Source organism: Mesoplodon bidens, assembly GCF_964165515.1.
Source record: "Mesoplodon bidens genome assembly, chromosome: 11".
In the NCBI taxonomy this organism is placed as follows: Eukaryota; Metazoa; Chordata; class Mammalia; order Artiodactyla; family Ziphiidae; genus Mesoplodon; species Mesoplodon bidens.
The window spans coordinates 46,937,124-47,008,004 of record NC_138167.1 but is presented as its reverse complement, the minus strand read 5'-3'; the positions used below and the strand labels follow the sequence as shown (position 1 = coordinate 47,008,004).

Below are 70,881 nucleotides of genomic sequence, written 5' to 3'. Positions count from 1 at the left end.
AAAGCAAAGGAGCTGTCAAAGATGACTACTGTAGTATCGTTCAAAAGGACTCGGGGGCTAATCTAAAGAGGCTCCTCCTGGCCGGAGATGGGATAATTTGAGCATCAATAAACTCAAAAGTTCATGATATTTTTAAAATACTGGTCAGCTTTGATGGATGCAAGAAACCTGTCACTTCGTCAATAAACAGCAGCATTTATCCTTTCTTTTCTGTATAAACTGTACTTCAGGGTAATCGAAAAGTAAGTAAAAGTTTCTATAGAAGCACTCCAGCTATTACATGAAGGAATTATAGGATTAGTATCACTATTTTAATCCTCTGACGAAATAAGCTAGGAGATGATAATCAATAGCCACCAACATCATATTAAGAGACAACCTGACATACGCCTCCTGATGGAAGTAAGCAACACTTCCAAAAAAAAAAGTTGAATCTCAGGCATATTACATTCTAGATCAAGTACCAGTTTACAAGGAAGACGGGTCAGAGGACTATGTTAAATGACATAATGGGGATGCAAGCAGCAAAATCTAGTAAAACTCTAAGGACAAACAACCTAGATTCCTTTTTAAGAAAAAGAAACAGCGAAGAAGGAAGAATGAAATAAGCAAAAAAAATTGAGGGAAAGGAACCTAGAGGTTAAGACTTACGAGCCATTTCAAGAAAATGCAATGTGTAGACCTGAATTGGATCCTGATTCAGATAAACCAACTGTAAATGAGAGAGAGGGAGAACTGGGGCAATTTGAACCTGTGGTAACCATTCTCCAGGATGCCCACCCACCCACCCCTCAAAAATCCTGGCCTCCTGGTATTTATACCTTCTACATGGAAGCAGGCTGGTACATAAAATGGGACGGATACTGCAGAACTGTGTGTGATTTACGAAGCTTGGTCATGAAGGGCATTGCAGCTTCCTCCTTGGCTCTCTGGTGCACTTGCTCTGAGGGAAACCAGGCATGGGTTCTGAGGCCGTTCAAGCTGCCCGGTGGAGAGTGCTTGCAGAGAGGAACCAAGCCACAGCCAGCACTGGATTGCCAGCCAGTGTGATTGAGCCACCTGGAAAGCAGATCCTCCAGGAACTGTCAAGCTTTCAAGTGACTGCGATCTCAGGAGACACTGAGCCGGAACTAGCTAAGCTGCTCCTGAATTCCTGACCCACAGAAACTGAGTGACAATAAATGTTTATTGTTATTTTGAACCACTAACTAACTTACACAGCAATAGATAACTAATACCAACACGGACTAGATAGTTGAGGATTTAAAGAAGTATTGTTAATGCTAAGTATATAATATAATATAAATACTGCTAATCATGTAATTGTGATATTCTTTAAAAGTTATCTTTTAGAGGTGCATACTGAAATATCTATAGATGTATTAATATGCTGTCTGAGATTCGCTTCAAAATAATGCAGTTAGGGACATCCCTGGTGGCGCAGTGGTTAAGAATCCGCCTGCCAATGCAGGGGACACGGGTTCGAGCCCTGGTCCCAGAAGATCCCACATGCCATGGAGCAGCTAAGCCCGTACGCCACAACTACTGAGGCCTCGTGCCGCAACTGCTGAAGCCCGCGCACCTAGAGCCTGGGCTCCACAAAAAGAGAAGCCACTGCAATGAGAAGCCCGTGCACCGCAACAAAGAGTAGCCCCTGCTTGCTGCAACTAGAGAAAGCTTGCATGCAGCAACGAAGACCCAACGCAGCCATAAATAAATAAATAAATAATGAGGGTGGGTGCAGCAGGGAGTGGAGGGTATAGGTGAAGTGAATGGTCATGGGTTTATATTGGTCGTAGCTGGGCAATGGACATATTCGCTGTACTATTCTCTCTACTGTTTTGTACGGTTGAAATTTGCTATTATAGTTTTTTAAAAAAGGTACTTAGCAATGGTCCAGGCAAGAGAAAAGATGGTCTGAAATAGAGCAGTAGTTATAAGGATAGGAATGTAGACAATGAAATAAAATATTCAGGAGGTGAAATGTCCAGGCCTTAGTGAATGAATAGATGCAGAGAGGAGAGAGAGAAGCATCTAGGGTAACTCTCAGGTGTCTTGGACGGTCCTACCAGCCACTTGCCAGCTCTGCAAACTTGGGAGAATCAGTCAGCCTTTCTGTGTCTCATTTTCCCATGTGTAAAATGGAGGTAAAAACAGACTTACCTCATAGGATGATTATGAGGATTAAGTTAATTAAAACATGTAAAGAAAGCACTTAGTATGGTGTTTGGCACATAGTAAATCCTCCAAGCGTTAGCTCTTCCATTGGGGATGCCCAGGACTGGGGGTGGGATGGCACTTTTGGTTTTGAACATGCTGAGAAGGCCACCATCAGGGATTTCCACAGAGGTGCCAGGAGCCCTTTGCATATAAATCTGAAGCTCAGGAGAGAAGTCAGGGATAGACATGTGGAAGATTTGACACATTTTAAACCCATACAAATGAGTCAGCTCCTTGACCAGACCACCAAAAAAGATACACAAATAGCAAATAAGCACATGAAAAGCTCTTAAACCTCATTAGGTATTAGGCAAATGCAAATGAAGTCAACCATGAAATACCACTATACACTGATGAGAATGACTAAAAATTTTTTTTTGTTAATTGTGATAAAACCAAGTACTGATGAGAATGTGGAGCAACTGGATCCCTCACACTGCCAAGTGGTGAGGTAAAATGGTACAACCTCTGGAAAACAATTGGCAGTTTCTTATAAAATTAAACATGTATTAACCATACAATGTAGCAATTGCACTACTGGGTATTTATCCTAGAGAAATAAAAATTTGTATCCACGCAAAAATCTGGACAGAATGTTCAGAGAAGCTTTATTTGTAATAGCCAAAAACTGGAAACGATCCAAACATCCTTCAACGGGGGAATGTACAAACTAACTAATACATGCATGTAAATACGTGCAGCGTAGCAATGGAATGCTACTCTGCAATAAAAAGGGAAAGCTATAGATACATACAACTCAGGTGCATCTCAAAGGCATTATTTTATGAAGATTGAGTGAGCCCAGTGGAACTCCAGGAACCTCACCATTTAAGGAGCATATGGAAATCTTTTAAATCTGTGCACTACCCTCAAACTCAACTCCTGCTGCCTAGGTGCAGGCCCTACTGAATCTTGCCTGGAATATTGCTCCAGCCTCCTCACCGGCCTCCCAGTCCCCAGCCTTGGGTCTCTCCCATGCACTCTGCACACTATTTCTAGACGAATCTTTCTGATGGCGAGCACTGAACTTTTCAATGACTCATTTTTGCTGTCAGGATAAAGTCCAAACTTCCCATCATACATTCAAGTCTCCTGCTTACCTCTGTCCTCTTATCTTTTAGTCCTCCAGCCATAATAAACTCATATTTATGCTAGAAGGTTCCGTTTGATCCCTCATTGCTTGGTATTTTTATTTTTCTGCCTAGAACTCTCACCCACACCCACTTGGCCTGACTCATCATACCCACCCTGCAGTTCTTAGTTTTGATACCACCTCTTCTAGGAAGCCTTCTCTGAGCCCCCAAGACTGGGTTTTAGCCCCTTCTGGGGCCTCCACAGCATCCGGGCACCCTCCATCAGAGCACTACCCACGCTCTCCTACGATCCATCACCCAGCGACTGGCATCACGCACTAGAACTGTGAGTCCCAAGGGCTGGGACATGCCACATTTATCCCTGGGTCCCTGGTCCCTCAGTGTTCACACCTACTAGGTGCTCAATGAATGTTCCTTGTGTCAACAACAGTGTGGGCGCATGAGGAAATGAAGGAATGAAAGGGGAGGCCCGGCGTGGGGCGGAAGGGCCCCTGCAGAGTGTCCTGAGTTCAGAAGGGGCAGGAAGAGAGAGGCGAACCAGGCCCAGAGCCCCTTCTGCGCCCTTGCCAACGCTGCCTGCCTTGGGACTGGCTGTGGGAAAAGTGCCCACCCTGAGGTCCAGCTGGGGCTGGACTGGCGAGGGAGGTTCCAGGTGAAACAGACTCTGACAGGGACAGTTTATGTCCGTCCAAGTCCACGTATTCATGTTCTCTGTACTTTGTGCAACGCGTGTATTGGGTGTGGGGGAGAGTAGCCAGGATGCGGTGTGATGGTCACCAGTGGTGAAGGGAGGGCTCCCTGCATCTCGTCTTCTCGCCACAGGGTGGCACTTCAGGCCTGCAAAACCTCTTAGATGGGCGCTGCCGCTATTGCGCCACCTGGTGGCCAAGTATTTTCCGACTGTTCCGTAGGAAATGATTTTTTTCTTTTCAAGTTGAAGAATCTCAAACAAAGAACATAGGCGGCATACTTGAATTTGAGGCTTTTAAATAACTCCTTGGATTGCTTCTGCCTTAGAGAAGGCCCCCAGTGCTACCTTGTTAGCTACCCTACGAGTTAACGACGGAAACCCGATTTTCTGGTGGCTTCTGCCACCTTAGGCCCCAGCTGCCCTCTGCTCAGACTCTTCCCTGCCCACTCGCTCTCCCGCAGGAGTCATCCGCGGCACTTATCAGAGACCCGTGTTCAACTGTGCTCCTGTGGATGGTCCTCCACCACCCACTCCCTGGTTCCTCTATCTTCACCCCTCCCAGGACTTTCACTTCTGGCTCATTTCAGCTAGCCTCAGAGTATAGAAGTCAGTATAGAAGTCTACTCTTCCACTCTCAGCCCACAGCCCACATCGTCCCAGCTCTCGCATGCTCTCTCCCTTGCATTCTGGGTGCATTGAAACTCCAGTCCTGCCCCTTAACCCCTCCGCTTTATCCTGCTCCTTTCAAGGCCCCTCAGGCATCACCTCTGTCTTTGTTTACTGCAGACTCTGGAGCTGGACTGCTTGTGTTTGAATCACAGGTCTTCCACAGACAAGCTTTGACCTTGGGCAGCTTATGTAAGCTCCCTGAGCCTCACTCTTATATTAAAATGGGGATAAAAATAATACCTACTGGGGCTTCCCTGGTGGCGTAGTGGTTGAGAATCTGCCTGCCAATGCAGGGGACACGGGTTCGAGCCCTGGTCTGGGAAGATCCCACATGCCGTGGGGCAACTGGGCCTGTGAGCCACAACTACTGAGCCTGCGCGTCTGGAGCCTGTGCTCCGCAACAAGAGAGGCCGCGACAGTGAGAGGCCCACGCACCGCGATGAAGACTGGCCCCCGCTTGCCCTCGCACAGAAACGAAGACCAAACACAGCAAAAAATAAAAAAAATAAAAAATAAAAAAACCTACCTAAAAAGGTTGTGGTGAGGATGAACTGAATTAATATGTGTGAGCACTTAGAACAGTGCCTGGCACACTGTAAATGCTGTGTATGTGTTTGCTCTTATATGTTATTATTATTGCTCAAGCTGGAGCCTATGGTGGATGACACCACCAGCCACCTCAACAAAGCCCATCCTTGCACTAAGCCCACAATCTTCCTTTTCTAGTCCTAGAACCAGGCCTCTGCGCCCTGCTAAGAGAAGAAACAGGAATCACAAAAATCCCACTTTCCTGCAGATTGTGCCACTGGACATTTCTCCTTCTCAGCCTCCATTGGGCTCCAGCCTCCTTTGAAAACTCCTTGACTTGTCCTTACCCTGGCCCCTCTGCTCTGTCTGCAGTGACCATTCTACATCGTCACCACTTTGCCCATGCACATGGTATGAAATTCAAAAGGTATAAAAGGTTACAGTGAAAAAAGAGTCCCTCTGTGGTAACTTGATAAACATGCCACCATATTTTGTAGTCTATCCTCTTGACACGGGATGACCCTTTGTCTCCCACACTCTGATCCTCACAGACCTGCACATTCCCTGCTCTGTTCCCGTCTCCCGAAACCCTTCCACTGGGCCCTCTCAAGCTCATGGCTCTTCATCAGCAAACTTCTCATGGACACAGCCTCTTCGAATGTTCCCTTTGACCTCCTGGCTCTCCCTGAGGATGCCCTCCCTGCAGACCTCTCAAGTGGGCACTGCTTTCTCTCCCTCAGCCCCTGTGCCATGAGGCCAGCGGGTGTATAGGCACCCCCTGTACTCCTCAGTGCGTTCAGACCGTTTTTCTTCTCTAAAGTCCCTCAGCTTTGAATCTCATGTCAATGGACTATTCCACCCACCATGCCCCTCTTTTCCACTTGTCTATCAATCTCTGGGTTACTTCCTCTTATTTCTTGAGGTTTTGGTTCCTGCCTCACTGTCACCCCCTCTGATGCTAATTCTGTCCTAATTCTGAGAGCTCTCAATATCTACAGAGGTAATCCTCCCAATACCTTGGCCTCTGCATTCCATGACCTCTTTTCCAATGACCTTGCCCTCTACCCTATCTGCGCTACTCACTTCCATGGTCATCCCCTGGCCCTTCTCATTACCCATAACTGCAACCCTTCTGTATTAGTGTCCCAGGGCTTCCGTAACAAAGTGTCACAGATTGGGTGGCTCAAAAACCAGAAATTAACTTGCTCACAGTTCTGGAGGCTAGAAATCTGATCAAGGTGTTAGCAGGGCTGCTTCCTTCTGAGGGCTGTTGAAGGAGAATCTGCTCCTCTCAGACCTCTCCCCTAGCTTCTGGTGGTTTGCTGGCAATCACTGGCATTCCTTGGCTTGCAGATGCATCACCCTGATCTCTGCCATCATGTTCACGTGGCATTCTCCCTGTGTCCAATTTTCCACTTTTTATAAGGACATCAGTCATTTTGGATTAGGGCCCACCGAAATGACCTCATTTTAACTTGATTACTTCTGTAAGGTCATCCCCCAAGGTACTGGGGTTTAGGACTTCAAGATGTTTTAAGGAGGGGAGGGACACAATTCAACCCATAACATCTCCCATTCTCCCATAATCTCTGTTTCATGCATCCCACCCTCTGACTGTCGCCTCTTTTCTTCCCAACATCTTTCCAACTCATTCCCCCTAGTACTTTATCTCCAAAACTCTTTTGATTCCACCAGGACCTTCAATCTACTGATTCTACCCCACTTCATGCCTCTCTCCTTTATTGCTCTCTCTTACCGCTTTAACCAGTGTAAAGCCCACAGCCAGTTAACAGAACCGCTTCTATGCATGTATCTTTGATTCCCTTGCCTCTCTCTCTTTGTTGCACTTATTTGGCAAATTGGCAGCCCTGGCTAATCCAACTTGCTCCCTATTCTGTACCTAATATGGCAGGAGAAAACCCCCCCAACACATTCATATTAGTAAGTCTCACTTTTAATTCCTAATCACCTCAAGTGGACCCTTCATGCTGCCTGGTAATCCTACTATATTCTCTAACCTATTCACTAACTTTTGAGCTCCTAGACTACTACTCATTCTATCTCCTCTCTTTTCAAACCCCCAGCAACTCTTTCTCCCATCTTTCCTCTTGGCCAATGACTGTGATTATTTCCTTGAGAAAATAAAAGCAATCAGAAAAGTTCTTCTGGGACTTCCCTGGTGGCGCAGTGGTTAAGAATCCACCTGCCAATGCAGGGGACATGGGTTCGAGCTCTGGTCCTGGAAGATCCCACTTGCCGTGGAGCAACTAACCCCATGCGCCGCAACTACTGAGCCCACGCGCCACAACTACTGAAGCCTGCGCGCCTAGAGCCGGTGCTCCGCAACAAGGGAAGCCACTGAAATGAGAAGCATGCACACCGCAACGAACAGTAGCCCTCGCCGCAACTAGAGAAAGCCCACATGCAGCAACGAAGACCCAACGCAGCCAAAAGAAAATAAATAAGTAAATAAAGTTTCTCTATAAGTAGACACCACCACATACACTCACCTACCTGCCTTCTTGTACCTGTGGATGCTGCTTAAGTCCACTTGTGCACTGAAGCCCATCAATTTCCTCTTTTCTCTCCTGCATCATCAAATTTTCTCTGTTTTGTCATCCCCATAAGTATAAGAAAATGCTTTAACTTCTATCTTTAAGAAACCCTCTCTTAGGGCTTCCCTGGTGGTGCAGTGGTTGAGAGTCTGCCTGCCGATGCAGGGGACACGGGTTCGTTCGTGCCCCGGTCCAGGAAGATCCCACATGCCACGGAGCGGCTGGGCCTGTGAGCCATGGCCGCTGAGCCTGCGCGTCTGGAGCCTGTGCTCCGCAACGGGAGAGGCCACAGCGGTGAGAGGCCCGCGTACCCCCCACCAAAAAAAAAAAAGAAACCCTCTTTTAGAGCCTGGGAACAGCAACTCCTCCATAATAATGAGCACACCCAGCCCCCAGATCTTGGTTTCTAGAGATTGTTCCCCACTGAAAGAAACCAGGACTCTTTGGAAAAATGGCTGATTTCAGGGCTGGGTTTGGGAAGATGAATCTTGAACATGTTACACCAGAAAGTATGTACTCAAAAAGAATGATGGAGATTTGTCAAAAGACAAAACAAAACAAAAGCCAGTTTTAAAGGGATCCTACTGGCCAAATCATGGACAATTTGAGCACTGAAGTAAATAATGGTAGTAATGGATTATAAACCATTGAATAAAATAGGACACCATGAGTCCATGCTGATATAAACAAATGCATAAATAGAAAGTTTGATGAAAGTGAAATATTTACATAGTTTCAAAGTACCTTCTCACTATGTTCTGTGCTGTTTCTGCTTTATTTCCTCTGACCTCTAAAGAGATGGAGTATCCCAGGGCTTAGGACTCAGACCTTTCCTCTTCTGACTCTCTTGGTGATCTCATACAGTCCCCTGGTTTTAAATAACATCCATATGCTGATGACTTACCAATTTATATCTCCAGCCCGGGCTTCTTTTCTGAACTCTAGACTTCTATAACCCACTGCTTACTCCACATTTTCCATTGGATATTGTCCAATAGACATCTCAAACTTAACACATCCAGTACTTAACTCCTGAGCTTCCCTCCCTCAAGTCTGCTCTATCCACAGTCTTTTCCGTATCAGCTAATGGCAACTTCTTCCTACCAATTGCTCCAAAAACCTTAGTTATCCTTTTTTAAAAAAATGTATTTATTTGTTTATTCATTTTTGGCTGCTTTGGGTCTTCATTGTTGCGCACAGGCTTTCTATAGTTGCAGCGAGCGGGGGCTACTCTTCATTGCTCTGCAGCATGTGGGATCTTCCCGGACCAGGGCTCGAACCCATGTCCCCCGCATTGGCAGGCTGATTCTTAACCACTGCGCCACCAGGGAAGTCCCCCTCAATGTAGGGGATGTAAAATGTAAAATGATTTGCATTTCTCTAACAATTAGGGATGTTGAGCATCTTTTCATGTGCTTATTGGCCATCTGTATGTCGGAGTTATCCTTGACTCTCCTCTCTTCCCCACATCAATTACATTATCAAATCTTGTTGTTTATAGTGCCTCTGCCGTGGAACAGGCCCCCATCTCTCACTGGAATTGCCCAAGAGGCTTTCTTACTGGTCTGCTTCCATACTTGTCCTCTACGGTTTATTCTTATCACTCTCTAATTGCTCCCCATTTCACTCTGAGCAAAAGCCAAAGTCCCTACACTGGGCTCCAAGACTCCAAGGCATGATCACTAAATCCTGCCAAATTGGCTAAGAATAAAAAGTTTGATACTGGGCTTCCCTGGTGGAGCAGTTGTTCAGAATCTGCCTGCTAATGCAGGGGACACGGGTTCGAGTCCTGGTCTGGGAAGATCCCACATGCCACGGAGCAACTAGGCCCGTGAGCCACAACTACTGAGCCTGCGCATCTGGAGCCTGTGCTCTGCAACAAGAGAGGCCGTGATAGTGAGAGGCCCGCGCACCGCGATGAAGAGTGGTCCCCGCTCGCCGCAACTAGAGAAAGCCCTCACACAGAAATGAAGACCCAACACAGCCAAAAATAAATTAAAAAAAAAAAGTTTGATACTACTCAATGATGTAGAAGATAGTCTCACTTATACATTGTTGACGAAGCGCAATTTGTTAATACCTATAGAAGTTTTTTAGTTAAGCATATTCTATAATGCAGCAATTCCATTTATAGGAATTTATCTTATGGAAATACACAAGAGTGGCCAAAGACACATATGCAACGTTCATTGCAGCATTGTTTGTCATGGGAAAACACGTAAACATTGCACACCCATACAATGGAAGACCGTGTAGGGTAATGGATATTCATGGGCTTTGGAAAGATCTCCAAGATACATTAGTAGCTGCTAAAAGAAGCAGATCAGTAATTATAGAATAATCTCATTGTCTAACAGAAGGTCAACATAAACATACTCTGTGTGTTTGCGTGTGTGTGCATTTAAAAAGCAAGTTGACGGAGCTGTCCCTTAGAGCTATCTGAGAGACTGTCTCCTGGGCTTGAAGTCCTCAAAATGTCCGCCGAATAAAACATAATTTTCAAAGAAAAAAAAAAGTGATTTGAAAGGAATTCCAATCAACTTGGGTTATGTCTGGGGAGTAAGACTGGGAGTTGGAATATGAGAGACTCTTCCTCTTCCTTATATGAATATTCTATTCAATCTCAATTATTTTTTAAACCATGAACATGCACTTTTATAATCTATGTCTTTAACAATTACAAAAGGTTTTTTTTTTTTTTTTTTTTTGCGGTACACGGTTCTCTCACTGCTGTGGCCTCTCCCGTTGCGGAGCACAGGCTCCGGACGTGCAGGCTTAGCAGCCATGGCTCACGGGCCCCACCGCTCCGCGGCATATGGGATCCTCCTGGACCGGGGCATGAACCCGTGTCCCCTGCATCAGCAGGTGGACTCTCAACCACTGCGCCACCAAGGAAGCCCACAAAAGAAGGTTTTTAAAAAAGGTCTTCCTTACCCCAAGATCAAAGAAATGCTCACCTATACTTACTTTAAATTCATATGTCTTAAAAAAAATTACTTATATGCTTGAATTAACTCACCCAGGACTATAGAAGGGGATATATACCTAGAATTTGCCGCAGAGAATGATTGTTTCCTTTAAAAACTTTTGATAAAGGAAACAAAACACTATTTGTAGAAAATCTAGAAGAGGGTGAAGAAGAAAATAAAAACCACTGGCAACCCACAGAAAACCTGTTAACATTTTGGGACATTTCCTGCAAGAGACAGGGTACCCATTAAGGTGGAATCTGGAACCTTTTTATAGTCTTTTGCTGATGACTTGATGCCATTTGTGGGGGACAAGGAAGGGGGGTCTGGAAGTTTGGGCTTCTTTTGTTTGGGAAATCCAGCAGAAAGGGTCATACACAATGGTAAGGCAAACATGCACCCATTGCTCATGGAGAAAAAAGTGAGGTCACCTTAATCCTGCAAGCAGATGTTGCAAACTGAGATACGAAGTGTCCTGCCATAGTGAGGATCAACTGGTCTTTTAGCCAAACCCTTCCCTGAAGTACAAAGAGAAATTGGTTTCCCGGGAGTGTCTTGAACTCACCTGTGTGTCCCCTGCCACAGAATTATTTCAGATGGAATATTCTGTTTGTGTGGAGGGCACACACAGTCATGTGCGCCAGGGGTGGCTTGTCTGGGCCCAGCACCCCTTAGTGGCACACTGGGGGACCTAGGGACGAGAGCTGCCCACCTTGGAAGAATTGGTAGGGAAGGGCTGGCTCCAGGTACCAGGTGTGGCTGATGCTTCTCTGCCCTGGTGACTGGCAGTGAGCTTTTTCTCAGGTGGCCCACGCTGCCCTGGGGCCTAAGAGGCTACTTTGCATTTGCAAACACTGCAGGACAGAGCCCAGCAGCAGACTGAGCAGACCCTGGTGACAGAAACATGCACGGATCCTTGGTCTCAGCTTGTAGGAGGTGGAATCCAGAGTTGAACCCACCATGCCAAGCTCCTTCCCGGAAAGGAAGTAGGATAAATATCCTGTAGGCGAACAATTCTGTTTTAACAAGGAAATGAGGTAATCCATCAGGTTCAAACAGAATAAAGGGCTTAAGAAACCAAGAAATAAAAAGTTAAGAGAAGGAGGTAGACTTCTTTGAGCCCGCCTGGCAAGAGGCAGAGATCAGCAGCTTGGGAATAACATCCTTAAGCCCCTAAAAGCAGAAGGGACAGTGGGATAGCTACCTGGAAGCAGAAGATAGAAGAAAATGCGATCCTGACATTTGAAGAAAATCAAGACGTCTGACTCGACCCTTCTCTAAGTCGTGTTAATTTCCTCAATGATGACATCAACTAAGGGAAACAGGAGGGAGAACGGCCAGGTTGGGAGAGGGGTGGGAAGAGCAGAGAGCTGAGGAGAAAGCTGGTCTGGTCCAATTTCCCAATCGTCCATAGATAAGGAAAACCAAGGCCCAGAGAAGGGATATAACTTTCCCCACAGAACCAGACTCAGTGGCTAAGACAGACTCTTGACGCCCAGTCTAGTGCTCTCCAGCCCTGCCCTTCAGAAGTGATCCAAGGCCAAAAAGGGAGGAGGAGATTAAAGTCCTGGCAGAAGAGAGCAAAGTTACACACCCAAAAAGAATCACTCCCACCAGGCTCCATCACTTCTCAGCCTTGGAAAATCACTGAGTGTTTTTTTTTTTTTTTTTTGGCTGCGCCATGTGCCATGCAGGATCTTAGTTCCCCCACCAGGTATCGAACCCATGCCCCTGCACTGGGAGCACAGAGTCTTAACCACTGGACCACCAGGAAATTCCCCCATTGAATGTTTTTGAGCTTCAATGTCTTCATCTATGAAATGAATCAGGAGGCTGGCAATACAGTAGGTATTTAACGGGGAGTTCTTTCACTGCTCTCTGGACCATTCAGGGCTGGAGAGACACTGCTGAAAGGAGCTAGTATAAAGGGAGGCATTAACAACCTCCCGGCCCCTGACCTTCCTTGGGCTGGGCAGAGCACAGGACAGCATCCAGTGGTATAACCGAGTTGTGAACAGGCCCAGCACTACTCCCTGTCCAAGCACCCCTGACCTCAGCTTGGCAAGCCTGTGATGTCAACAAAGATCATGTATTCAGTACAGGGGCCCCTACCTCCATGATGAACTGTCCAGAGTCCCAGCCACAAGGCCAGGGGTGTTCAGCATGCATGATGCCCAGGTGGCCTCCAGACGGTATGTCATGGGGAGGCAGCGAGTGCAGACAATGGCAGGGGGGGTGCTCTGGACGAGTCACCCCACATCTTGCAACCTGGGCCGGAAGGAGGCCTTCCTAGGCCCAATTTGACTGGCCAATGTGAGATGGGCTGGGGCCCACCTGGGTCACCTTCAGGTCACTGTCCAACTCCACACCCAACAGGAAATCCAAGGACTGGAGGGTGACAACGACCCACCCCATGGCCTTCTCACGTCACACGGAGACCCTTCCACACAGCCTCATTCCTGGCCTCCCCATCCTAAAGTGAGAATTTGAGAGCCAGGGGAACTTCTGGCTGAAATCTGAGGTAGAAACAGGGGCAAGAAGCTCTGAGGAAAGCCCAAAGTCCGTGGAGAGACTAGAAGGCAGCAAGTTGGAGGCCCAGTTGCGCCTCACTTCACGACAATGGGAGGCTGTGGACACTTAACTCTGTCTACCCCTGGGCCCCTGAAGCTCAGAGTCTGCACGTCCCACCTGAGCTGGTATGTCCAGGGTTTGAGCACACGCCCATAGCCGCCCTCCCCATCTTCTTCTCTCTGAGGGGCAGCCCAGCCTTCTGCCCTGCCCAAGCTCTGGGCCAGGAGAATTTCCCCATCCCCAGGCACCATTCCAGGTCTAAACAGACCCCACTTCCCCAACCCTTACCTTCTAGTTACCTTCTAGGGTGACTCCAGCCAGTGGCCCTGGTGGAGGGAGCTGCCTCACAAGGGAGCCTGGAGTCCTGCACCCCGGTGCCCACGCAGTCTCCACCTGCCTGTCCATCCCTGAGTCCTCCCACAGAATGAGCTGAGTCAGGGGCAGGGAGGGGCCTCCACGTTTTATTAGGGATACGGCAGAAGCAGAGGCTGGAAGCAGAGCAGCCGCGTTTTTAACAACAGATAAATTAACCGCAGTGCGGGGATGGGGGGAGGGGGCGCGGGTGGGTGGAGAGTGGGCCAGGTGCTTTAATATAAAAACAAACAAACAAAAAAAACCCCAAAAAAGACAGACAAATGGGCCCCAAAGACATGGGGCAGGAGAGGGCAGCACCATCCAGACAGCGGGGAGGGCCAGGGCAGACAGAGAGAAGGCAACTTGACCCCTCGCCCCTGAACTCCACCAGCACGGGGCTTCCGAGGCAGGGGAGCTGCCAGGGTGGGTGGAGATGGCACGGCTGGTGGGCAGGAAGCCCAGCACCACAAGATGGCTCAGCCTGAAGTGGGAGCTGGGGGCCGGGACACAGCGGCCTTGAACCCCCAGTCCCGCAGAGGAAGAGCCTTACTCTGGGTGAGAGAAGGGACCAAGGGTGGGGTCTCTCCCTGAGCTGAGAGCGGTCATCTCCTCCACAGCAGCGGTGGGCAGTGGGGTGTGCCGGGGACCCCCTTCACCTTCTTGTCCATCTATCTCCTTGGTCCCTTCAGGGAGGGGCCCCACGGGCCCCGAGGGGGCGGGGCGTGAGGCGAGCCGGCCCAGTCCATGGTCTCCGAGGCCAGAGCGGGGCGTGGCCGCTGCAACCGCTCAGCCCTGACTCCCGCAGGAGGACAGCGAGTCATAGAGTGAGTCACTGAGAGACTCTGAGGTCTCCAGCCCCGGGGGACCCCCACTGGCCACTCTCCCTTCCTCGCCCACGTCCGATGTGCTGGGGGTGCGGCTACCCCCAAACGCTGGGCCCTGGGGCGCAGGAGCTGGGCGGCTGGGCTCCAGGCTCCGCTTTCCGTCCACGTCCACGGGCAGGGCCTGGGGAAGGAGGGAAGGCTCGGGAGGAAGCTCCTCTCACCCCTCCCCGCCTGAGAGGCTCTGCCCACCTGACGGGGGCGCTGCAGAGGAAGCGCGCTGCAGAGGAAGCACGCTGGAGGCGCGACTGAGCACAGTCCTACAGTCCCACCAAGGTTCCGGAAGGGAGAGAAGCCCTTTCCCCAAGAGGGGTGTGAGAAGGCGGGGGATGGGGGGTGGGGGGCTGCCCACTCAGTCCTCCTCCCGGACAGGGCTGTACCTCACCCCATGTCATTCCCTCCTGCCCTCCAGTGCTGTTCCCTTTTCCCCTTCGGCCATGCTCACCATGGGGGTCCTGGGCAGCCCCTCCAGTTGTCGGGGCGGGCATAGGAAAGGGTCAGAGGAGCCGCTGGCTGCCCTCGCGTTGGGGAAGGTCCAGTTCTTGGCCAGCTGGACAGGAGCAGGAGGGCCTGGGTCTTCACAAGGATCTATCCGGGGACAAGGGGAAGGTGGGTGGTGGGTGGAGCTCCCAGAGAGGCCCACCCCCCTGCCCAGGCACTCACCGTGGGGACAGGTCTGATGGCCCCGGTGGCCCGGAGCAGCTGTGAGCAGGGCGGGGAAGGCCGGCATGCTGGGGTGCCGCCCGCTCACCAGCAGCTCCTCTATGCCAGGCACCTCACGCTCCAGTGTGTGGGCACGGCGGGGGACTTTGGTGAGGGGTGGGGGCCGAGCTGGGGGCACCCCGGCCGGGGGCTCCAGCCGTGGTGGCTTGGTCTTGGGAAGATTCTTACTGGGGGTCCCACTGTTGCCATGGTCTGGGGGCGGGAAGGTCCCAATGCCACTGTCCAGAGTTCGAGTCAAAGAGCCACAGGCTGGGGAGGGGAGGGGAAGTCAGGGATGTGAAGCTACAGGCGGCTCAGCCCCTCTGCCTTCTTATGGCTTTCTGCCCCTGCCCAGGTTCCACCCTTGGTCAGGGACCCTCCTGGCCCCACCGGCTCAGTCATCCCTGCCTGCCCTGCCCCACCTCCCCTAGTCCTGGGGAAGAGGGCAGGGCAGGTACCCTATAAGGCAGGGAGGGATTTATTCCTGTGCAGCCCCAGTGCCCACTGATGCTTGGCACCAAGTTGCTATAGGGCCTGGCACCTGCTGTGGTGACAGGAAGGAGTAAAGCGAGCAGGGGGTAAGGGGCAGGTCCCAGCCTTGGCCCTTGACCCTGCTGACCTGTGAAATGTGAGGTGGGCACTGGCTCAGCCAGACTGTCCTCTGAGGGCATCTCTTCCCGCCTCCCCGGCTCGCTGCTTGGCTGTACAGGGTACAGGAGACCTCAGAGCCCATTCCTCCTCCACCCTAATCCCCTCCATCAGGACCCTTGGAGTATGGGTCTGAGAGTCCTGGCAACCTGCCAGCCCTCAGGAGGCCCTCTCCCCTCCCCATTCTCCTCGGAGACCAGAAAGGCATCCAGCAGCTTCCAGGCCCCAGGGAAGGGGAGCCCTCCAGGCGGTAAGAGACCTGGCAGGGCCACAGAGCCAGGCCCTCCACCCAGCCCCCGCCCCAGGAACTTACCTTCCCAGGAGGTTTCCCGCAGCCCTGAAGAGGGCCCACCAGGCCATTTCGGGGCCCACAGGCCGGCCAGGGGTTCTTGGGGTCAGAGGACACTGGCTGGAAATCGCCATACTCAGGTTTGGGCTCCCGCCAGCTCTTGGGGGGCAGCTCCTTGCCATCCACCCTGGGGGCGGCAGTGCAGATTGCCATGAGGGAGGCCCGGGCCCACTCATACATTCTGGCCTCCCTCCCTCCAATGGTGCTGGGCCTAGTGAGGCACCCACTTGCCCCCTGACCCTGGGGAAGAGGACATATCACGGTGGCTTCCCACATCAACCTCTCCTGACACCAGGAACAGGCCAAGACCCCAGGGAAAACTCCAGAGGATCAGCAGGGGCAGGGAGTATGGGAGAACTCCCCCAAAGCTACCCAGGGTCAAGCCTAGAGACCTCTCCGATAATGTCTGCCGGTAGAGACCGGACACGGTCACATCCTGGTCCACATGCGACACACCCTGCCTACCCCAGCTGACTTTGAGTGCACTTGCTGTCCAAACCACACCCTACCTGGAGCCCGATTCCTGAGGACATTCTGCCTTACCTGGACCAGAAACAGCAACCCCAAGATGGGGTAGCCCCTTCTCTAAACCACAGTTCCCTTTGCTGAGTCTGTGGCAGGTGCCAAAGGGCAAGATAGGACGGGAGCCCTCCTTTTTCTACAGGATAGAAAACCCCGGAGGGAGAAGACCTGCATCAGCCCAGTTAGGTACTAGCACTCCCTTAACTACTGCATGCTGCACCTCAGACAGGCTGCCTCACCTGACTCAAGACAATCCAAGAAAATGTGGACTGTTAACTCTTCTCAAATGAGAAACTGGGTCTCAGCGAGTTGAATGTCAGCCAGCCAGAGAGGAGGGGAGCTGGGGCACAAACCCCTGGCTCCTTGTTCGAGGCCCCAGTCTCTCCTCTGGGCCAGGCCACTAACCCTCAAGATGCTTTGGTGCCATTTCATTTGACCTCCTACACCCTTTGACCTCTAGGAAGCCCCAGTTCCTGGGAAAGGCAGTCCCAACCCCAGGGATGCCCGTGTAGAGAAAAGGGCCCCCAGCCACCAAGCCCCTGCCAGCTGGTCCCAGGTTCTCACCTGTTAAGCAGCTGCTGCATGAAGGTGTCTGCACCCTGGTACATGCCGGCCAGCTGGCCCTGCACCTGCCCCAGGCCTGCACTGGGCCCTGGCGCTGGTCCCCCGGGCCGTGGCCGGGCCCTGCTGCTCAGGTAGGCCTTCTCCTCCTCCAGTGCCCGGCGCAGGTCTTCCGCCTTGGCCATCAGCTTGGAGATGTTGAGGCTCTCGGCCTCCAGCTTCCGGGCTTCCATCTTGACCTCCTTCCGGAGCGGGGAGCCCCCGCCAGCCCCTTCCTTGCCCTTGGCGGCCTCTGTGCGGCGGTTCAGCGCTGGCAGCTTGCTCTTCTTAAGGCCGAACCAGCTGGCGATGCTGCTAGCGTTGCGGTGCTTGGCCTCGGTGCCGGGGGCCCGCTCCTGGCCCTGGAGCCGCAGCATGTTCTCCTCGATGCCCTTCATCACCTTCTCCTCAATGGCCGAGTGTGGGGCCCGCCCCTCAGGGCCTGGGCCTGGGTCGGCAGGGCCAGATGCTGGGGGTGTGGGCTGGGCCGTAGTGCCGCCGCAGTCTGCCCAGGGTGGGCCCTTCCCCTTGTCAGGCTTGGGGGGCTCCTTGGTGGCTGGTGGGGCCACAGGTCGGGGCACCACCTTGGTGGGCGACTTAGAAGGCAGCTTTGTCGGGCTGCCATGGGGACTCTTATTGGGCTTGCCGAGGCTGGGGGTTGAGGTTGGCACTTTGACAGGGGTGCGGGGTACCTGGGGGCACAGGGCCCCTGCCAGCCGGCTCTTGGCCAGCTCCACTTTGGTGAGGCAGCTCCTTGGTGAGACAGGCTCCAGGTCCACCCGGGCCCCCATGGAGTGGGAAGAGTAGACTCGGGACCCAGGGTCCCCCAGGAGCCCAGATTCCTGTTGCTTCAGGCTGCTTGTGCCTAAGGCCATGGCCCCCCGCAGGGCTCCCTTGGCTTCTGGCTGCTCAGGGGGCCTGGAGGCAGAGGGCGCTGTGTCTCCAGTGCTCTCCCCTGACTTCCCTCCTCCCCGGGCCTTCTCAGGGCCAGGCCTAGCTGGCACCCCATTCTTTTCTGGGCCCTGGGGCCCCTCGGGGCCAGTCTTCAGTTTTCCCAGGGCTGCTAGTCTGTCCCGCAGAGGTGTGTAGCCAGGATCCCCAGGTCGCCGGCCCGGCCCCTGGCCAGGTTTCTTGGACGAGCTGCCGGGGGTCCTGCGGCCAGGGTGGGGAGACTCCGAGCCTGCCTTGTCCAAACTCTTCTCCTGGGCACTCTCATAGGGGCAGGATTCTGGGTGGCAAGGGCTGGAGGGGACTCCAGGGCTTCTGAGGACCTCAGGGGCCCGTGGCACCTCCAGAGTTAGTTGTGGGTAGGTGGGCACCTGCAGTGGGGATGGAGGTGGCTCTGGGGAAGGCCCCCTAAAGGTGCTCCGGGAAAGGTCCAGAATGTTCTCGTAGCAAGGAGACACCACTGGTCCCGGGGAAAGCGTAGTGGACAAAGCTGCCTGGGGAGGTCTGAGCTGTGCAGAATCTGGGGTTGTGGGGCAGGGTGACGGGCTGGTGGGCAGACCCTGCACCCCCTCTGGGGACAGCTCTCCTCCGCCCAGACCCCTGCGGGCCGGCAGCGGGGAAGGGCTGCCATCTGAGCCACTGTTCCGACAGGGGATTCGGGAGTTCCGGGGGAGCTGGGGGCTGAGCTGGGGGGCCCCTGGGCTGGGTACCTTCTCTGAGGCTGGAGGCAGCTTTAGAAACTTGGGACCTCTGGCTGGAGAGGGCAGAAGGGGTCCTTGGGCTTCCCCGGGAGAAGGGGAGCCAATTTGGAGCTTGCTTTTCACCTGAGATGAGGAGTGGGGGTGGCCAGACCGTGAGCCCAGGGGGGCGTCCCCTGCACCCATGAACACACTGAGGAAGGGGAGGGGCCCCTGGCCCTCTGAGGTAGCACCAAAGCCCGGCCTGTGGGCCTCCGGGGTACCCCCTCCCCAAGCTGATTTGGGGAGGCCTTTGGACTTGGACAGCTGCGGGGGCCCCTGGTCTGGGGAGGATGGCTGCCTGGGACCTGGCTGGTCCCCGCCGAGTGGGCAAGCAGCCCCGGCCAAGAAGGCCTGTAGGTAAGACTCCGTGTCCTCAAGGAGCTGGCCCAGGTTCAACTGTTTGCGGGCCAGGGCCCCAAGCAGGGTGTCAGGGCTGGGTGCCTCGTTGGGGTCACCTGCCTCATCAGAAGAGGAGGAGGAGCTGCTGCCTGGGACGCAGGGTGGCCCGGAACCGGTGCCCTGGGCCTGTGGGGAGCCCCTACTAGGGCCCCAGGGCCGCCCAGCACTCTCTTCCTCCCCTGGGCCCCCTAAGAGGCGCTCCCAGTGCAGCAGGCCTCCCAGGCTACCAGGACCTAGTAGCAGGTAGGGGGCCCAGGGAGGGGGTTCAGGCTGAGGTGGGCCACATAGCTCGCCATTGATGGGCTCTGGTGAGCCGGAACCCTCGCCTGGAGGCGGCCAGGGGGTGGCAGGTGAGCACAGAAGCAAGGGGTCAGTCTCTTCCAGGGCTCTCAGCACCTCCAGGATCTGGGCTTTCTTTCGAAGGAACGGGGATAGGGCCTCCAGCGCTGGGGGTGGGGCGGCCGGGGGTCCTGGGCCTCCTGGCCGCAGCTGCTGCTCCCAACACACCTTGGGGGAGAAATGGCGTGAGGAGGAGACCGTGTGCAGGCTGGGCACCCGAGCTGGCATCACTGGGTATGCCAGGAGCAGAGCTGGCCTGGTCTGTGTCCCCAAAAAGGGACTGATAGCTTCTGGGATACGCTGGAAAGCTTCCTCAAGAGTCTCTGAGTCCGGGTTACCCCAACTGTCCTTCCTGGCACACCTGGGGTTGGGTGGGCACCCATCTCCCTTTCTGGTTATCTCAGCACCACTCGCTACCAGTATTTGCGGGTCAGCAGGGCTGACCACCTACAACCCTCGTATCTATGTTTGCCCCAGGGGAGGGAGGCCTGTCCATTTCTCAGGCTCCAGAAAGAACACAGACTCAAGAAAGGGATGTGATGTGGCCAAGTCCTAAGTCAGTTGCTGCAGGCAAGCCCGGGCCTCCTCAGGTCAGGCAGCTGTCCTGCTGAGCCGATCCCCGTGGAGCAGCAGACTGGGAATGACTCCATTGCAAACCCTTTCCTGCTTCTCCCAGGCCCCTTCTTAGGCCCCGTCTAATCTGGTACAGTGGTTAACTACATGGGCTCTGGAGCCAGATTGCAGGGGTTCAAGACCCAGGTCCACTGCTTAACTAGTTATATGACTTTCAGCAAGTTATTTAATCTCTAAGCTTCATTGTATCACCTGTAAAATAGGATGGTGATTATGATTAATCTCACAAAACAAGATGAATGAAACCAGATATGCAAAAGAATGAACGAATAATAGTTCTGGACTGGGATAAATAAATATGTGTATGATTATAAATTTATGCCAAAAATTACCAAAAAAAAAAAAAGATAAATGAGATCCAGGTGTCCAGCACAGTGCCTGGCTCAGACTTAAGAGCTCAGTAAGTATTAACTGTGAGTCTGACTGCTGTACTATAACGCCTTTGCTCGTGAGACCAGTGGCTGGGGGTGGGGATCTGTTTTTCTTGGTACGAGGCTGACAGCTGAGGGCTCACACACAGCCTGGACAAGAATCTCTGTGCCCGGAAGCAGCAGCCCTTCCCCTGGGACTCATTAGGAAACAGCCGTGGAGCACCGGCTGACGAGCCCGGAGCCAGCGGAGCCACAGACCACAGTGCCCAGCGCTCCTACCTCTCTCTGCCCAGCACAGCGCCCCAGAGGCAGCGAGGTGGCCGGTCCCTCAGCGGAGCTCAGGGAGGGGGAGGCTGGTGGCTCTGAAGGCAGCTGGAGTGGGGCGAGTGGGATCTGCAGGGGAGAGGCGAGGTTAGCACAGGTGCTGTCCGTCCCAGGTCCCTACTCCCACAGGAGGCTATGGCTTCCCATCCAGGGGCAGGGAAACATTCTTCCAAGTCTGCTCCTTGGGTGACGTCTCCCGGCCCAAGGTGTGGCTCTCACCACTTGGTCAGAGGAGCCTCGGGAGACCACAGCACAGGTAGATTGAAGAAGTGCAAGCCCAGGTGGCCGGGAGGTGGGACAGGGTAGGGAGATCTGGAGAAAGAGGAGTGCTCCTGGGCCAGCAGGCAGTGGCAGGCCTAACCCAGGTGTCCAGCGAGCCTCCAGGACCCTCTGCTTTTCTGAGGGGCCTCCTCCCTGATTACAGAGAGGGTGAGCCTCGAGGCCCCTTCTTGTTCTGACTACCCGTGACCCAGCATCCACAGGGTTGGCTGAGACTAACGGAAGAGGCATTTGTTACCGGGTCCTGGAAAAGAGATGGTGGGAGTTATCACTTCTGTCTCCCCTGAATGGCCTCATGTGAAGTCTCTGCTCTGAGGATTACAAAAGTAGTATTGTTTCGGCTGCACCACACAGCATGTGGGATCTTAGTTCCCCAACCAGGGATCAAACCTACGCCCCCTGCAGTGGAAGGGCGGAGTCCTAACCACTGGACCGCCAGGAAATTCCCACAAAAGTAGTACTTAATCATGGATCACTTCTCTCTCATTCCCCTTCTGCTAGGCATCTCGACTAGATACAAGTCAGCTTTTACTGTCCCCGTCTCATTCTCCACGGCTGTTAAATCCTGTCTCTGTGGTGTCTCTGCCTCCCCTCCAGCCTGGCCAGCTGCAGCCGCTCCCGAGGCCCACGATCCTCACACCTCTGGCCTGGACACTGCTCAGTATTTCAGTCTCTCTGACCTGGCTGGGTGGCTTTTCAATCTCCTGTGCACAAGGCAGCCTAAAGCATCTTTTTCCTTCTTTGTCTAAAGCGTCTCTGTGCTCATAGCCTCCTCTGCCTGCCCACTGCCTCCAGAGACAAGTCTGAACCCCTCTGCCGGCATTCCGGCTGGGCCTGCTGGTTCTTCCCTGACGCCATCCCCGGCTCTCTGTCACTCACTCTTTACACATCCTTTGCTCAAGTCCAGCTAAACAACTCTCGGCTCCCTAGGATTCCCTGCTCTGTTGCTTCCACAGGGAACCCCTTCTCCCAGACCCCTAACTGCAGTCTTTTAAAATCTCCCATCCATCAGGGCCCAGGTCTGACGTCACCTCCTTCAAGGAATCCTCCCCACCCCATCTCTGATGGCCTCTCTGCCCCTTGGGTTCTTGGTCAGCAGTGTCACACTCTGTAGCCCTGCCTTAGTGTCCAGCAGCCCCAGCTCTCAGCGGTTACGTTCGCTCTGCACAGGCCACAGCTCCGTCCAATTCCATGCCTGTTGGCAAAGGCACTGCTCACAGTAAGAGCTTAATTAGCATTTGCTCAATGGAGCTTCCATCCTAGCAAAGCACAACTTGGAAATAACATTAATAATGACAAATAGCCACCAGTCATTGACTATCTACTACGGGCCAAGCACTAGATATTATCTCATTTAATCCTCACAACAACCTGAAATACAGGTATTTTTATCCCCATTTATAAGGGAAAAAACCTGTGGTTTGTGTGGTTAAATAATTTACCCAAGGTCGCACAGCTAAGAATTAGATAAGTTAGGGACCCAACCCAAGTTTATCTGAGGCCAAGGTTCGTGCTCTTTCCATTATGTCATGTTACTTCTGGAGAAGATAAATCTATGGTCCCAAACCCCAAAGTTCATTTAAAAATTCCCAATTCAAATCCCAGAATTCATATAAGTAAAAAACAAACGATTTCAGGATGATCTACACCTCTGTTATCATCAGTCACTGAGAAGGGTGTGGACAACAGGGTAAGCTTGGCTGGTATGGGTCAGGCCTCTGGGGATTCCTGGGTCAACCCTACAGCAGGGACGGACCCAGGGCAGGGGGAGCTGCAGAGTCACTGCCGCTGATTCACCCAGGTCTGCACCGGCCTGGTGAGACAGGGGCTGCAGAAAGGCCATGGTGGTGAGACGCTTCCTCTGCCAGGGGTCAGGTTTCCCAGAGAGCTGAGGGCATCCTGCTCAGGATCTGGGGGCCAAGAGCTGCCTGGTTTGCATCACAGACACACAAATTCAGACATACACACAAGGTGTTTCTCTTCTTGTCAAGGTCGGGGTGGGTTGGCGGTGTGCTGGTTGACCTCAGAACCCACCGTTCACCTCGGGTACCTGGAGCTGCTCCTGATCCACCCAGGTCTCACCCCATCCTTGGGGCTTCCTGACACAGTGGACCCCAAGTGACATCTTAACTGAGCCCAGGACTCATTCCCAGTAGCCTCCTGCTTCTCCTGGGTAAGGCAGGTTTCAGGGCTAGAAGCAGGGACAGCGTCTGCAGCCATGCTTGGGTCAGTGGGTGAGCCCATGCAGCTAGGCATGCACAGAGTCATCCAGGTGAAGTGACCTTCCTGACCTCTCTGTGACACCAAGCACTGGGTGCCTTACACACGGCCCCACCCCTGCCCCTGGCCAAGAAGGCAACGCAGTGGCCAAAGGGGCCCCTTGGGAGCTCGAAGTAATTGCATTTTTCAGCCTCCACCCATCTGAAGGCGGAAGTAGCAAGGATCTCCTCTGTCAACAAGAAGGGATACCATCCGGCTGGGCGGGGAGCACCTGGGAGGTGGGGGAGAGCCAAGCTTAAGGGAACTCAGGAAGTTTCCCCCTCATCTAAGGCTTAGATCTATCAGGCTAGGTTGGCCTGCCCTGGATGGCCACAGCCCCCAGGATGGAGGGCAATGGCTGACAGCCTACTTCTGTAGGTGTCTGGGAGGAGAGAGGGTGATGATATTGACAGGGCTGGGGGGAGGCAGGAAGCCGAGATGTGAGGAAGGAAGGAGAATCTCTTGTGCCCACCTGAGGGAGGGAGCCTGCTGTGAGCTGAAGTTGCTGCTGAAACAGGGCGCTCAGCATCTGGTTCTGCCGTTCCAGCTCAAATACCCTCTTCTTCAGCTTGATGCATTCCTCCCGCAGGTCCTGCCACCCCCAGGAGGTGGAGGAAGACAAAGAGAGGATGGTGGGGAGAGGGAGAGTGGTATAAGCACAGTCGCCTTCATCAGAGCAGCGGGCACTCCTGCTGGGCGCGCCCTTCTCTTGCAACCTCCTTCTAGAGGGAGCTGACCCTGCCTATGTTTGTGGGTATCACATCTTCTAGGGAGGGTAAATGTTCTAACGTTTACCACCCCTTGTCAGAGGTAATTCCATTCCCTTTGGCAACTTTCACAGTCCTGGAGCCAAGCGCCCGCCTCTTAGGAAGCACATGTCAAAGAAGGGCCCAGGTAAGGCAGAGGAAGACCTGGGGGTCAGAGTGGCCCACATGTCAAGACATTACCCACACTACTTGAGTAAATATTTAGATGTCACCTTATGCTTACACATCAACATTGCTATCAGGGCCATCGCAACCTGGAGAAACTAGCTGGGTCCAGGATAACAGAAGGATTCAAGCCCAAATCAAAGTCACCATAGCTCAGAGACTTGGCCTTACCTAGCCAGGTAGAACAGTATGGACTGTCCAAGACAGAGAAAAGGGACTTCACTGGAGGGCCAAGACACCACTTCCACCCTCCTCTATTCCCTATCTAAGCAGGTACAGGAGTCCACAGGAAGGACCTCCCCTGCTGTACCCAGGGCATCTGGGCTCAGGGCAGAGGGTGAGAACGTCTCTTGTGGCCTTTTACCTTTTGGTTCAGCAGCGCCTGCACCACATGGTTGGCAACCTGGGGACAGAAAGGCAGAGCTGAGGAAGAGCTGTCAGCCAACCCAGCCTCTGCCTGGAATCGACAAGCTATCCACCCCGTGGGGAGCATCAGTTCCACAGACCTCGTCCAGGCAGCGCTCGTAGGTCTCCCGCTGGTTTTCATTGGCCTGGGCGAGTGCCGAGTTCTCTGCCTGCAGGAAGGAGGAGGAGGGCAAATAGGAGGCTAAGGGATCATTCTTCCCCCGGGCAAGTCCCTCTTGGGGAAGGGGAGGCAAGGAGCCTACTAGCTCTACCCCTGCCCCAGCTCTTGGCTCTGGTCTGATTCTGCCAGGGGGAGGCCTGCAGACCCAGGGCATGAAGAAGGCAGAGCTGAGATGGCTGGTTTTTTGTTACCCCAACTTCAGTCAGTGAGGCTGCAGGGGCTGGGGAGACACAGCAACCAGGAGGACCGAAGGTGGGAGGTGCCAAAAGTAACCCTTACTTCCCTGGGGAGAGGTCAGAGGAGCCTGGAGAGAGGAGGGCAGGGTCTTAGGAATGTAGTAAAAGGCCTAGTTTAAGGATCCACGTCTTTGTCCCTCAACTCCCGAGACCCTTCTTTCTGTGGCCTCTGCGGCCGCCCCTTTCCGAGAGCAGGGGCATGAAAGCAGGGGAGAAGAGGAGTAAAGAAGGGAGACATTCTGGGGGTTAGGATGGCCCCCCCCTTGCGCACGCCTCTTGTCCTGAGCTGGCATGCAGGCTGCAGAGCGAAGAGCAAGGAAAGGGGTTCTCAGAGGGGCTCAGCTAAGGAAACGTTCAGCTCTGTCCAGCCTGGCAAAGCGGGCTGAGAGGAAGGTCCCCCGCACCCCAGAACCCACCCACGCTCCCCAGGGCTCTGGCCAGCACTGCTGCCCCCCCGCCGCCCCGTGCCCCACCTCCAGCTCCCGCAGCCGGTGCAGGAGCTCCTGGCAGGTGCCCGGCTCCATGCTGCCCTCACCACCCTCTCCTGGCTTCGGGATTCCAGGGCTCGCGGCCGGCTGGTCCATGGCCTCCGACATCAGGCCCTGGGGACAAGTGAGAGAAGCCCCGCAGGCTACTCCAGGGCACGGGGAGGTGAGCGGAGGGGGAGGAGGACAGAGATGAAAGTTGTCAGTATTCTCGGAGTTTGGATCAGTGTGACCCCCGTGCCACGGACACTGTAACAACTCAGGGTCAGGCTAAGACTCCTGCTCACGGGACAGATACATAGACACACTTTTCCCACCTCAAGAACAGAGACCATTGTTTTATAAAACCCATAATTGCTCTCGCCCTCTCACAGGTCACACAGACACTGACCAGGAGCCAAGAAACCTGTGAATTCTCCACTCTCCACTGACGCTGGCCTCAGACTGGCGCCCGGTATCCTCTCGGGCAGAGTGGGAGGTGGTCTGCAGGCCTCCAAGACTCCCTGCTTGCAGCGAGGCCCCGGGGGACCAGCCTCTGTGCACGCTGGGCCCTCTGCAGGGGTCTCTTGACACCTACGCCCCTACCGCTTGGCCAGCTCCTTCCTATTCATTCTCCAGGGCCCCCACTCCAAGGCCGGGTCAGGTACTGGTCCTGCACGGCTCTGTGACTGTCCCCCAAGACTGTCAACTCTGCTAGGGCAGGGACACTGTCTTCACGTCACTGTCCACACTCACACTTCTTGGTGTGATACGTGGCGTATAGGAGACAGACTGACAGCCGTACAGACTAGTGTGTCATTGCCTGAGCACACAGAGCCAGGGTTCTGACCTGTATCGCATTATATGATCCCCGCCCCCCGCCCCCAAACTGTTGCCATAGTGACTGGCTTTACCTGACTAGACTTCACCTTCCATTTGAGTTTCAATTTCTCAGCTAGAGGAAAGTACTCATTTCCTTCCTCTGCACAAATATTGTAGAAATTTCCAGTAGATGGGAAACCCTTCCTAACATAAAAGGTGGGAGGCCCCCAGTCTACCACCAACGACTTGCCTCCCTGACCCACTGCAGCCCCCACAGAAGGGGCTTAGCACTTTTGGACCAAGGAAGAGAGGAGCTCTCGGCAGCTATCAGGCATCTGAATGCTCCTCCCTCCCGTGGGGCACAGGGGCTGCCTCTCCCACCCCAGCCCTCCTCCTCCAGTCCCCACCACCCGCGCGCACCGGCTCCACAGCCTCTCACCTGTCTCTGCCTTCTCACCCAGGCTGGCACACTCATGCAAGCAGCCAGAATGGTCACCTTGCCTGTGGAGACACAGAGGGAGACAATGTCAGCCAGGCATTTATTGGGTTCCTGCTGCCTGGCATCCTGGGCCATAGGGATAAACAAGCCAGAGAAAGCCCTGCCTTTATGAGGCTCCCATTCTACTGGGGGAGGCAGGTAATACCAGATAAACCAATGAACAGACGTCAGGTTCCAAGAAGGCTCTGGAGGTGACAGCAAGGCAGAGACCTGAATGAAGGCTGGATGAGATCCTGGAATGGGAAAAGCATTCCAGGCAGAGGAAAGCGCCAGTGCCAACATCCCCAGCTCCCAGCCAGAGGGGATGAACAGCCACACAGCCCTTTCAAAATTCTTCTTTAATCTTCATAACCACAAAGGGAATTAAGTGCTATTATCAACACCTATGTGTGAGATGAGGAAACTGAGGCACAGGAAGCTACACCACATACCCAGAGTGCATCCTGTGTGCTGGCGCTTTCTCATGCATCATCAATCACATCTGATTCTCCTACTGACCTTGTAAAAGGAGGGCGAGGCGGGGGTGCCAGCCTGGTCTGAAGCAGGCTCCAGAGGCAAAGGATGCTGCCCACACCATAGGGCAGGTTCACAAAGCACAGTGGACGGGCCTGGGTCCCCCCTTCCTATGCAGCCTCTCTGTACACACACGTTGTACTGTGTGCTCTGTGTAGTTAGTCCCAGTGCTCACGGAGCTTTGCAGTTAGAGAGATCTGGGTTAGAGTCTGACTCTGCAAAATCTGTTCCTCACCTGTATAATGGGGATAAGAATACTTAGTCCAAAGGGTTGTTGGAGCATGAAGTGAGATAATGTATGTAGAGTGTCTTGCATGGACTCAGTAAATGGAGGCTTTTCATGTTTTGGAGCCCACTGCTACTTCAGCGGTTCAGTCCCAGGCCCGTCACCCAGGGGGTCTGAGCAGGAGGGTCTCCTGAAGATGTGAGGTGCTGCCCCTCTGCCCTGCCCTCAGGGGCCTCCTCCTCTTCAACCCCGTCCCTGCCAGCCCTCCAGCTGCAGGGCCAGCCCAGTCCTCATTCTTCTCTGCCTGATACCCTAGAAAGAGAAAGGGTATCAGCAGAAAGGGAGAATGCTCCTTTCTGGGTGGGATGCGGGAGGGAGAGAGAACAAGCATGTGTGCACAATAATGGGAAGGGGGCTTCTGAAAACCAGAATAAAAGGAAAAACTGTGTAATGCTTATTTTTAACACTCTGCCACAATCTAAAGTCCTTTGTTATTTTAACATCATAAAAATGTATCAACTATAACTTCATTTTTCTTGCAACATTATCATGCTTGATATATTTAGAAATGGACAAGCCTCGAAAGAAACGAAAAAAATTCAGGAAAAATCCTCCTTCCCACATACACAAATAGGGGTTAAAACCAAAAAAAGGCCTCGGGTTACCTCCACCATTGGACCAGTTCCAGGCCACCCCACATCACCCACCTCTGGGCCACCATCCTCTTGCCAGGCGGAGGCTCCCACTGCTCTCGGAGAGGCCTGTCCCCACAGATCACCAGCGTCCCCTCAGCCCCCTCACCACTTAGTTCCCCAGTGGATACCTCCAGGAATAGAGGGGCTGGGGTGGGGAGTGTGAAAAAAAAACGGGATGAAGGAGGGGAGTAAGATGAACAGGGCAGTGTCTGGAGGCCAGAAAAGGGAAAGATAAAACAGTAGAAACCTCGAGTCTTTGTTTTCTTCACACAACAAAAACCAAACTAAGGGTGAAGGTGGTTTAGGAGGGTATCTTCTCCTAAAAAAAATAAAATAAAATAAAAATAAAAAGCATCCAGCTTAGGCATGAGGCCCAGACTGCGAGGGCTGGCTGTGCAGTAGGTATATGTGGCACTGCGTGTTGAGGAGGGCAGGGACCCAACACACCCCACAAAGCCAGCTACTGCCACCCTCCTGATCTGAGCCCCTGGGGATCCCAGGGCAGGGAGGCCTGAGTCCCACTGTGACCTAGGGGAGACCCTCCAAGGGACAAGCCCCCTAAGTGCAACAACTCGGTCATGGGGGTTGGTCTCCGTATCCTGAGCAGGGCCTGGGAGAGGCTCTGGAAGGCAGGCTGTGACTCAGCCCCACCTTGGGGAGAAGTTTTCTGCCCTCTGCCAAAGTGGTCCGGCCAACTCAGGGCGACGGGTTTTCTCTGTGTCTGCAGGGCAGACAAGCAGAGGGCAGGCAGGAAGCTGTCAGCCTGGGTTGCTGAGTCACTCGGAAGAGGCCTGCATTTAAACTTGGCGCTGGGGAGACACGCATGCTGTGAGCAGGGTGAGTTTGAGCTCAAGATTTCTATGGTGAAAAGAAAACTTCCTGCGTCTTTACCCTCCTCTAGAGAAACATTAAGATCGAGAGAGATAATACCACCTCTAGCTCCCAATCTGAGGCCAATTAGGAAATTGGCCCTTCAGAGTCTGGGTTTTCGACCCAAATCTCATGAGAAAAAACAAACAAACAAACAAACAAAACTCAGGTCGGTTCCCCAGTGGCTGTCCCTGCAGGGTCAGTGGAACCCCCCCCGCCCCGGGGCCGAGCACCCTCGTCCTCCCTCGGGCCCCACAACTGCTACTCACAGCTTCTGTGCTCAGCCCACCTGGAGCCCAGGAAAAGCCCTGGCCTGGGTTTTTCAGGATGGCCCTGGTTTCAGGCATTCCTCTGGTGGTCCCACACCATATCCCAGATGGTGGATGTGGGTCTGGAACACATGATGCTGGCCAGGATGGGTAGGGATGGAGCTGCAGTGGGTGGGAGCTTGAGCTTGAATGGGAGGCTTCTCCCGCCAGAACTGCCAACGGGCAACCCCGCCCCGCAAAAGCCTGATTCAGAGGGAGGTGACCTCAGTGCCGAGGGGAGGGAGGGGGAGGAAGGGAGGAAGAGCAGAGCCTCTCTGGCCCTCCTTCAGAGACAGGGAAGGGGGAACAGCTGCTCAGGGGGTTTCTGGGTAACCCGGGGATGAGGTGGGTGCAGCCCCATCCCTGAGTGAATCTGGGTGACCACTAACTCTTCAGCCTGGTCACTCATGTGAGGCCCCCCAGCCCGTCGTGGCGTCTCGGTCAGCCAGATCAAAGGAGTAGAACCTGCAGCTCCCACCCCTCCCCAGCCAGGGCACCGGCAAGACCCCTCCCTAAACTCAGAGTCCAGGCCTGGGAGGAAGGGGCCAGAGAGATGGCAGCAAGCCTGTCCTCCAGGCTCCCTTACCCTGGCCCTTAGCCAAGGCCTTTGGGCCCTGATGAGCCCCTCGCTCACCAGCTGTTCCCCCGGGAGTCCTCTAGGGAAAAAAGGGGCCAGGAGGTGGGGGAGGGGTGGGCAGCTGTGGGAAGGCAGAGATGGAGCTCACTTTAATAACAGAATCATCCGTAACACAACCATTTCCCCCCTGCTCCCCCCCATCCCCCAGCTGCTTTCTGAAATCCCAGTCACACCCAAAAGTCTACTTGTAAACAGCAAGTTCTTCACCCACAGCAAACACTCCTTTCCAGACGAGATCAGCCCTTGCGCTGCCCTGGGGTGTGGGGAGGAAAATGAGGACTGAGGCCCCAGGGCATTCCTAGACTGGAAGTGGCCACCTTAATCTGGCCTAAAGCATCTTTTAGCCCTAAGTACTCCAACTGGTCTCCTCCCCCCTCAGGGAAAGAGGCAGACAAGAATTTCCTTTCCTCCTCCTGACAACTGGCCCCAAGACACAATAGCCCTTCTGAGAGGCAAGTGTCCATGGGGAAGGGGCCCACTGCACCCCTCCTCCAACTTCCTCTTCACAGGCACTCCAAGAACCTCCAGACCATGGTATAGGTTCTTTCAAACTGACAGTAGGCCAGTCCCCTGCCTTTCCAGGCAGGGCAGGAGGAAGGGCACTAGTGTTATGAGCTCGAAAGGCTTATAGATTTCAATACCCTTCATCTCTCCTCCCCCAGATCCTCAACGTTCCCTGTTCACAGCATAACCCAACAATAAAAGCAACTGCTGGGGGTGGGGAGAGGGAAGGGGCTTGGACAGACACAATGGGTTTATTTATAGGGGCACACACCAGGGGTTCTGCAGCCAAGAAGCCCAGGCCCCACTCCCAAAAGCCCAGCAGGCCCATCCTAGCCCGGCCAAGGGTACTGGAAAAAGCCTCAGACCAGAAGGCAGAAGGCTTATAGTCCCAACAATGCAATTGATTTGCTGTGTGACTTTAGGCAAATCACTCAGTTTCTCAAGGATAAGTTCCTTCATGCCAAGTGGAGGTTGTTCTAGAACAGTGGTTCTCAAAGTGTGGTCCAGGGACCCCGAGGCCCTTTCAAGGAATCAAAAGGGCCAAAACTACAGGGTCAAAACTATTTTCACAATATCACTAAGACATTACTTACCTTTTTAACTCTCATTCTCTCATGAGTATATAGTGGCATTTTCCAGAGACTATGTGATATGTGATAACACGACAGATTGAATACAGAAGCCAATATGAGAACCCAGCTGCCTTCTATTAAGTCAGACATGACAGATTTGCAAAAATGAAGAAAAATGCCATTCTTTTCACTATTTTTTGTTTTGGAAAATATATGATTGTTTTTCATAAAATATGTTAACATGGGTTTATTGTTACTTTTAAATGAATTAAATAAATGTTTAAAACTCTCAGTTCTAATTTGTATGACAGTAAATGTCAACTGGTACAATCTATATGAATCAAAGCTCTTTGGGGTCTTCAATTTTTATATTGTAGAGGGGTCCTTAGACTCAGCAGTTTGAAAAGAATCACTTTTCTTAGAACAGTGTGGTCCAGTAGACCTTTCTGTGATGATGAAAATGTTTATTCCATGCTGTTCAATATGGCAGCCACCAGCCACACATGGCTACTGAGCATCTGAAATGTGGCTAGTCCAACTGAGGAACTGAATTTTAAATTTAAATAGCCATATGCAGCTGGTGGCGACTATACTGGACAGCGAAGTTAGAAGATCCCTGGGATTCCTTGACTTGAGCATTCGAGGTCAATGCTTCTTTCCAGTCTAGAGTAGGGAAGGGAAGGACAGTACTTAACACTCCTGTCCCCAGGCTTTTGCTCACACTATCTCTCACTCTCTCTTCACCAAAGGAAGGCCATCTCAGCCACATGGGCAGTCCTGCTGGCACTCTTACCAAGGCTTAGAGTTGCTCTCTCATTCTCTGCAACGACTCACACCCTCTCCAATCGCCTCAAACTTCTGGTCTACCACCTCCCCTCGCTTCCCCAGCGGATTGAAGCCAGCAGAGGGGAAACCCCTCAAACCTCCCACCACCACAGTCCCAGCCCCATTGGAATCCTTCGTACTTCCTTCTCTCCTCCTGTTACAGAAGAGGGGCTGCCCTTTTCCCAGGCAAGACCAGTCGTTCCTACCCCAGACCCTCCCCATTTATGTCTTCAGGGTCTACTTCCTGAAGGGATCTTTCCCATCTACCTTTATAACTTCTCAGGTACCTTTCATCTTAAAAATAATTTCCCCCTGACATTTCTCCAGATACTGCCCTCTTTTGCCTTTCACAGCCAAACTTCTCAAAAAAAGCCATCCTCACTTCTCACTCCTTCCTCAACCTGGTCCAACTTCAGCAGTAGCTGCCACAATGCTAAATCCTACAATATTTTTCAGTCCCCATTGCCTTCTCAAGCACAAATGCCTCTGGTGGCACTTCCTGCTGGACTATGTTTTTTAAAGCTTTGAGACATAGTTCAACTCCCACACAACTCACCCTTTAAAGTGTACAATTCAGTGGTTTGTAGTATATTCACTGATATATACAATCATGGCCATTGTCAATTTTAGAACATTTTCATTACTCCTTAGTTACCAGACCCTCATACCCAAACCAAGGCAACCACTAATCTATTTTCTGTCTCTATAGATTTCCCCATTCTGGACATTTCATATGAATGGAATCATACAATAGGTGGTCTTCTGTGACTGGCTTCTTTCACTCTGCATAATGTTTCCAAGGTTCATCTCCGTTGAAGCATGCATCAGTACTACATTCCTTTTTATGGCCGCATAATATTCTATTGTATGGCTATGCCACAATTTGTTTATCCATTCAGCTACTGATGGACATTTGAACTGTTTCCACTTTTTGGCTATTATGCATAATGCTGCTCTAAGCAGTGTACACACCAGTGTACAAATTGTCTGGATGGATGTTTTCATTTCCTCTTGGGTATACACCTAGCAGTGGGATTGCTGGGTTGTATGGCGACTTTAGGTTTAACTTTTTGAGGAATTGCCAAACTGTTTCCCAAAGTGGATGCACCATTTTAGAGTTCCATCAACAATATGTGAGGGCTGCAATTTCTCCACATCCTCACCACTTGTTATTGTCTGATTTTCTGATTCTAAGTCACCTTAGTAAATGTGAAGTGAATTTTTTTTTTTTTGGCTGTGTTGGGTCTTTGTTGTTGTGCACGGGCTTTCTCTAGTTGCGGTGAGTGGGGGCTACTCTTTGTTGCAGCGTGCAGGCTTCTCACTGCGGTGGCTTCTCTTGTTGCGGAGCACGGAAACTAGAGTGCAGGCTCAGCAGTTGTGGCCCACGGGCTCAGTTGCTCCGCGGCATGTGGGATCTTCCTGGACCAGGGCTCGAACCCTTGTCCCCTGCATTGGCAGGCAGATTCTTAACCACTGAGCCACCAGGGAAGTCCTGAAGTGATTTTTTGTGGTTTTGATTTATATTCCTCCGATTGATGATGTTGAACATCTTTTCATTGGCTTATTGGCAATTTGTATATCTTCCCTGGAGACAAGTCTATTCAGATCCCTTTGCCCATTGTTTAGTTGGGTTATGTGTCTTTTTACTGTCGAGTTGTAAGAATTCTTTATATATTCTGAACACAGGTCCCTTACCAGATATATGATTTGCAAATGTTTTCTCCTATTCTGTGTTTGTCTTTTCTGTCTTGATAGTGACCACTTCCTCCTGGACAACGTTTCCCTTGTCTACCACTCTCTGCAGCTATCTTCCACTTCTTCTTCTGTGTTATTTATTTGTGAGTGTATGTGTGTATACCTTAAAAACAAACAAACAGACATAGCAGCATGTTCTCACTGTTCTACATCATTCATTACCAAAACAATTATAAAAAAAAACCCACACGTGGTCCAGTGGGTAAGACTCCACGCTCCCAATGCCGGGGGCCCGGGTTCAATCCCTGGTCAGGGAACTAGATCCCGCATGCATGCTGCAACTAAGAGTCCACATGCCACAACCAAGAAGTCCACATGCCGCAACTAAAAATCCCTCATGCCGCAACTAAGACCTGGTGCAGCCAAAATAAATAAATAAACAAATAAATATTAAAAAAAAAAAAAAACCCACAGACTTTATCTGGATCTTAACCAGTTTTTCCACTGATGTCCTTTCCACTGGTATTCTATCCCAAGATCCGATCCAGGATCCCACATTGTACTTAGTCACCATGACTCCTTAGTCTCCTGTGATCCGTGACAGTTCTTTGGTCTTTGTTTTGGCCACTCCAAGCAGCTTGCAGGATCTTAGTTCCCTGACCAGGGATCGAACCCAAGCCCTCTGTGGTTAAAGCGCGGAGTCCTAACCACTGGACCACCAGGGAATTCCCAGTCTTCGTCTTTTATGACCTTGACACTTTGGAAGGTAACTGGTCAGTACTTTGGAGAATATTTCCTAATATGAGTTTGTTTGATGTTTTCTCCAATAAGAATGAGGTTATGGATTTTGGGAAAGAATATCACAGAGGTGATGGTCCCTTCTCAGTGCATTCTATCAGGGGGTGTGTATACATGATGCTGAGATGTCTTATTACTGGTGATGTTAACCCTGATCACTTGGTTAGGTGGCATCTACTAGTGGGTTTCTGTACTGTAAAATGAAAACATACTTTTTCTTTTGTAATAATAAATATTTGGGGGGAGGGCAATACTTTGTGACCATGCAAAATCCTGTTTCTGCTTAAATTTTCACCCACTCATTTTAGGATTCATCAGTGGATCCTGCTTGCAGCAATTACTATGGTGCCCTAACAATAATTTTCGATTTTCCTCATTCCTTGTAATTTATTAATTGGAAGTTTTCTGTAAGAAAAAGCTGTCTCTTCACTCCCATTTATTTACTTAATTCCATATTTGTATGAGTATGGACTCACAGGCATTATTTTATTCTTTGGATTTTGATCCAATATTATCATCACCACTTATTTTACTGCTTAAATTCCAGCTTTGGCCATGCTTTCAGGTTGGCTCCTGTGTCCTTTCAACATGCCTCCATTAAAAAAAATATGTTTATTTTTTAACATTTGCTTACTTTCTGGCACGAGAAGATGTTCCAGGCTGACCTTGTACGCTCCCTGCCACAAGCTCTTTTCCAAGGGAGCTCTAGCACAGCAATTTTCTTACAAAAACTGTAAATCTGATTGCGTCCTTCCTGCTTCAAATCTTCCCATGACCTCCTACGGCTTTGGGGACAGATGAAAGCCCTCAACATGGCCCTGGAAGCCCTGCCCTGGGCTGGCTGCAGAGCAACATTCTTCTGAAAAGCTGTCCTGGACTGATGTGGCCCATGTTGATCTCTCTTCTTCACGTGCCTCCTGCAGGATCAGTATTTCAAACTGTAATGCGTCCTGTTCTCTAGTACTCCCTGAGAGAAGGGGCAACTTCCATGCTGTTAGAAGGGGAGCTCCCTGAGGAGGGGCCCTGCTTGTATTTCTTTCCCCCCCCCCTACTTCCTGCCAGGGCACTGCTCCCGCCAACGAGGCTCTGAACTTGGTGACCTCCTTTCACTCCAGACAGAAAAAGACCAGAAAGACAGGACAGGTGAGAAGGTACAGTGGACTCATCAGGTTCCCTTAAAGCTCCCCAGTGACGGCCCCCAACCCAAGTGGCTCTGAAGGTCCATATGACAAGCCACACTGAGAAGTGAGCAAGGACATTTTCAGATTGGTCCCGAACATTGATATGACCTTTTCCAAGCTCTCAACCTTCTCCCAGGTCTCAGTGATGCCCTCTGGCAAAGGGACTAATCTATTCATTCTGCAAATATTCTGGACGGATCACTCAGTGGGAGGTACAGGGCTGGGTATTGGGAGGCAATTTAGAGATGGGTCAGTTCTTTTCAGACTTCTTGGAGCTTTCAGACTAGTAGGGGATGTAAGACATGTAGGTAAATAGCTGTATGTGAAGGAGGTTCCACAAGAGAAGTCTTTGGAGAACTTTAAAAATCAGGAGCGAAATATTAAGCTGGAACAGTTTTTCAGAATTTGAGCATCTAGGGAACTCAGCCTTTATAGACAGATAGGGTTTAGCTACAAGGAAAAGGGAAGGGGGTCATTCCAGGCAGCAGGAGGCAGAAGTCTCTGGGTGTGCATAGAAACAGAATGACTCAGTGCAGCTGGACTGAAGGGCATTTGAAGGTGAGTGTTTCTTGGTCCCCTGGCCCATGCCAGTTACCAACTCATCTCCTATCTCCTGAGCGAACAGGAGAATCAGCATCTTTTCAACATCCTGGGTGTAACCGGAGACATATGCTGGGTCCCACAGGAGGAACAGAGGCAGAGAGGCTCCTGGAGACAATACCAGAGCTGACAACTGGAACTTCAACTATCTGTCCTCCGATCCAAGAGAAAAAGGGCCTGGGAGGCTGCACAGCCTATTGGCTCTCAGGCTGCACCTGCAGGCCCCAAAGAGCTGGGCATATACTCAGCCAGCACCCCCATGCTCAGTCCCTAGTGCTCACTCCCCTAGGCTTCATATCCTGGCCTCTTTCTTCAAAGGGAACGGGCTCTGGCCAAACAAGTGTCTTCCTGTCCAGGCGGCTTTACTGTTGACTCAGTGGGTGCCATTTGGCCAGAGCCCATAGGTGACCTCTTAAGCTGCCAGCTCTGTTCTGGGAGGAGAAAGTAGCTCTGGTTCACCCACAATTCTGACTAGGCTCTGCTCGTTTGTGCCCATAAATGGGAGTCAGGCTTCCTTGATTCCAGTCTGGCTCAGCCATACTGCATGCCCCTAGGTGAAGCCTAGAAACCCCCAACTCAGTTTTCTTATCTGTCAAATGGGGTGAGCTCTCTCTCTGACTCCTCTCTTCCCAGAGGGCATAGAAGAGAAGGATGAGATCACGTCTGGAAATGGACTGCATCTGAGAAGAGAGGTCCCCTTGTGTGGGGTGGGGGACGTGGGGGTGAGGAGCCCGGCAGGGCCTTTAGGGAGAAGCCCTTGGATTTGATGCTGTCTTCCTCCTATGGGCCCCACAGGCTTCCCAGGAAAGCAAGGGGGAGTAGAGAGGAAGGGACAGCAAAGCCAAGAGCTTTAGCCTTCTTCTAGCCCCGGGGACAGGAAGTGAGGTGCCGTCTACAGAGGAAGTGAGAAGCAAACACCCCCCAACTTCCCTTCAGCCTGCAGTGGAAAGGAAGGCTCTAGCTTCAGGAGCCCACAGGCCCAGAGCTGGGGAAACAGAAGGCAATGGGATGGAGGCAGGGGAGTCGGCATTTTCAGCACCATCTGGCAGAGAAGGGGGCCTCTTGTCTTGGACACAGTAGAACTCAAGGGGTCCAGGACATCCCACAGACTGGGGTAGTGGGGAGAAGAGACACCACTGAAGTCAAGTTGAGAAACCCAGCTTCCCAGGTCACGTGGTACCATTTCTGCAGCCCTGGCCCCAGACTCCTGCCCCAGCTCTGTGCTGTGTCATGTGCCTGCCCCTAACACACGCACATCCCTCACACACCAAGGTGGGTAGGGCCTCTGATTATCCGGTCTCACAGTACTTGTCCTTTTTTTGCAGCCTCCATCACAGCTGTAACTTTATAACTGTTTAATTATTTGATTAATATGGACTTCTGGGATCACCACTGTATCCCCAGAGTCTGGCACCACACCTAGTACTTAGTAAGAGCTGGCCATAGCTTGAGAATTCCTTGGTTTGGGCATCCGAATGAAGTTTGGTATATGAAGGTAAATGAACCCTGCTCCTGGCCTGGGGTCGACTGGGGGACCCTGAGGTGGGTGGTGAAGGTCAGAAACCAGAGTCCCGACATGGTGGCAGAAGAAATCTCTGTACACGCAGATACTGCTAACTGGTGACAGATGAAGACAGTATATTCTATTTGCTACCTTTTGGGCAAGGGAGGGAGAAAGAATATATACTTGTGTTTATTTTTGTATTAAAAAACAAGGGATATGTAAGAAATTAATAAGTGATTATCTATGGAGGGAGAAGGGGTGGAGCGGGGAGTGAGATTTCTCAATGTATGCCTTTTTGTATCATTTTGATCTTTGGACTATGTAAAAAAAAATCTAGTGAAAAAATAAAAGAATATAAAAAAGAAAATGTTAGAAGGAATAACCACTTGACCAGGTGATTTCTAAAGCCCCTCCCAGATGGGGCCATCTACTCTCTTCTTCCCACGTTAGGAAGTAAGGACCAGGCCCCAGGACAACGGAGGGGTGAGGAGGTCTAGACAGATGAGTGTGGGGTCTGGCCAAGGAACACCAGTGTCTTCACTCTCTTTCTTCCCAGCAATCTCTCCCCGACCTAGGGGAGAGGCCCCCCCAGCCCCCGCTGTGGTGGGCATTGGTAGCAACAAACTATTCAGAAGTTAGGGGACTTCCCTGGTGGCACAGTGGTTAAGAACCTGCCTGCCAATGCAGGGGACACAGGTTCGAACCCTGGTCTGGGAAGATCCCACATGCCACGGAGCAACTAAGCCCGTGCACCACAACTACTGAGCCTGCGCTCTAGAGCCCGTGAGCCACAACTACTGAGCCCACGTGCCACAACTACTGAAGCCCGCGTGCCTAGAGCCTCTGCTCCACAACAAGAGAAGCCACCGCAATAAGAAGCCCGTGCACTGCAATGAAGAGTGGCCCCCAGTCGCTGCAACTAGAGAAAGCCCGCGTGCAGCAACGAAGACCCAACGCAGCCAAAAAAATTAAATAAATAAATCTCAAAAAAAAAAAAAAAAGTTAGTCAGGGCTACTTCCATCTGGGTAAGAGCTGGGTTCATTCTTACTCCTGGGAAGGGGGTAAGGTCTGGCCAAGGGCAGAGGCAGAGGTGGGAGCTTGGGCAAGGGGAAGGTTTGGGACAGGTAGGTAGAGGTAAGGTAGGGTAAAGGACTCCTGAAGTGCCTGGGGCTTCCGCGGGCAGGTTCTGGGGGTGTCTCAACAGATCCTCACACAAAAGGGCCAATTACAGCCCTCACATCAAGCCAGCTGGGAGTGAAATGAATCAGCCCCTGGAACAGCAGCTGCTGAGAACCCCAGGGCTATACCCCAGGAATTCCAGGGCCTCTCACATTCCCCTCCAGGAAAGACCTCATCATTCTCCTACCCAGAGGGTCTTCAGGGAGGGACAATTTCAAGCCCTGCATTATAGTGAGAACTGCAGACCAACACCCCAAGCAGCACTCACCACTCAAGTCTTGCAGGCAACAGCATGAGCAGCAGAATGAAGCGTCTCTCCTTCTAAAGTACCTATACTTTTTTTTTTTTTTTTTTTTTTTTTAAAGCTTAGTGAGTCCTGGAGAACTCCCAGAGCTTAAGGACCAGCATAAGGTTCAGGGAGCTGTGCCTGACTGGGCTCTTCTCAGCAGCTGCTGGATTTTTAGAAATCAGGAAGAACAGCAATGATAATTCACCTTAATAACAACCTGGCCTCCTCAGGCCCCTTTCATCTGTGTGACTCCCAGAGTAGGGAAAACATTAATTATCAAGCAGGTGCCACACCCCAGTGATGATGTCTTATTAATCCATCAGCACAGACTGGGAAACTGAGGCCCAGGGAGAAAGATCTGGCTCACATGGAGCTAAGGATATAGGTGCCGAGGGCCACTGGGCAGTGAGGAACTAGAGTTGCTAGCTCCATATCTGTCGTGCTTTGGGAAGGTGCTGAAGACAAGGGCACTTCTTTCAGAGTCAGCCAGACCTGGGTTTGGGGTGAAGGTGAGGAAGACCCCAAATATGTGCCCCAAGCCCCCTCCCCAGGCTGCCAGGGCCTGGTGGAAGCCTTGGCAGGGAGTCCAGCGTTCTGATCTTGAGCCAAAACACTACTCTTCCAAAGCACTGTAAAGCAGGCCAACAGCTGCTTTGAGCATCTCCGCCATCTCTGCAACATGCACAGGCACTACAGGCTAAGTGAGGGCTCAGCTCTCCAAATAGCCCCCTGTGACAGGCGCAGTCCATGAGCTGGGAGCAGGAGGCACCTGGCAGCCAGGTGGGTAGATCAGATCAAAATCATGTCAAGTGGGGAGACTGCTTCTTTGGGACCCAAGCCCATCTCGGCAGCCCCCACCCACCTTTGGCACTGAGATCTTTTCTACAGCAAGGCCTGCCTAGTCGGTCACTGCTTTAGAAACCGGCAGAGGAGGCTCAGCTGGTCTGTGCCTCCTCCAGGAGAGGAGGGGAGGGTGGTCACAGAAGACCAAAGATCTTTCCCCACTGTGGCCGTGGAGGGAAGCAGCACACGCTTGAATGTGGATGAAGTGTAAAGATGGAGGCACTGCTTATGCAGATCCATCTGCAGCCTACTACGTGCTTGGTACTGTGAGAGATGCTGGGAACAGACATAATCTCAGCTCTGGGGAACCATAAGTGCCAAGCCAGGGAGCAACCAAAGACCTTGTCTTCCAACCCTCCAGCATAGGGCCTGGGGAAAAATATTAAGGGTGTTATTCTAAGGGATTTGAAGTTGTTTTTCTTCAGCATGTTAAAAGAGCTGACCAGAGCCCATGGGGGACCCTGAGATAACACTCTGACCCCTAATGGCTTAGCTCTCCACAATATCAGGTTCAAGAACTGCCCTCTCTGCCTTAAATCTGGCCAGGCCCCCTCATGCACAAGAAATTAAGGCAGAATGGTACAACGTAAAACACTAGACCAGAGTCAGGAGCCCTGCCTCTGACACTCATCATTGTACAAATCACATCCCCCTCTAGACTTCAGTGTACTCCAAACCTTTTTTTTCAGTTTCCCCATTTTTAACATGAGGGCATTGGACTAGACTGTCTCTAGGATTCCTTCCAGCCTGTGACTCTATGTTGTTTTGACGTAGTGGCAGATCCCAGATTGATTTACATAAATTTGCATGTTCAATCAGAAATTCCAAACTCCAAGTACAGAAAATCCAATCAGTCCATTAGTGCAGCCAGACTGGGGCTGGAGGAGTCTGCCAGGTTTGGGTGAGGACTGTCAAAGCAGACAGTGGTAGTGGTGGTGAATTAGGGGAGGAGCCGGGGAAGCAGGGGCAGAAGCGGCATTTGTTCTGAGAGACGTGCTTCTGGTAACCCAAGGCTGATGGGGCCAGGGACCCCTCTTTCGCTATCAGGCAAGAGTCCTTTCTCCGCCTGCTTCTAACGGGGCCTCTGGCTGGCTGGCCTCAGAGCCACACCCCAAGAGGAAACGGCAGCCTCTGCCTAGCAACAGCCACATCCTTCACTCTGACAGGGACTCCACTGTTAACCACTTTCTGGGAAACTGACCTTCCTGGGAGCTTCCATTCTCCATCCCAGGGGTTTCTAGCAGTGAGGAAGGTTTCCTTGGGGTCTAACCTAAATACCTCCTGCTGTAGCTTCACTCTCATGGCAGCAGGGCCCAGGGAAGGGGGCTCCTGGGGAGCTAGCAGAGGGAAAAGCAATGCAGGAGAATGTGCTCCACATCCAACCGATCCCACGGCCTTTTTAACCACCACCTCTCCTTTGACATCTCCCTCAGCACCTGGGAGACCGAGGATGAAAACAAACAAGGAGAACGTGAAGGCCTTTGGTTCTTGGGCTAGAGAGCAAGTCCCAACCTGGAGAGTCTGACTCCTGAGAAAGCTCTACCTCACCAGGAGGGAAGGAGTCTGGGAAAGGTGGGGTTGCGGCAGCCTCTCCCTGCTGCTGCCTGGCTGGCGTGGCAGGGTCTGGGAGGCTGGCTGGGCGAGGGCAGCAGGGAAGATTCCTTACGCCCCTTGCCTGGGAGCTGGGGGTGTGAGTACAGAGGTGAGGTGAGTAGGGCCAACGGGTGGGATGGGCAACAGCAGCGGGGCTCTCCTTGTCCTCTTCCCATAACAGGGTAGATAAGTGTGCTGCACTCCCTGGCCCAGATCCTAAAACAAGTCCCAACAGCTGAGATGCAAACTGTCTCCTGGGAATCTGCTTCCCCTGCTGGCCCTTGGCTGCCTCCTCCTCTCTCAAACCCTCCCCAAAGGCACAGCTCAAAGACTGGCCTGCCAGGATATCTCACCAGAGTCCTTGATGGGTGGGCCAAACCCCAGCCAGCAGGAGTTCATACTCCAAGGCACCAGGGGTGAGCAGCACAGTGGCTATTCTTAGGCAGGATAAGGGAGTCTGCGCCCCTCCACCCAAGGTTCTACTCCTAAGCAACTTACCTCTTCAAACTTAGCCACCCTGCAGGAGGACCTTACTCCCCTCCAATTTCACTCATCAGTGGAACCACACAATGTCAAAAAGTGGAAAGGAATAGTAGAGCTTTCTAATCCAACTGCTGAATTTTACAGATGGTGGCAAAGAGCACCAGGGAGGCAAACTCCCTTGGCTAAGGTCACACAGCAACCTATGAAGAGCAGGGACCAGAGCTTCTGACTCCCAGTCCACAGTGATAACAGCTTGGTCCTCATACACACTGGTTTCCGCTTGCCTATTGTAGAAGGGCCTTTTTCCCTGCAGCCCAGGCCATCTGCCTCTCCAGGTTCTCACTCTCTTCCAAAGGCCTGAGCTGGAGAGAGAGGCTGGAGGGCTCACACCACCTCATGCACAGACCATAGACTGAAAACAAAGTTGAACCAAGTGCAGATAACTTCCTAGACAGGGATGCAAGTGTTTCTCTGAGGTAAGAAACCCACTAACCCCACGTTGTTCTTAGAAAGACAGGAACCCAATAAATATGAGAAGTGAACTTTGTGTCTCCTTTCTTGAAAGACAAGGAGTCTCTGAGTCAGCTGGCATATCTTGCAAGAGAGGGTCTGCAACAAGGCAACTGGGCTAGGTTCACTTTCCCCAAAGTACTGCCCACAGAACCATTAGACACTGACCCTTAGCTACTGTGCTCCAGGACCACACCTGTCCCAGGCATTTGTTTCCACCACTATCTCTGGCAGACAACTGTGCTTAAGCAGGAGGACCTGTGGGGGAGGGAGAGCAGTGGTAGGGAGGGCAAAGAAGCACTGCCTTTACAGCCAGACAACCGGGCAGCCTAAGACCCCTGGCTACTCAGGAAGGAGGCATTTAAGAAGTAGCAGCTGGACAGGCTGGTGGATAGCGCTGAGACACCTGGAAAACCAGGCCTGTGGGAGGTAAGGGTCCTCCGTGCCCTTGGGGCAGTGCCAGGGCTGGAGAGACCACGGGGGCTGGGGTTCAGACAGCCGCTTTCCTAGTCGGCCTAGGCCAGTGGAGTGTCGGGCACAGATAAATTCTCTGCATTCTTCTGGCACCGCAGCCAGGACCCAGAGAGCCTTTCCTGCAAGAGCTGTCCTGGCTTCACTCCCTGCCCAGCCCTTCTCCCTTCCTCAGCCTCTCTTTAGTGTTCAGCCCGCCCGGCTACCCTTCTCCTTCCCGCAGTCCCTCAGAGCCACTGAAGGGTCGTTCCGGGAGACCCCGATCTCTCCGCCTCCCCCCACCTCTCCCACACCCTACCGCCCCAGGCCACGGAGACAGCAAGGAGTGCGAAGAGAAGCCCGAGGCTCGTCTCCGCGCCTGCGCTTTGGGGAGAGCCTCCCCCGCGCAACAACCCGGCACCGCTAAGCGGCACCCGTACGATGGGATGCGGGTGGGGTGGGGTGCGCAGCTGGGGCAAGGTCAGTGCTTTCAAAGGGGGCGGTAGACCGGCCCCCGGAACATCACCCTCTCCGGAAAGTTTCCCTTCCGGGGCCACGGAGTGTGCGCGAGGATGGCGCGAGGGGCGGGAGGGGGTGGGGTGGGGGTGGACAGAGTCGCGGCTGGACCCCTCGGCGTGAGTGAGGCGGGAGGGAGGGGAGGCCAGCGAGGTCCGGCAGGAAGCCGCGCCGCCCTCTCCGACCCAAGGCTGCCACGAGAGCCTTACCCTCCATATCTCTCACCCCCAGCCCGGGCACAGACCCCCCACTCGCCGCCCTTTAAATCGCAAGTGGGCCCAGAACTCACCGAAATCAGGTGTTGAGCTGGGCCAGGGCAGGCCGGATCCGCCAGGTCCATGGCCGCGGCTCGGGGGAGGGGGGCAGAGAAAAAGGGGGGTGCTGGGGCCGCCTCTTGATGTCAAGGCTTTAAAGGGGCCAGTGAGCCCCGCCCCTCGCTCAGACCCCGCCTCCCCCTCCCGCGCAGCCAATCCACGTTCACCCTGGATACGCGCCCCTCCCAGCCCCCTCCAGATGTTCCCAGGACGAGAGCTAGGTCCGCCCGGCCCGAGCGCGCCGCTTACGCCCTGGAGGAAAGGACCTCCCCTCCCCCCTATAGCGAAACAGACTTCCCAGACCTGGCCTGGTCGGGCCCGGTAAACCTCCCCAGTGCCGGGGTAGGAGAAGCCGGGCTGGGCCGAGCGGGGGTGGAATGGGGGGCATCTATAGCAGAGAAAACTAAGTAGGTGCACGCGGACCCGTGGGCATGCGCGTCTGCTTCTGTAGGGCTGGGCGTGCACGTGTGTATGTGATTGTGAGCGTCGGTGTTTGTAATTTGCCTTCCTGCATACGTGTTGGGTGTAAATCTAAGGGAAGAGGCTTGAGTGACTGCTTGGCCTTAAATGCTCCCATCTCCCTTTTCTTCCTCCCAGATCGGGTCCTTCCAGCAATATGGAAACCTGGGCGCTGGGAACAGGCTCTGCGCCTCTCAGAGCAGTGCTGGCCTTTTCCTCACTGGTTAAGGAAGAGGGGAGGCTGACCAGAAAAAGGATACAATCTTGCTCTCCGCCACTTGCTGTCTCAGTGGGGGCGAGTTCCTTCCCTGCTGAACTAACTGCGTGCTTGAAGGAGGAAAAGCAAACAGCCCACCTAGGCCCCAGCAGGGCCTCAGAGCTCCCTTCGATATTCTCATTGGTCCTTGGTTAAACAATTATTTGCCCTTGTCTGGATACCATATAATCTTCACAATCTGCCCCTTAGTGCAGGTTCTGAAGGGGGTTCTGCAGAGAAATACAAAGGGATCCGTAGCCACAGGCTCTGTGCATTTTATTAAAATTGCTTAAAATTGCGGGTATACACAGGATGTATTAAAGCACCATATTATCCAATAAATGAACATAAAAGCTCAGGGAACATAGAGTGCTCAAATTGGCTAGAATTGACCAAGAGTGCCTCTCTGAAGGAGGCTCCTTAATTTAAAATGGGATTTGAAGGGCAGAGAGAACTTGAATAGGATCCAGGTGAAGTAAGGACACAAGGAGATTCACGTAGGAAAGAGCAAATTACCTGCATGGGACAGTGAGCAGATAATGTTGGTAGGGTGGGAAGTGGGAGAAGTTAATGGAGGAAGTTTTGTATGGAGGAGATCAGAATAAGGATATGGATTTGACAGGCCAGGTGATTTTAAAAAGTCATTTTGGATTCTTGAGTATAGAGGTAGCTTGATGAAGAGTGCCTGAGGATAGTGATTATTGGAGCCTAGAAGATGTCGTGGAGGTTACTCCCACCAGCTCTCTCACCTTTGCTTTAAAACAATTTTTAGAATTGATTTATCCTTAACATACAAGAGAATGCACAGATCTTGGGTGTTTTGTTTGGTGAATTTCAACAATAATATATACACTTATGTAACCCCCCAAACAAGATACCGAAACATCACCCCAAAGAATTCCTTCATTACCTGTATAGTCAATTACCCTGCATCTACCAACACCCACCCCCTGCAACTTCCTGGATTTTATCACCATGGTTTTGTCTGTTCTTGAATTTCACATAAGTGGAATCATACAGTATGCACTCTTTTGTGTCTATATTCTTTAGCTTAGTAACGTTTTTGAGATTCAGCCATGTGTAGTCTATTCTTTTATATTGCTGAGTAATAGTCCATTGTATGAATATATTGTAATTTGTTTATCCATTCTCCAACTGATGGATATTTGGGTGTCTCCAGTTTGGGGCTATCATGAACAAGGCTGCTGTAAATACTCTTGTGCAAATCTTTTTGTGAATGTGTTTTCATTTTGAGAAAGCTCACCTTATTTCTTTTCTTTCTTTTTTTTTTTTTTTTTCTGTAGTACGCGGGCCTCTCACTGTTGTGGCCTCTCCCGTTGCAGAGCACAGGCTCTGGACGCGCAGGCTCAGCGGCCATGGCTCACGGGCCCAGCCGCTCCGCGGCATATGGGATCCTCCCGGACCGGGGCACGAACCCATGTCCCCTGCATCGGCAGGCAGACTCTCAACCACTGTGCCACCAGGGAAGCCCCTCACCTTATTTCTTGATTATAGCTAGTGGCATCTTTGGAATCCTGCAGCACTGATTAATTCTATTCATTCAATCATCTAACATTTACTGAATAGGAATCCATGTCCCAGTCCTGGGTTTACAACAAAAATTAGACATGATCGTTTCCTCCAAGGGCTTAAAAGTCCAGTAAAAGTCCACTAATCTGTTGCATTCCAAAACCATGGGGTAGAAAAACCTAAAGAGTCTGCCAGGCATTTCTAACTATTTTTGGATGTTTCCAAATAAATAAATTTTGGGAAGCAAACAAACCATGTAGATTATTTTTTACTTTACATTCAGATGTTCGCCCCTGTTTAATAAACACAGCTGGAACATCTGCACTTGTCAGAACAAGTACCTATTCTCCTTAATTTAAAGGCTCTTGCACACTTGAAAGTTTAGACATTCAGACTTGGGCAGATTCTCTATGCTTCACAGACCTTTATCTTCACTGACAGGAGGTGAAAGAAGTATAGCTACCATTGCTCCATGCTTTCTGTCTTTGATGAGGCCCAACACACTTTAATTACCACACTTAGTGGTATTGTTCACTTATTAAAAATTGCACTGAAGTTCCAATGTTGGTTTTCCACCTTGTTATATACCACTAATCATAAATTGTTCTTTACTTGAGTTATCTATGTTACAAACCAAGCTAGGCCTTTTAGGTCTCTGGTTGCTGCAAGCTGTTGGTAACAAACCAGTTTGGTGGCATGGCCTAACGGTGCAGATAGTGCTGATGAATGACTGGTAGATGGCATCTCAGAGAACCATGCCCTCACTGCTCACATCAGTACTTTGAATGGGGTCCTCTGCTTCAATACTATGTGTTCCTTCATTCAGTGTTGGAGCATCTTCATTCCTCAGTTTGGCATTGTAGCCATTTGGCTACTGTGTTACATTGGTTGATGAACTGACCCCAGTTTAGAATTCCTGACATCAGGAGATGGTCGGGTTGGTAACTGACCTCTCAAAAGATTTTAATAATCTGACTATTCTCCAGGTTGCATTGACTCTGAGGGCATTCTCTTTTTTTTTTTTTGGCCGCACCATGCAGCATGTGGGATCTTAGTTCCGCAACTAGGGAGTCTTAACCACTGAACCACCAGGGAAGTCCCCTGAGTGCATTCTTGATGTCTTTCCTGCTCACTAAGAGGAAGAAAGGAGCTGGGAAGAGGCTATTATTTGGTCCATTTGCTGAATAGGAACAGATCTTGGCTAGTGCTGCTTACTTCTACATAGGACAACATGTTCCTTGGGTTCTGACACTGCTTACTCCTACATAGGACAACATGTTCCTTGGGTTCTGACAGCATTGCCAGTATGTGCCTTGAAACCTCATACTTGGTACAGATATGATGGATCTGCTTAGGTCCTTGAACCCCTTTCTCCTCATTTTCATTATTCGAAAATTCTTATTGAGTCTTTACTGTATCCCAGTCACTGTGCATATAGCATTAGCTACCTAATAAAGAATTCATGTGGGGTATGGTAAGCAATAAGATTGAAAAGATAAGTAGTGGGATGATCATACTTTATCCTAAAAGCAATGCAGAGCCTTTGAATGGTATTAAGCAAGGGGGTGTCATGATTAGAACTGCATTTTAAAAAGATCGCTGTGGTTGCAGTGTGGAGAACAGATAAGAGAGAGCAAGATTGAAGTCAGGGAGACCAGACAGAAAGTTTTTGTAGTAATTGGGAAAAATGAGAAACGATGTACTCTGGACTAGGAAAATGATAGTGATGATGGAGAAGAGATGACTTCAAGAAATACATAGTATTAAAGTCAGGAGGTCTTGGGATTGGAAGTGGAGGGAAGCAGAGTGCTAAGCCAAGACCTCTGGGCCAATCACTGAAATATCAAACACCTGAAGAAGAGCAGGTTTGGGAGATGATATACTCTCTTCCAAACATGTTGAGAGTGAAATGCCTGGGAGACGTCCAAGTGGAAATGTCTATCCAAGAGGTCAGAGCTTCCCAACTGTTGTGCCTCAGGAAGAGGTTACAGACGTGCTGCATGTTGATCTTCTCAACCCTCAGAGCAGCACAAGCTCCCTCCCAACAGACAGCAGTCTCAGTAAGGTGGACTGCCACAAAAACACCATCATTTTCTGTGCATGCCATGATGTGGGAAATGTTGGGAAGTACTAATATATGATGATGTTGGATAAATAATTCTGAAGCTCAGAAGAGATATCTGGACTAGAGATATCTGGACTAAGACATTTGTGAGTCATCAGAACATCAGATCATAGGTGGTAACTAAAGCCAGGGACTATGGGACTTCCCTGTTGGCACAGTGGTTATGAATCCGCCTGCCAGTGCAGGGGACACGGGTTCGAGCCCTCATCTGGGAAGATCTCACGTGCTGTGAAGCAACTAAGCCCGTGCACCGCAACTACTGAGCCTGAGCTCTAGAGCCCCCAAGCCACAATTACTGAAGCCTATGCGCCTAGAGTCCGTGCTCTGCAACAAGAGAAGCCACCGCAAGAAGCCCGCGCACCGCAAGGAAGACCCAATGCAGCCAAAAAAAAAAAAAGAGAGAGAGAGATTAAACAAATTTTCAGGTGTTATCTGCCATTATCATTTTCTGTGAATGTCTTTTTCTAATAGATATATAAGAGTTGGTTGTATTATAATGAAATTTGCCCTTTGTCACATATATTGCCAAGTGTTACTAGTTGGGAGTTTGTCATGTGAGTTTATTGGAATTTTTTTTCCCCTTTGCCTTAGGTAGTCAAATTTATTGATCTTTTTCTTTATGGCTTTTGTTTTTTGTGTGTGTTTAGGACGTACTCCAATTTTTTAAATTACCTTTTTTCTCTAGTATGCTTACGGTTTTCTTTTTACTTTAAATATTCCATCCAGCAGAGACAGGGATGGACCTAGGGACTGTCATACAGAGTGAAGTAAGTCAGAAAGAGAAAAACAAATACCGTATAATATCACTTATATGTGGAATCTAGAAAAATGATACAGATGAACTTATTTGCAAAGCAGAAATCAAGACACAGATGTAGAGAATGGACATAGGGCTTACTGATGGGGGGAAGGGGGTGGGATGAACTGGGAAATTGGGATTGACATATATACACTACTATATATAAAATAGATAACTGGACTTCCCTGGTGGTCCAGTGGGTAAGACTCCGCGCTCCCAATGCAGCGGTCCTGGGGTTCAATCCCTGGTCGGGGAACTAGATCCTGCATGCCGCAACTAAGAGTTTGCATGCCGCAACTAAGACCTGGCGCAGCCTAAATAAATAAATATTTTTAAAAAAGGCACAAATGCCTTAACGGGAAGGGTTTCTCTTTAAAATAAATAAATAAATAAAAGAGACAATAAATGAGAACCTAACTGTATAGCACAGGGAACTCTACTCAGTGCTCTGTGGTGACCTAAATGGGGAGGAAATCCAAAAAAGAGGGGATATATGTATATGTATAGCCGACTCACTTTGCTGTATAGCGGAAACTAACACAACACTGTAAAGCAACTATACTCTAATAAAAATTAATTTTAAAATATTTTAAAATAATAAATATTCCATCCAGAATCTATTTAAATGGAAAAGACCACTGTTATTTCTCACTGCTGCTCAGAATGACATCTCCATTCTAGACCAGCCAGTCCTTTCTGTTTTCAATGGACAAAACACAGATTCCTGTGTACCTTTGCAGAGAGGTTCCTCTCTACATGGCTCATAGGGCATGCTCCTGTCCCTCTTGTTATCATTGCAGAAGCTATACAGCTGTCCGTTGGAAGCCATAGGCAATTGGTTCCAAGACCCCCATTGATACTAAAATCCATGGATGCTCAAGTTCCTCATATAAAATGTACTATTTGCATATAACCTATGCACATCCTCCCTTATACTTTAAATCATCTCTAGATTACATATAATAACTAATATAATGTAAGTGCTACATAAATAGTTGTAAGTACAATGTAAATGCTATGCCGGAGGTGCACAGCAAATTCAAGTTTTGCTTTTTGGAACTTTCTGGAATTTTTTTCCCCAAATATTTTTGATCCATGGTTGGTTAAATCTGTGGATGCGGAACCTGCAGATATGACTTTCAGGGACAGCTCAAATCCCATACGCTCCAGAAATTCTTCCATGCCCATTGTAGTCCACAAAGATTTTTTCTTTTCTGAAGCTCACATTATCACATGCTACCATGTATGAGCCTCTCCTTTTCTCCTCAACTTTAACATAGTTGCTAAAATAATCAAATCTAACCTTTAGAAGTCCCGGTTTGTTTAATTGATTTTTCTTTACCCTCCACAGCAGATAAAAGCATGCTGGGCGTATGGAAGGAACTTAATAAATTACTTTTTGATTTGCCATAAGTGTGTAGCATTAGCCACATGTGGCTAATAAGCATCTGAAATGTGGCTAGTCCAGACTGAGATGAGCTGTAAGTATAAAATACACACTAGATTTTGAAGATGGTATTAAAAAATAATACATCTCATTAATAATTTTTATATTGACTGCATGTTGAGATGCTAATTTTTTAATATACTGGATTACATATCCATATATTTAAAGTATATCCAGGACCATTCTTCATTCTTGTCCCTCAGTAAGTCTCTTGTCATGTTTGGTGTTGGTTCCTAAATTAGGCTGTTCTGAGGATAGATAAAGATGATCTTTTCTTGAAGCCAAAGATAGTCTTACCATCTCCAAGGGCTCTCCCAGGCCATTACACAATCATTACCTTCTTGGTACCGAGACCTCATCGTTATAAGCACTATTTACACATCTTTTTTGAAACTAACAGCTACAGACTTCAAATACAACAGTTCCTCCCAACACGTCAGGTAACTGCTCAGCCAATAGAAATGTTGGAGGGAAGAGGTCAGGTTCAGATGCTGAAGGATCTCCCGAAGCTTTTACTGGTCAAAGATTCCTCAGTTACCCATGTAGATGGAGCCCAGCCTATTCCTTTGGTCACTGTGGCTGTTTTCTGCCATCAGGAGTTATTTGGGACTGCTGCTGCTTGGCTTGTAGCCTAGTCTCATTGTAGTCAGAGTCCCTGTGTTAGTTTCCTGTTCCTGCTGTAACAAATCATCACAAACTTAGTGGTATAAAACAGCACTAATTTATTCTCTTACAGATCAGAAGTCTAAAATCAAGGTATTGGCAGGGCTGCATTCCTTCTGGAGGCTTCTGGAGAGAATCCATTTCCTTGCCTTTTCTTTTTTTTTTTTTTTTTTTTTGCGGTACGCGGGCATCTCACTGCTGTGGCCTCTCCCGTTGCGGAGCACAGGCTCCGGACGCGCAGGCCCAGCGGCACGAACCCGCGTCCCCTGCATCGGCAGGCGGACTCCCAACCACTGCGCCACCAGGGAAGCCCCTCCTTGCCTTTTCTAACTGCATTTCTTGGCTTGTAGCCCTTCCTTACATTTCTCCAACCTCTTGCTTCTGTCATGACATCTACTGTGGTCAAATCTCCCTTTGCCTTCCTCTTATAAGGACACTTGTGATTACATTTAGGGCCAACCCTGATAATCCAGATTAATCTCTTGATCTCAAAATCCTTAACCCTTAATCAAGATCCTTAATCTACACAACTGTACACATCTACAAAGTCCGTTTTGCTATCTAAGGTAGCGTTCACAGGTTCCAGGGATTAGGATGTGGACATTTTGCAGGACCAGTATTCAGCCTACCACAGAACCATATATATTTCTTGGCACTGCCTTGGTGAAGGGAGAGAGCACCAGCAGGGTCACAAGGTTTCAAAGTGTTCTTAAATTAAGATCTACAGAGAAGTAGGGAAATTCACGTCTATAACCACTGTTACCACTCTGCGACCATCATAAACTTCATTTCCATTAGCAACGATCACTCTCTCCCTCCCAGCACTGCTTCCTTTAAAATGCTCTGTAGGCTGAAGTTGAACTACTTATTACTCCCTCATCTTAAAAAACAAATTACTTGAAATAGTGAGATGCATGTTTTCTACAGAGATGAGATGTTTTTTCATGTCTTTGATCTAACAGGCATGGTTGTGGTCTGTAGCATGCTTAGAATGTAACAGCAATTTAACAATCCATATTCTGCAAATTACCATCATATCCTTTAGCACATTTGGGCATAAGAAAAGGAAGGTCTTGTTATTTCAGTTGTACAGATGAGTAAACTGAGGCTCAGAAAGGTTAAATGAATTGAATAGGGTGGTCGTACAATGAGTTACTGGCAGATCCTGATTCCAAACCTGATGTTCTTTTCACTGCTCTGTTCCCAGGCCAAACTCAATCCCAGAAGGCGGAGGAGGATCTAACTGACCTTGGGATCTTAATACATCCTAGAGTTGGCCTTGAAATCCCTACCTCCTGAGCATGAAACCCACTTTTTTGAGGTCCTACCCAGAAGTCAAAGCTAGGGGCAGGGCTTCCCTGGTGGCGCAGTGGTTGAGAGTCCGCCTGCCGATGCAGGGGACACGGGTTTGTGCCCTGGTCTGGGAGGATCCCACATGCCGCGGAGCGGCTGGGCCCGTGAGCCATGGCCGCTGAGCCTGCGCGTCCGGAGCCTGTGCTCCGCAACGGGAGAGGCCACAACAGTGAGAGGCCCGCGTACAGCAAAAAAAAAAAAAAAGCTAGGGGCAGATTGGGAATTCAGGGGAAGTCAGGGTTGCTGGCAAGTCAAGGGTAAAGTAAGAGGGTAGTTAGGACTTATGGAGACGTAAGAGTGTCTACGTTTGCTGTATGTGCCTATTTAACTGGTAGGCAGCAGCAGGGGCGCTACTAGGTACTCAACCTAGAATTAGGCCTGATTTCTGCGAGGGGAATTCTAAGAACATCAGGGATAGCTAAGAGTGGCCTGGCTGGGTCTCTTATTCCCAGGTCTGAACACATAATTTGAGGAAGCACAGTAACTCCAAAGCCCATGCTCTTTTACACTGGCTCTCTGGAGTCTCTTCTCAGTCTTGATTTCCATGAAATTTCAAGGCATAGTAGCCAAGGCCCAGTCTCTGCGGCCACACTGCCTAGGTAAGCCCAGCTCTGCCACTTACAAGGTATGTGACCTTGGGAGAGTCACCTAACCTGTGTGTGCTTCAGTTCCAACATCTGCAAAATGAGGATGATAATAGTATCTACCCCATAGGGTTAAGGATTCTAAAAGTTATGTTGTCTGGCACACGGTGCTATATTATTATCTTTTTCTGTTTTCTTTTTTTTCCAGTTTCTAACCAGACCTCTTTTTTTTTCTTTTTAATAAATTTATTTATTTATTTATTTATTTTTGGCTGCATTGGGTCTTCGTTGTTGCGCACAGGCTTTCTCTAGTTGTGGCGAGCGGGGGCTACTCTTTGTTGTGGTGCGCAGGCTTCTCAGTGCAGTGGCTTCTCTTGTGGAGCACGGGCTCTAGGCACATGGGCTTCAGTAGTTGTGGCACAGGGGCTCAGTAGTTGTGGCTCACGGGCTCTAGAGTGCAGGCTCAGTAGTTGTGGCACAAGGGTTTAGTTGCTCCACAACATGTGGGATCTTACTGGACCAGGGCTTGAACCCTTGTCCCTTGCATTGACAAGCAGATTCTTAACCACTGTGCCCAGTATCCTGGGCAGTCTTTTACCCAATCATATATCTCCCTTTTCTTCTCAGTACTTGAATTCGGGTGCATTTCTTTTTTGTTCACTCATACATTCATTCAACAAGTAATTCTCAGCTGCCAGCCATGTGTCAGACATTGAGCTAGGCTTAGGTATACAAAAATAAGTTGGGCTTGAGGAGCTCAGTCTCCTGGTGGTAGGGAAGAGGCACAGAAACAATTATAATATGATGAGGTAAACACTGTGATAGAGGCCTCTATGCAAAGTCCTCACTTGAATATAGTAACAAATGCAAACTGTTATAGGAGTTGGGGAAGATTTTTGAGAAAATGTAACATCTGAGCCATTTTTAGGACAAACAGTTGAACCACATTGCAAAGTGGGAGAGTTGGGGGAGAGAGAAGGGAAGCCGGAGTTTGTGCTAAGAAGTTCAGTGTGGCTGATGTGTAGAGGAAAGGCATGAAGACTAGCACTGTCCTATAGAACTTTCTGCAACAATGGACATTTTCTATATCTGTGCTGTCCAATAAGGTAGTCACTAGTCACATAGGGCTACTGAACACCTGAAATGTGGCTAGTAGGACTGAGGAGCTGAATTTTAAATTTTATTTCATTTTCCTTAATTTAAATTTAAATAGCAAGCGGCTACCTTATTGAACAATATTGGTTTAGGCACTGGATAAAGGACAGGACTCCAGGCACTAGGAAACCACTGAAGGTTTTTAAGCATAATACTAGCATAGCTAGATATCTGAGAAAGGGAACACTAGCAGCAAGACAGGATGGATTGGAGGGTAGAGGACTTAACATAGAAACCTTTGGTAGGCATCAGCCACGTGGATGAAATAAGTGGAACTTACATGTTGTTGATAGAATTCACTGGACTTTGTGACTATTTCAGTGTGGGAAGTATAAATGAGGAGAATTAACTGAAGTTTGTAGCTTGAGCAATGGGTGGATGCCAACAATTGAGATAGGATTAGGTTTGGAGTGAGGGTAATGAGTTTGCTTTTGGGATATGTTGAATTTGAGGTGCCAAAGAACTATCTAGGGGAATATGACTACAAAACAGGAAAAATATGAATCTGGAATTGTGAAGGTGGGGCTTATAACTATTGGGGGTTATTAGCATATAGGTAGTTGTTAAAGGTATGGGAGTGGAGGAACTCATCCCAGGAAAAAAATGTAGAAGAGGACTGGATGGACCCCAAGGAACCCTAAGCGTCAAAGTGTGGTCTGTTTCGACTTGCATCATAATCATATGGCATGCCTGTTAAAAAGATTCCTCATTGTGAATGTATTTAATGCCACAGAATATACACTTAAAAAGTTAAAACTGTACATTTTATGTTACATATATTTTTCCACAATAAAAATTGCAAAAAACCCCAAATCAAACCAAACCAGAATCCTAAGCCCCATTTCTGACCTGAATCAGTTTCTAGAGATGAATCCAGGACTCCCCAGGTAATGCTTATGCAAATTAAAATGTGAACCAATTGCTTAAGGTGTAGAGAGAAACTAAGAGACTGGGAGAGAATCATGGCAGAGAATGGCAGAGAACCAAAGGGAGCGTGATTCAATAAGGAAGGAGTCAATAGTGTTGAATGGTTTCATGGCCCAGGAGGAAGACTGAAAAGAGGCCTCAAAATATGGCATTCAGGTGGCCATTGATGAATGGGAGATGAGGGAGCAGAGGCGGTGGCATGTATTCTTTCAAGGGCTTTGCTCATGTATGGTGGTGAAGAGATGGAGATTGCATAAGGCTGAGAGGGAGACAGGACACAGGAAAAGTTGGTGGTTTTGAAGGTGAGAGAGAACTCAGCATGTTGGTAGGTGGACAGGAAGGTTCAATGAGGCCAAGGAGACACCAAGGGGATCCTTAATAAAATACAATTTGGGAGAGGTAGTAGAGGTTGGGATCTGGAACTTAGGCCAAGGTTATTTGGGTAAAAGCTCACTGGGTAAGTTTAGAAGTGAAAACAAGGGAAGATGAAGGGGTTCAAGGCTGAGGGCAAGAAAAGACTTCCTGGGGCTTCCCTAGTGGCTCAGTGGTTGAGAATCCCCCTGCCAATGCAGGGGACACGGGTTCGAGCCCTGGTCCTGGAAGATCCCACATGCCGCGGAGCGACTGGGCCCGTGCGCCACAACTACTGAGTCCGTGAGCTTAGAACCCGTGCTCCGCAGCGAGAAGCCACCGCAATGAGAAGTCCATGCACCGCAATGAAGACCCAACGCAGCCAAAATAAATAAATAAAATAAAATAAATTAATTTAAAAAAGAAAAGACTTCCTGACACAGTAAACAAAAATGGCACTAGTTGGTGGTTAGGTCACCTGCTTAGATTAATGGAGCAGGAATAGAGTCAAGAGCCTGCCTGCAGAAGGGTAAAAGTCTGGAAGAGTCACTAGGATAAAAGTGATCAGGAGCAGCAATATAAAAAGACTGAGAAGTAGTATTAGAGTCTAATTGAGACTGGAAATGGCATCAACCATACAATTATCCTGCACAAAATAGAAAAATTGGTTTTCCTAAATGAAGGTTTTGGTTCCATCCTCCTATTATTTAGGAACTGCTCTGGCTTCTGCTCTCTCTGCATAAAGTTCAAATTCCTTAGTAGGAACTTTTACTAACTTCAAGAAGTCCAACCTCTAATTGGTGGTTCAGACTTTCTTGTTCCCTGTTCCTCCTTCTATAACATCAACTCAGAAAATAATAGGATCTTAGAGATTGTGAAGCTCATCAATCCAATCTCCCTTCTTAGCTAGGTATGTTTTGTTTTTCCATCTTCTCTCCACCAAATCTTCTCTATCTTCCACTTTCCCTTGAAGTGGACTCATGGGTGTTTCAAAAATCAACACCTGCCAGACATCAGTGACACCTATCCCACAGCACTGATGCTGTAGCCATCCAATTGTAGGCTGCATTTTGTGTAGGCTTCTCTGCACGTATTCCCACCCCCATACTGGTGTATGCCCCCCACCTCCATACTGGTGTTCTTTGACAGAGGACACTGACAAAAAAAGTCCTGAATTAACTTACTCGCTGGCATGTTTTCTGTTTTGAGCTTGGGTGAGGTTCTTTTTCTTGAGTTGAAACCTCCATGGGTAGAGTGGTTAAAGGCAGAAATTTCTTTTCTACTCCAGATTCACAGGGCAATCTCAACCATACTCAAGTCACTTTTATTATATATAAAATATAATTGTATATATTCTATATAATCCCACTTCATTCATTTCATTTGTACCGGTTGGATTTTGAGTTCATAATTTCATCTTTTAAACATCTTTTAAATGCTAGTCGATGCATCTTGCTTAGTACTGTATCTTAACTGCTGTGCTCAGCCTGGGCATGTTGGAAACTTGACCTGCTCTGGAAAGATGTTCTTCCTACCAAAGCTTCTCCTTTAGCCAGGCCAATGACTTTTCATTCCAGATTGTACTGTGAGGTTTTGTCTCATAGACAGGATGAGTTAGTCTAGAAGAAGCCTGAAGAAGGCAGATCAGATTTAAGGAGCCCAGGGAGGGACATTCTAAGGCTAACCTGGTCTAAGTCTTCCTAAATAACCACCAAAAGCAGCCCTTTGCATATCCCAGAACCAGGATCACTTCCTCTAGGTCATTCCAGATAGGACAGATCATTGCCCCACAGGTATATTCTCCTCAGGGATCATCCCCCAAAATGAGGAAGATGCTGATTCTTTTAATTGCATGTCCTGGACATTTAAAAAGCTTCTGCCAAGTTTTTTTTTTTTTTTTTTTTTTTTTTTTTTTTGCGGTATGCGGGCCTCTCACTGTTGTGGCCTCTCCATTGCGGACGCGCAGGCTCAGTGGCCACGGCTCACGGGACCAACCGCTCTGCGGCATGTGGGATCCTCCCGGACCGGGGCACGAACCCGTGTCCCCTGCATCGGCAGGCGGACTCTCAACCACTGCGCCACCAGGGAAGCCCATCTGCCAAGTTTTAAAGCTGCCTAACTACCAGGAGTTAAGGAGAATGAACTTAATTCTTTGTATAAAAACCCCTTTCAATATCTCTATCCTCCCTCCCATCTCATTGCCTCCAGAATCTTATTCTGTTCCTTTCTTTCCCTTCTTCTATCAGTGATTCAGGGATCGGATGAGTCTCTGTGGCTTGTTTTGCCCTGAAGAGCAGAAGGCTTCGGTCCCAACTGGTGTTGCCGAAGCAGCATACTAATTCCATGCCATGGTCCTGGGTCAAGATCTGCACAATCTGATTAGCCATATCACCTCGGATAGCTAGGGAGCGGAAGTGGTCAAAATCATGGAGGCCCAGCTTCCGGAGACGCCTTGCAGCTGCCCGATAACACTTCCAGGGCTGTGGTTCCACAAGGAGGTAGCAGCACAGGGAAGAAAGGTGGGCCAGGAACTCCCAAAGGCCTTGGTCCCCATGGTTCAGATGAATCCACATGGTTATTGACATGCAGAAGCCAATATCAAAAACTGAGCGTCCAAACTGGCTTAAAAAAGAGCTCAAGAGAACTTTCCGTGTCCTGTGATTCATGAAGTCCAGGGTGATAAAGGTCAAGCCATCAGGAAAAGGGCATTCTTTTTCAGCTCGTTCCACCAGGACTGGATCTATGTCGCAGCAGAGGAGATGGAGTTCTCTTGAGGCATCTGAGCAGGTCTCCCCATCATGTAGGGAAAGGAAATGTTTGTATAGAGCCACACTCAGATCCTAGAGGAATCCAAAAGAGCTTTGTCATTGCAGCTCTCAACCAGTGAATGGAAGAGAAACCTATATCTCTTATCCTCCCATTGAGACTGCCACTTACTCCTGGCATTATAGGATGTAAGGCTGTTAAACTATAGCCTAAGCAGGCTGCCCCCCAAAAGTTTTCCACAAAGCAGGCTCTCAGCGCCCTCCAGGAGTCTCAGGCTGTAATGCATCATCTCCATACTTTCCTGACACTGATGGGTTGTGTGGTTGAAAGTTACAGCCCAATGGATGCAGCAAAGGAGTCCAGAGCAGTATTTTCCAGCTTAAGTAATATGCTGGTAAGCTCACTATCTTTTTCTTTTTTTGAGTATCTCAGACCCCAGGGAGGAGGAAAAGATTTCAGGAGCATAACCAGTGCTCCTTGACAGGAAGGTGAGGAACAGAGCAAGGACCATCTTATAAAAATCTACTTCTCAGACCTGTGGTTGGGAAAGTCTGCATTCCAAAGTCTTCATTCAGCCTTCACTCTACAGCTTCAATTTTGCTACATGTGTTATGTTTCACTGCCCCCTTCTGAGACTTATTCTGCTTTTGCATCCATTACCTGCTGACCTCCTTCTAGCCAAATCCAATGATTTGTGATTTTCACCATCTTAGCACCTTTTTGACTCTTAAACAAGCCATTATTTCCTTTCTCTAACTTTGACTTCTACAACCATTATAACTAACTCAAATTCATGTTCTAATCTGTTCTTTTAAGGCATTTTTATATTCACTACCTCATTTGCTCTGTGCAAGAATCCTGTGAGGAAAATATTTATGCCCTTTGTGCAGGTGAAGAAAGTGTGGCTGGAAACAATCCAGATGTCCAATAATAGTAGCATGGATTAAGATGGAATACCAGATAGCAATTAAAAATGAAGGAATTCAGCTCAGTGCAGCAACATGGATGACTCACACAAATACATAATGCTGAGTAAAAAAGCAAGACAAAAGAAAATACATGGCAAGCTTCCACTTATATGAAGTTAGAAAATGGACAAAATTAAACTACACTGTTTATGGATACAAAAATAGCAAGCTATAAAGAAAAGCAAGGAAACAATAATAGTAAAAGTTGGGCTCTCTGGGTGGAGATGGGCGTTTATGAGCAGGGAAAGGCATATGGGAGACTTCTCGGGGCGCTGACAATGTTTTATTCTTGATATAGACAGTAGTCATAAAGATGTCTGCTTTATAATAATTCATAAAGTGTGAATTTATGTTTTGTGCACTTTTCTCTATGTGTGGCATAGTTCACAAAAACCCTGTATTTTAAAAATTATGGTTCAGAGGCTAGTGACTTGTCCAATGTCACATGGTTACTACATGGCAGGATTTAGGCAACATTAAGTTCTTTCCTCCATACCAGGCTTCTCATACTTCAATAGGCTTACACATCACCTAGGGATCTTATTAAAATAAAGATGTTGATTTAGTAGATCTGGGTTGGGGGCGGAGATTCTGTATTTCTAATAAACTTCCAAGTCATGCTGATGCTGTAGTTCAAGGACCACATTTTGAGTAGGAAGATTATGCTGCTTAAAAATTTCTCCCCATCTTTCCATTTATTTCTCTGCCATCTTCCCCCTCCTATCTGATCTTGGGTGTGCCCCATGTTTGACCAGTCATTTCATCACATCAGTCCCTCCTCTACCACATCTCTTAATCCTCTCCATCCTCAATTCCCCAATCCTAGAGACCCCTGGAAGCTTAAAAAAGAAAACACAGACTCAAGGGCTCAATCCCTAAGATCCTGATTCAGTAGGTCTAGAGTAGGGCCTAGGAGTTTCTAAAATCTAAAATTCCAGAAACAAAGCACCCCCCCAAGTTATCGCACATCTATATTATGAAGCTGCTAAAAAAGACTGTAGTGACATGGGTGATCTCCAAATTATTAAATGAAAAGCAAGGTGCAAAAGAGTGTGCTATTATTTGTAAGGTGTATACTCAAGAAATTATAAGCAGCAGTTGCCATTGTGTACGAGAAGAGGATTTATGGTCAGGAGTAGAGACTTGCTTTTTACCATATGCCCCTTTGTATTTTGAATTTTTTTGGGGGGGGTCTTATCAAGTGCAAGCATCTTTTCTTAAGTGCAAAATAAAAAACTCCCTAAATGTACAGCCAGGTTTGGGAACCACTGCCCTAGTTAACTGCAACTATGTCCTGGCCCCTAAGGTACACGTATACTACTTTCAACTTTAAAATCTCCTGTAGTTTCCTAATGCCTTTCATGAAATCCCAAGTCTTAAACCCAGTCTCTTTTCCCCTTTGATCTGCTATATCATCACAGTAGAGAAATGTTTGCAAGGGACAGCCAGACACCCACCCATCTGCTCATTCCAGCTTTTTAGCCTGTGTCCAAATGTCTCCCTCCCATTTACCAGCCGTGTGCCTACAGCCCTCAACCCTCTACCAAATTCTCTTCTGCCTAAGGCCAGAAACACGATAAAATTCTCCTCATCCCCTCCCACTCCTGGTCTGGAATGGAGTGAGGGTACTAACTTTTTGAAGCATTTGTAATCATAGGGTCAGAATGCCTGCTCCTCTAGGATATCCTAGTGGCTACAAATAGGTGTCAGAGAGACATTTCGCTATTTTGCTTGTGGTTTGACTATAATCATTCTTACGCCTAAAAATACTTTGCGGTAAGAAAATGTGGCAATGCCTTCCTCCCGCAGGATGTTTTATTTTTCCTTCTCGATCTTCTTCACTGTACTCGGCCAACTGATTGCTTTTAAAATAAATATCCACTTGGCTCCAGGGTCCATTCTGCACCGTTTCACACTAATCTTAATTCCAGGCATGATTCTGTCACCCTTGGCTCCCAGTAAACCAATCCCAACCCCACGCTCCCAAACTTGGGTCTCGGGAAGTCCCCTCTCCCCCAGCCAGGTCGCCAGCCACGCTGGACAGGAGGCAAGCGCTGGAAGCCCAGGCACAGTGGCCCTTCCCACCCGGCGTTCTGCCAGGGGGCCGCAAGCGCGGAGGCGGGGACGCAGGAATTCGGGACGTAATTGAAAACGATTCCTCCCCAAGATTCCTAAAAGAGATAGTGCTGGGACCCTAGAGATGAGGTAGCGGTAGCAGCAGGGGGTCGAACACTACGCCTTTAAACTCATTTTGGGAAAGTTGTGAGGGGTCTGGTGCCACGCCCAGGCCGGAACCCCAGTGGATGTGAAGGCTGCCAACCTCTCGGCTCGACCGACGTCCGATCCCTCCCCCGTCACTCACCCCGGAGTTACACCCCACGTCGAGCCCCAGGATCGGCCTTGTCTCGGGACTCTGAGGGAAGAGCCGGCGAAGCAGCTCTGGAGGCAGGAGGCGGAGCCGTTGCTCTGGAGGGTGGAAGCGGGAATAATGAGGGAAATTTCCGAAGGGGGCGGCCCCGGGTTCCAGAACTCGCGGTTCTTCTTCCGCCGCGGTCTCTTCAACGCCCCCGGTGGCTTGCTTCATGGACACCGCCATTAGTCTCAGTCTGGCCTCGGGGTCCCCTCGGAACCGGAAGTCGGGAACCTGCAGGCTCGGCGAGCCGCGGTCCGGGCTCCAGCGCGCCTGCGCTGCATGGCAAAGGCGAGTGACTATAAAGGCGGCCTACCCTGAGCCAGCGCAGAAGCTTGGGGTTTGCGCTGGCGTGTGGAACCATCGCCATAACCTGGGAGGTGGTTAGTAATATTATCCCGTTTTTCTGGTGAAACAAGCTCAGAGAGGTTGAGTGACTTGCTCAAGCTGACATAGTTTCAACTTGGGCTACCCAGAACAAGGAATTTGTTGGGACTTGGAAGTCACTTTTGGTCCACCTTCCTTCCTTTACAAATGCATGTGAGATCCAGAGAGTAGGAATGACTTGTCCAGGGTCACACGCGAATCTGTGACGCTGGAACTTCACCCGGTTCATCCTGTGATGCCAGGAACTATGGGTCACTCGAGGTGCCAGAAGACCCAGATGGCCCTGCCTGCCACATGGGTCAGGTGGACAGGGGCAACTGTAGACTGTGAGCTCTTGAGAGACAAGGACTATGCCTTACGAGCCGGTACTTAAAGAGTGCTTACCAGGCGCTAGACACCTTTCTAAGCCCTTTACATGTATTTATTTAATTCTCACACTAACCCTGTGAGGAAAGAACGGTAACTAATATCCCTTTTATATAGATGAGGACATTGGGGCACAGCGAAGTTAGTAACTTGCCCAAGGTGTTGCAGTTAGAAAGGATAGTACCAGGATTTGACCCAGGCACTTTGGCTCCAGAGGATGTACTTGCAACCATTATGTTATTCTCAGCCTGAATCCCTTATACCTGCCATAATGCCTGACCCAAGGATGCTTAATAAGTATATGCTGAATGAAAACTCAATATCTACAAATGGTATTGAGAAAACTGGATATTCATATGCAAAAGAATGAAAGTAGACCCTTACACAAAAATCAACTCAAAATGGATTAAATGTAAGACCTGAAACTGTATATCTCCTAGAAAAAAAACCATAGGGGAAAGGCTTCAAGACTGATCTTGGCAATGATTTCATGGATGTGATGCCAAAAGCACAGACAACAAAAGCAAAAATAGACAAGTGGGACTACATCAAACTAAAAAGCTTCTACATAGCAACAGAAACCACTGACAGTAAAAAGGCAACCTATGGAATGGGAGAAAATATTTGCAAGCCATTTATCTGATAAGGGATTAATTTCCAAAATATATAAGGAACTCCTACAAATCAAAAGCACAAAAACCAATAACTTGATTTTTTTTTTAATGGGCAAAGGACTTGAATAGACAGTTTTCCAAAGGAAGACGTACAAATGACCAACAGGTATATGAAAAGATGTTCAGTGTCACTAATCATCAGAGAAATGCAAATCAAAACCACAATGAGATATCACCTCACACCTGTTAGGGTGGCTATTATGAAAACAAAAACAACAGACAAGAGGTATTGGCAAGGATGTGGAGAAAGTGGAACGCTGTGCGTTGTTGGTGGAAATGTAAAATGGTGCAGCCTCTATGACAAACAGTATGGATGTTCCTCAAAAAATTAAAAATAGAGCTACTACATGATCCAGCAATCCCATTTCTGGGTATTTATCCAAAAGAATTGAAATCAGGATCTCGGAGAGATATTAGTGCTCACATGTTCATTGTGACACTGTTCACAATAGTCAACACGTGGAAATGACTTAAATGTCCATCTGCAGATGAATAGATAAAAGAAATGTGGTATATACATACAGTAGAATATTATTCATCTTAAAAAAGAAGGAAACCCTACCATATGTGACAAAATGGATGAACCTTGAGGACATTAAGCTAAGTGAAATAAGCCAGTTACAGAAGGACAATTACTGCATGATTCCACTTATATAAGGTATCTAAAATAGTCAAACTCACAGAAGCAAAGACTAGAATGGTAGTTACCAGTGGCTGGGGTGAGGGGAAGGGGGACTTACTAGTCAACTGGTATAAAGTTTCAGTTATGCAAGATGAATACATTCTAGAGATCTGCTGTACAACATTGTGTCTATAGATAACAGTACTGTACTGTACACTTAAAAACTGGTTAAGAGGGTAGAGCTCATGTTAAGTATTCTTGTTGCAATGAAATAAAGTTAAAAAAAAAAACCAAACTCCATACAGGATGCAAGTAGGCAACTAAAGCCAGGTCTGATTTGGGAAAACTGAAAAGGAAGAAAGAAGAGAACTGAACTGAAAGAGACCTGGTGGAATGGAACTAGGCAAAATGTGGGCCGAGCCAGAGATAAGAAAAAAAACTGAGCTGGTAAGAAACTGTGCTGAAGGGGCAGGATGGGGCATGGCATTGGCCTAGGTAGCAGGTTCAAGTCAGCAGCCAGGATGGGCCAGAATATCCAGCAGGTTCAGCCAGGGGTCTGCAGAGTTGTGCTGACCTCTCCCCACCCGACCAGCCATCTTCAGGGGGCCTCCAGCTTCATGAGGCCAGCGATTTGCCGAACTTCTTCCAAGGACTGAAGCATGACTTCTGTAGACAGTACCATCAGAAGTTAAAATAGGCCCTGTCCCTTTTCCTCTCAATTTTTACTTCATACTTTCATCTCTGTCTGACCTATCAGACAGAGAGGACATAAGCTAATGACCAAAAGTCACAGTGGGATTGAATTTACCACAATATTCTGCACAACTTCTAGAAAAAGGGGGCAGGGGAGGGTGGGGGAACAGCAGCACCACCATTTCTCTCCCCAGTGTTTGACAAGATTTTGGTGAGCTGAACTTACCCCTTTTTGTCACTAGATGACGCTAGCACAAACACTCGGCAACCCTTAATTTCCAAAGAGCAGGGATCACCTTGCTTTTGTAGGCAGTTTTTTCTTTGCCTGTTTAAACACAGGATATATATATTTGCCAGTAAAGAGTTTAATTTCATCAAGGACATGGGCATGGTTTTTGAGTTCTCAAAACACTGTTCACCTGAAAAGAAATAGGCAACAGTCCTAGGTGGTGAATGGCAGGCTCCTCCTGACCCTGGGAGCCTCAAGAAGTAAAGATAGGAGTGGGCCTGGTAATGTTATTGGGGACCTGAAATGCCTTAGAGGCGAGCCCATAAAGAGGCATTAGAGTTTGACTCACTCCGGGGACTTTTTGAACCTGTGCCCATTTTTCAGAGCCTGATCAGCCCAAGTGACCTGACAATGCTTAGCTGGAGCCTGGGGCCTGAGTAACCAGCCCTAATACCTCAAATAGCTGTAATAGCACCTAAGAGCATGCTCTGCACTGCAGTTGGCTAGATTTTGTGGAGCCTGATGCTTATACAATTGTGCGGGTGGGCAATGCTTTAAAGAAAAAAATTACAAACAAAGATAGGTATGAAAGTGAATATTTACAATGAGAAAATAAATCACAACAAATTACAATTTTTAAAAAGCTGACAAATACCACAAACATCACAAAAAATCCCATAATAGTTTGATGAATCAAATCCCATCAATAGTTTGATGAATCAAATCAAACTTGAATATTACTATTTTCTTACATTTTTTGGCTGCATACTCTTTGATTGCTTCTTCACATGGTAATGATTTGAAAATACCATTTTACTAAGAGGACTAGAAAGATGATTCAGTCTTATCAAATTTGTCTTTTTTTTTGTTGTTGTTACGCGGGCCTCTCACTGCTGTGGCCTCTCCCCTTGCGGAGCACAGGCTCCGGACGCACAGGCTCAGCGGCCATGGCTCACGGGCCCAGCTGCTCCGCGGCATGTGGGATCTTCCTGGACCGGGGCACGAACTCGTGTCCCCTGCATCGGCAGGCGGACTCTCAACCACTGCGCCACCAGGGAAGCCCTCAAATTTGTCTTTTTATTATTTGATCATTTAGAAAATTTTATTTCAGGTTCACAATTTGCTATTGGCAATGTCATGTAAATGTTTAGGTTTGTTATCAAATTGGGGAAAAACCTTGATCAAGTTTCTTTCATCTAGGAGCTATACAATCTCAGAGCATTTCAAATTTTCTTGTGCAGGGACTATGCTCTTCAAATTGACTACGTTTACTAGCCAATTTGTCTTTGAAAACCTCATTATAAATAGTGAATTATGAGTTTTTTATTATTTGCATTACAGTAATTTGTGTCAAGTCATCAAAAGGTGTAAAGATAGGAGTTTTGATAATTTGTATTTTGAACAGTTCTTATCAAAAGAGAAAAGAATGCATATATAATGATATTTGCTGTGTTATTGAGTATATTGCTGACACAAGAAAACTTGTTTTGACTGGATGTCAATAAGGACAGAATCCTCTGCTTATATTTTTGTACAGCTGACAAGTGGAAGTGTTTTCTTCAGACTAGCTTCTGGCCTCATACATTTCTTTTTTTTTTAAAGAAAATGTGTTTATTTTCTCAATATATATTCTTTTGTTAAAATTAATTTTTAGTGGAGTATAGTTGATTTACAATGTTAGTTTCAGGTGTACAGCAAAGTGAATCAGTTATACAAATACATATATCCACTCTTTTTTAGAGTCTATTCCCATATAGGTCATTACAGAGTACTGAGTAGAGTTCCCTGTGCTATACAGTAGGTTATTATTAGTTATCTATTATATATATAGTAGTGTGTATATGTTAATCCCAATCTCCCTATTTATCCCTCCCCCCGCCTTCCCTCTTGGTAACCATAAGTTTGTTTGTTTTCTACATCTGTGACTCTATTTCTGTTTTGTTTAGGTTCATTTGTACCATTTTTTTAGATTCCACGTAGAAGCGATATATGATATTTGCCTTTCTCTGTCTGACTTCGGCTTCATATATTTTCAAAACTTGATTTTCTTCTACTCCCACACACTTCTGGTGCTAGGTGCAGTAGGACACATTTAGACCTTGATTTGAACTCTGGCCTAGCACCTTCAGGTTGCAACTTCAGGTGAGTCAGCCCGGTGGGCAGATAAGAGATTCCTGGAGCTATTCCTTCTTCTGGGCGTCAGGAAATAGTTGTAATAGGTCAACTATGCATGGAAGTGACTGTAAACCATGTGAATAGATCCCAAACAGAGCATATCCCCAACTAAACTTCCCCTTAGCTGGATTCCAAGAATGCCTGTGGCCATTCCAGTGCCATCTAACACAAGGGGAAATGTGAAGGAGGGAAGTCAAAGTGGAAACAGCAGTCTTAATCAACTGCAATTAAAATATCTTAACTTTTTCAAATTTTGTAAAATCAAATGACCTTGTAAACACTTAGAAAAATTTGTAAGGCCTTGGAAGGGTCCTGGGTATGAGTGAGGACCCTGAAGGTTGAGTTACATTAGCTCCATGGTAAATCCATCTCTGTCCTGCACAGAACATGTATCCAAGTACAGTTAAAATGAAGAAGTATATGTAGAATTTGAAATAACCAAGTTAGGAGCTATTCACATGCGTAATGGCGTCTATGGCCTCCCAAGGAACCTTGCGCAGCTGACATCCTGGCCCATGGTCCAGCCCATCCTACCCTCCCATCCTGTCCCTCTCTAATCACACCCCAGAGCTTCTCAGTTCCTGCTCTCCCACCTCACTCACTACTTCCAGCTGGGGTTTGGGGGGCCTCAGAACTGATGGTTAAGCAGGAATCTAAGCATATTTTAAAATATTAAATCTCTTTTCTCCCAGAAACAATGTTCCAATAAGGGGCTCATACCTGGACTTTTGGAACACAAACCATCTATAAATGGAGAATTTACTTTTTATTATGGTTGAGAAATTCTGCAATTAATCCTTGTAGATTTTTTTTTTTTTTTGCGGTACGCGGGCCTCTCACTGCTGTGGCCTCTCCCGTTGCGGAGTACAGACTCCGGACGCGCAGGCTCAGTGGCCATGGCTCACGGGCCCAGCCGCTCCGTGGCACGTGGGATCTTCCCAGACCGGGGCACGGACCTGTGTCCCCTGCATTGGCAGGTGGACTCTCAACCACTGCGCCACCAGGGAAGCCCAATCCTTGTAGATTTTTAAACCACTTGGAAATAATATCCATACAATTTATATGTGTATGGATACGTAAACCTCTCATTTTCAGATGAGGAAACTGAGACGCAGGAGGTAAAGGCAATTTCTCCAAAGCTGGAACCGAATTAGTGAGGGTAGGTTAAGTGCTGTAACAAACAACCCCCAAATCTCAGTGGCTTACCACAATAAAGGTTTATTTCTCCCTCATGTCTCAATTCAATGTGAGTCAAGCGTAGGGTGGAAGGGGCCTCTGCTTCTCAGAGACTTCATGGACCCATCTAGAAGCTTTAAAAAAACATCTGGAAACATTAAAAAACATCTGGAAACATTTCACTGGAGGCAAATAAACACATGAAGAGATGTTAAACATCATTAGCCATTAAGGAAATGCAAACTAAAGCCACCATGAGCTATCCCTATACATCTATTAGAACAGTGAAAATAAAAACATATTGACAACACCAAATGCTTGAGTTCTTGGATGCAGAGAAATTAGATCTGTCATGTATTGTTGGTGAGAATGTCAAATGGCACAGGCATTCTGGAAAATAGTTTGGCAGATTCTTAAAAACAAACAAACAAACAACAACTGGAATTGGGAGGAATGAGGATTAACTGTTAACGGATATGGAGTTTCTTTTGGGGGGACAAAATGTTCTAAAATTAGATTGTGGTGATGGTTTATTCATACCTTCTAAATATATGAAAAAAATATTAAATTATACCCTTTATTTATTTATGTTTAAATATTTATTTATTTATTTATTTATTTATTGGCTGCATCGGGTCTTAGTTGTGGTGCACCGGCTCCAGAGCATATGGGCTCAGTAGTTGCGGCATGCGAGATCTTAGTTTCCCGACCAGGGATTGACTGGTCTCCCCTGCGTTGCAAGATAGACTCTTAGCCACTGGACCACCAGGGAAGTCCCTAACTTGTACACTTTGAATAGGTGAATTATATGGTATGTGAATTATATCTCAATAAATCTGTTCTTAAAAAAATGAACATACACTTACCATATGACCCAGAAATCACACTCCGGGGCATTTATCCTAGAGAAATGAAAACTTATATCCACACAAAACTTTTATGTGACTGTTCATAGTGGCTTTATTTGTAGTAGCTAAAAATTGGAAAGAACCAATATGTCCTTCAGTAAGTGAATGGTTAAACAAACTGTGGTACATCTATAGCATGGACTATTACTCAGTGATAATAAGGAATGAACTACTGATACCTGCAATAATTTGGATGGATGTTAAAGCATTATGCTGAGTGAAAAAAAATCTCAAAAAATACAAACTATATGGTTCCATTTATATAACATTTTCAAAATGAAAAAATCATAGAAAATGGAAAACAGATCAGTGGTTTGCTAGGGTTAGAGGGGTGGATGTGACCATAACATCGTGGCTTAATAGAAATGTTTGTGGTGGTGGAATGTTTCTGTATCTTGATTATAGCGGTGGCTACATGAATCTATTGATAAAATATCACAGAACTATTTACACACATTGTACCAATGTTAATTTCCCAGTTTAGGTAGTGTGGTTAATTATATAAGATGTAATCATTGAGGGAAACAGTGAAGGGTACAGGGGACCTCAGCATACATTTTTGTGACTTCCTGTACATCTATAATTGTTTCAAAATAAACAGTTAAAAAATAAGAGGAATTATTAGAGAATCAATATAGGAAGCAGTTACACCCTCACCCTCTCCACCACCCAATGTAGCCATCTATGCCCCCGCCTGCCTCTAACCCTGGCAGCAAAGTGGACAGGGTAAAATAGAGAATCTCTGGTCCGTAGGACACCAGCCCACTGGAGGCAAGGATAACCTGCTGCAGGCTTAAGTGAAAGCTTACACAGTGAATGTTGAAAACCCCAGATTTCTCGCCCTACCACTTTCCAGATAACCGGCAGCCAGGGTTACACCCTTCAAGTGGGAGGTCTGGAGGGCCTACTTGGGGAAACTTTTTACTTTTTTCTTTTTTTTTAATTTATTTATTTTTTGGCTGCGTTGGGTCTTTGTTGCTGCGTGAGGCTTTCTCTAGTTGTAGGGAGCGGGGGCTCCTCTTCATTGTGGTGCATGGGCTTCTCATTCTGGTGGCTTCTCCTGTTGCGGAGCACGGGCTCTAGGCACACGGGCTTCAGTAGCTGTGGCGCACCGGCTCAGTAGTTGTGGCTCATGGGCTCTAGAACACAGGCTCAGTAGTTGTGGCACAAGGGCTTAGTTTCTCCGCAGCATGTGGGATCTTCCTGGACCAGGGCTTGAACCCTTGTCCCCTGCATTGACAGGCAGATTCTTAACCACTGTGCCACCAGGGAAGCCCTGCTTGGGGAAACTTACTGACATCTGGGGTTTCTCTAGGGAAACGGCCCAGCCAGGACTAGTGAAGCTCACAGAGACAACCCCACCACCAGCTCAGAGCTTTTTAGTGCCCCAGTCATTCTTTTTTTAATATATATATTTATTTTTTTAATTATCTGTTTATTTGGCTGTGTTGGGTCTTACTTGTGGCACATGGGATCTTCATTTAAGCATGCGGGACCTTTCACCGCGGTGCGTGGGCTTTTCTCTAGTTGTGGTGTGTGGGTTTTTCTCTCTCTAATTGTGGCGCACG

The 70,881-nt window shown here is 49.0% G+C and overlaps 2 protein-coding genes across 10 annotated transcripts; both read right to left on the bottom strand.

Annotated features, from left to right (window-relative positions):
- Positions 1–13,737: 13,737 nt before the first annotated feature.
- Positions 13,738–62,086, bottom strand: NCKAP5L (NCK associated protein 5 like). 9 transcript variants are annotated; one of them, XM_081248022.1, is made up of 13 exons: positions 62,036–62,086; positions 27,125–27,186; positions 25,873–26,030; positions 25,084–25,152; positions 24,942–24,980; positions 24,118–24,237; positions 21,063–21,176; positions 17,318–19,947; positions 16,196–16,358; positions 15,854–15,935; positions 15,196–15,504; positions 14,978–15,120; positions 13,738–14,656 (listed from the first exon to the last, which is right to left on the bottom strand). In XM_081248022.1, the coding sequence occupies exons 3-13, from the start codon at positions 25,993–25,995 to the stop codon at positions 14,438–14,440; spliced, it is 4,011 nt and encodes a 1,336-aa protein (XP_081104148.1). In that variant the 5' UTR covers positions 25,996–26,030; positions 27,125–27,186; positions 62,036–62,086; the 3' UTR covers positions 13,738–14,437. The 9 variants fall into 9 exon arrangements, with proteins under 9 accessions (XP_081104148.1, XP_081104144.1, XP_081104143.1 ...); XM_081248018.1 differs by having other exon boundaries at positions 25,873–26,001; positions 62,036–62,051; XM_081248017.1 differs by lacking the exon at positions 62,036–62,086 and adding an exon at positions 44,266–44,357 and having other exon boundaries at positions 25,873–26,001.
- BCDIN3D (BCDIN3 domain containing RNA methyltransferase) lies at positions 57,895–62,454 on the bottom strand. Its single transcript, XM_081248025.1, is given in 3 exon segments — positions 57,895–58,779; positions 62,036–62,332; positions 62,334–62,454. Coding segments are annotated over 3 exon segments (1,062 nt in total). The 5' UTR covers position 62,454; the 3' UTR covers positions 57,895–58,134.
- Between the last annotated feature and the right edge of the window lie 8,427 nt (positions 62,455–70,881).

What these genes read in the sequence shown, in the direction of transcription:
- NCKAP5L (XM_081248015.1), bottom strand. Translation starts at nt 29,835, where the DNA reads ATGCCTGAAACCAGGGCCATCCTGAAAAACCCAGGCCAGGGCTTTTCC. An exon ending in ACCGGCTGCGGGAGCTGGAG is followed by an intron (nt 25,153 to 25,872) that starts GTGGGGCACGGG and finishes TCCTTCCTGCAG; the next exon opens with GCAGAGAACTCGGCACTCGC. An exon ending in GGCTGCCCAGGACCCCCATG is followed by an intron (nt 14,657 to 14,977) that starts GTGAGCATGGCC and finishes CTCCTTCCCCAG; the next exon opens with GCCCTGCCCGTGGACGTGGA.